This window comes from Corvus kubaryi, unplaced genomic scaffold (assembly GCF_017639235.1).
Source record: "Corvus kubaryi isolate FWS band 111438036 unplaced genomic scaffold, C.kubaryi_AGA036_p1.0 37209, whole genome shotgun sequence".
Classification (NCBI taxonomy): domain Eukaryota; kingdom Metazoa; phylum Chordata; class Aves; order Passeriformes; family Corvidae; genus Corvus; species Corvus kubaryi.
The window spans coordinates 1243787-1296784 of record NW_024581060.1 but is presented as its reverse complement, the minus strand read 5'-3'; the positions used below and the strand labels follow the sequence as shown (position 1 = coordinate 1296784).

Here is a 52998-nt window from a genome sequence, read left to right as displayed (position 1 = left end):
AGATCTGTCTCAACAAAGGCAGAACTCAACAAAGTGCAAGGTGCTCAGCTCCAGCACTGAATCCATCCTGCAGCGTGCAGGCACACGCACACGCAAACACACACAGACACACACACACACACACACACACTGCTGCCTCAGTGCCTCTCCCAGGGGCAGCAGCACTCCCAAGCAATTGGGCGCTGCTGTAAACAGGGCTCAGCTGTAAACACCACATCACACCCATGTAAAAAAAGAGTGTTTATTGGTTATATAGTGTAGCACTGACAATGTTTGAGTCAGGAGAGACATGCAGGTAAGTGTGTGTTTACATTTGGCATGCAGACTAAGAGCACTGTGTCACTGGAAGGAGGTGAGCACCATCTGTATCCACTGCATGGGCAGCCTCGGAAGGAAAGCGCTGGCTTTCCTCTACTCAGCATGCTGAGACAGGGCAAGTTTTAAGAGGGTGGAATACTGCTGATAGCTCTATTGGACACAAAGTTTATTTTAGGGAAAAAGGCAATACTGCAACCCTGGAAAATCTGCTTAACTTGGATGAACCTGTGATTATGAAAGGATTTCTTGCATTATTTGTCTTCTAACTAAGCTGCCCCACCCAAATATATGTTCACAAATACAAAAAAATAGATTTATTCTCTTAAAAATACATTCCATGCAGCCTGGAATGCTGCTTCCCCAAAGCAGGAGCCAGCACTGCACGTAGGGCAGCCCAGGAGGATGATCCTTTGGGCCTTGGGTTCTGATCATTGGAGGCATCTGCGAACAATGGCTTCGTGTTCTGTTGCACGCAGCACAGCCTGCGGGAGGCTGGCCTAGAGCAGCGCCTGATTGCTTCAACAGTGTGCAAGGGTGGCAGAGATGAGGTCTACTATGTTAGAGATGACACCAATGTGACTATTGCTTCCATCTGTAGCTAGGAAATTGCTTGTGTCAAGTGTCTCTTGAAGCACCAAGGCACATTGCTCTGCCCTGTGCTTCCTGCCCTTTTCCCTTGCTGGAGGTCCTGTCCGCAGGAGGGCTACACTGCAGAGCACCACTGGGCGCATGCCCAAGCTGTTACACCTCCCGAGGAGCTGGAGAGGCAGCTCTGCAGGCTGCAGAAGTGTTTCCAGACATGAAGGAAGCCATTCCATGAAGCAGCGAGCTGCTGGCCCCTCAGACTGGAGCCAGCCCATCTGGGGAAAGCACTGGCTCTCCAAAAGGGACCAGCAGCTGGGGTTCCTTGGGACCAGCATACACTGACACACTTCCTCTGTACAGCAAATACATTTACAACTTTGGAATTACCCAAGGGCTCGATGCATGGCCTTATGCATCATCAAGCCTACTGAGAAGCCTGTTATATTTATATGCTAAAATTACAAATACTTCTTCAGTGATGGCAATATTTACACATATACTCTATTTTACAGCTGTTCCAAAAATTGTGCAATTTGAGTAAACACATTGTGTTTCCTGAAGTCATTGCTATAAGGTTAATAATACAATCAGCTCCTATTGCACTCATTGACTAGAGGGCATGGCCCCTTTCCATCTAGGTAAGGTTTTCTTTCTCAGATTTAGTCTCAGCTACAGTAAAAACAACCAGTGTGCAGTTACCAAGTGACATCTGTGTCCAGTATTTACAAGCAGTGAAACTGAGTCTAGAGCAGGAGCTCTACTGTAAAATATTGAACAAATAACTGAGGCAGCTGGAGAAAGGAGAGACATCATCTGTGAGAAGCACCTGAAGACAGCAGACAGTGCCAGCAGCGCTGTGTTGCTGGGGCAATAGCTGGAGCTAAGCCAGCTGAGCAGCAGGGTAAAGCCCTCCGGTTGCTCAGGCAAATCCTGGTCCCGACTGACAGAAGGAGAAAACCCAACAGCTATTGCTGCTGGTGGTTCTTCCCTTGCACTTCAGACATGAGGCTGTGTTTTTGGGGTGAGCAGTGGGATTGAAAAGCTGATGGGGTAAGCCAGTGTTTTGTGGGTAGGCACAGGGAAGCCTGCGTTCACCCCAAATGTTTAATCACAAGGATGGCAGAGATTTCCTTGCCAGGACTGAAACCACTTCCCTTAGAAGGTTCTTTGGGAGCACCATGCTAAGCCACATCCATGCCAACAACGTGAGAAGGAGAAAGCTGGTGGATGTGTAGGGACGTCCTGTGGTATGTGGGCCCATGTCCTGCAGCAGGATGGGGCTGGGACTGTGAGGAAAGACATTCAGTCAGTGCCTGAAGGATCCTTGTCCTCCTCGGTATGTATGTGCTGTCCAGCAGTTTGTACAAGCCGCAAGTCCTGGGCAGCAGTGACCTAGGGCAGGGGGAGCCCCACAACATGCTGGGTTTCTGGAGGTGGAACAGCAATGCCCAGCAGTGGTCCTCCCACAGCAACTGCGACTGGTACAGGTTATACAGCTGGAGAGCTGCTTAGCAGCAGGTTTGGGAATGTGCACAGGGAATCCCTGTGACGTGAAGAGGCAGGTACATGCCAAGATGCCTCCCAGCTGCTCCCCGGTTAAGCAAGCAGGTACTGCGTAAGGCATTTGGGCCTTAAATCTGAGGCAGCAGATTAAGTTTGGAAGGGCACACAAAAAGAAGGGGGGCAGAGGCAGCACCATGTGGTGGGCAGGGTCAGCAGCCCCACAGAGCAGTGCTGAGCTGGGCACTGCTGGGAAGGCTATGGGGCCAGATCTGCTGTGGGCAGGGAGCAGGGCACACGGGGGCAAGGGACGTTGCTGCTGCTCAGGCAATCCATCTGGTTTTGCGTGGTGGCGGTGAACCTGACATACAGTGAGTGCTGAGCAGAGCACAATGCTCAGGAAGGATACAGCCATTGCACAGGACTGTTACATCCACTGTAGTTTCAGACTGCACAATCCACAAGGATTTCCAATCCTTCCTGATAAACATGGGGCAGGGGGAGGCAGTTCAGAAGACTGAATTTAGCTTTGGAATTTCACTTTCTTTCATTTTTCATTTGGAGTTTGAGTTTAAAATTTTTTTCCCCATTATCTCATTCTACTAGCACTGCTATGTCAATGGTAAGAGAGAGCAGCTGATACAATTTATTTTAATATAATTTAAAGATTATTAGAGCTTCCACTCAGTACTAATTTAAAAGCATTATCTTTTTATCTTGTTATGCAAGTTGACACATATGTCATGACATGTAAAAGAATAAAATGAAGGGCTAAAAATATACACTTGGGCAAACATCTTTAAAATTTCAAAAAGAAACACTTTTTTTCAAAAATAATTTTTCCCTTCCTCCAAACAATTTTTATAAAAAAAATAATCATGTCACTGAAACACATCCCTTTTATATAAATGTTTTCACAGGTATTTTGCAACCAGCTCTATTTTTTTTTAAATTCATTTTCTTCTCAGAATTGAGGGGTATATTTCCCAGACCAGGGAGGAGCTACGGCACAGGAAGGTGAAGTACAGGCAGTCAGATGGCTGTGGTAGCTGCTCCTCTGGAGGTGCGATATGGGAACAAGTGTGGGGTGCAACTCAGACATGAAAGCTATTGGAGTGCAGCTCTTCCCACAGCACCTCTGAAACAGATCAGGGACCTTTTCTGTCTAGAGCATTATCTTTGTCCCACTGCAGAGAGGGACAGGCAGCAGGAAACACTGGGGGGAGTCAGTGGTGTTTGTGTAGGGGCCAGCCCAGCAGCTGGGGCATGAGATGGAAAGGAAGGACTGTCCAAGCCCTGTCTGTGCAATCGCCTTGCTCAGGACAGATGCTGCTCCAGCACCTGAGCACCTCCTGGAGCTGTGGGGACCATGTCTGCCCAACAACACTGATGGGGACAAACACCTCTGTGTTTGAAGCAGTCTCTGACCATACCTGGGTTCCAGACATGGCAGATGGGGGATGAAGCACAGATCAAGGCTACTGTAGATCAGCTTAGGGTCCAGTGCATCTGTCTCCACCCTGTTTTGGGAAGGAACAAGGACATTCTGCTTGTCTATGAGGAAAAGCACTTGTTTCTTTTTCTCTTAGGGCTCAACTGCCTTGCACAAGCCACAGAATTGTTGTCTTCAGAGTGTGACACACATAAAGCTTTGGGTAAATGACACCCTGGTCCCAGGCAGCAGGAGGTGTTGCTGCTGTGTTGGTTTGGCTCAGTGGATGACTTCTTGGTGATCTCAACTGGTGATGAATAGATCATGCAAAGCTTGTTGCAGAGACTGACAGTGATAGGGAACCAACTCCTTCTAAACAACATTTTCTGCTCTCCTTCCCTCTCAATGTGTAAAGTAACTAGTGGGGAACAGTCTCCGCTTGCCTAGAGACAAAGGGTGCTGGAAACACAGGTACTGAGGTGACCACTACCCCAGCCAACAAGGGTGTATTAGGAGAATGCAAGCTCTCCATATGAATTGAAAGCTTTCAATTGTGGTGGACAGCTGTCATGGGCTGGTGGATGTAGTCACAGGGACACTGCTGGGATCTTGTGTGAATGCAAGTGAATAACAAGAAGCTCTCTCTTGTCCAAGGAGTACCATTGTTCAGAGAGACTAGGTAGTCAGAGTTTCCATATGGAGACAGACCTATCATCCTACAGGGAAGATTAAGATTGCAGGTACAGAGATGACAAGTGGGAGTCCCCTGAGCAAAGTCTCTGCAGCTGCCTCTTCAGCAATGATGAAAAAGAATTCACTGGTAAAGCTCCTGTACCTTTCAAATCGCATTACAAAACTGGTTTCAGGCTAGTTGAAGCCTCTGGAGAGGTTACAAACAGGTGTGATGCCCGTGAGCTTGGTACTATCCTGCCTCTTGCTTCACCATGTTCACTGAGAAGAAGGGAATGCAGCTCATCTCCGAGATGTCCGGCAGGCCCGGGAAGCACCCTGTAAGAGACAACCCACAAGATCACAGACTGCCCATGCCCCGCAGCTGTCCCTGGAGCATTTCTGCCCTGCAGACAAGGAATGCAATTGCCCTTGGCAACCATCCCAAATCCCACCAGGATTACAGTCCCATGGTGGGGTGGGGGAGAGCAGTGACAGGATGAGTTTGGAAGACAGAGGCTCTCTCAGCTGGGAGTAAGCCCAAAGCAAAGGGACCTGGCCCCTGCCTCATGTAGGCTGAGGCTGTAAGCTTTTTTCATGTTGTAATGTACCCATCTCCACACGCAGCATCTGAGTCTTGGAAGTGAGAAACACCTGACAACAGAGGAGCTGGAGCACACCTTGTGTCACATTCAAGCTCCTGCTGCAGTCGGTGGAGGTCTGGGCAAGACAGAAGACCCAAATGATGGTCTGCATGTTACGGGGATGACTTTACCAAAGTTTTTATTTGCTGTTGACCCAGTCTGTGCAAAGAAAGCACAGCACAGCCTCAGATACAGGAGTCTGCACCTGGTCAGATGAATGTAATTGTGGGTTATACCTTTTGATGACCACACAGAGTATTGCTGGGTTGCCTCTTTCCTCAGCTACCAAAAAGGACAGTGTCAGTTCACTACTCTCTGCTGCAAACACTACCTTTCCTTAAACACCAGTCTGTAAAGCTCAACTGGGACCATGGCCCTCTGGGATCTTAATTTTGTACCACTCACCATAAGGTATGACTCTGTAGGGCAACTCAGCTGCCTCCCTGCAGTCCTGCTGTTCTCATAGCAAGATTCAGCAATGTCCAGTGAAATACACTGGTGACAGGTTTGGGGTCTTAGATATCTCCTGCTATGGATGATCCACAAATGTAAAGATGCACTTTGCTTTGGGCAGCTGAACAGGCCAAGAGAGAATTCCAGGAAAAAAAGAAAGCCTTTTGTACAGACTTAAGCATGACTGTACACCTGAGAAGTCTGCCTAGACCCCTATACCGTCAGAAGGAAACCGCCTGTGAAGAGGCTGAAATACACATTTTTTTTCATATTTCAAGCAGTAAGTCATAATGACTATAATGTAGGCCATTTTCCACTCCTTAGTGTGTCCAGAAAGATGTGTTTTAGGGGCAGAGCAGCAGGGGTGTAGCAGCAGAGAAACACTCTGGTAGTACAGCTGCCAGCTGAAGCAGGGACTCTGCTTTTGTCTCTCCAAATTATTTTTCCATCCCTGATTCATTCATGTACCAGAGGATGACTAGATGCAGTGCCTCTTAGTTCTCAGAGAATATTCTTAGCCATAAAGCAAACAAGTTTGTAACAGAAAATACAGCAGCCACCCCACCCCTGGGAAGTGCTAACTTCAGACTTGATTTCTCCTACAAGAGTGGAGACTTTTTGGACAACTTCTCTAAGTTAGGTTACTGGGAGGTCAGTTCAGATATTGGCTTCTTGCCTTGTAACACCCTTCCCTCACATACCTGCTCCTCTCCCTGGAGACCTGGTGGTGCAGGGAAGTTGGATTCAGGGTCCTGCAGCTCTACCTTGGTGGCTATCCTTCTCCCCGAAGTGTCAGCCTGTAAGAGGTACTCAGAAGATCCGTACTGCTTCCTTCTGGAACTGGACACAAAATCCTTGCTTTCATCCTGCACGAAGGAAAACAAAAAGGGTTGGGATCCAGGGTCTATGAAGGGTCTGGAATAGCACTGGGGTGTCACGAACTGGAGTCCTAGTCCCAGGTTTGCAGTGTAAGGTGCGGGCTTGATCCCATTAGCAAGGAGGGAGGGGCTTAAACCATCAGGCCAGCTCTGGCATGGCCTTCTTTATGTGCTATTTCATAAAGATTTTTTCTCAAAAACCATCCAGTAATTTTAACCCAAGTTATGGCTGCACAGTCACAAAACAGAACAGATCCCTTGGACAAAATTACTGAGGTCCAAGGAAAGATGAAACCACTGATATCGTGTGGCTGACTGCTTAAGTAAAAGCCTGTGTGGAGTCAGAGGGAGTGAAATGGTGATAGATACTGTAATTGGGTTTGCATGGCAAGATTTTGGTAGGGGGTGGGGGAAGCTACCTTCTGTGAGAAGCTGCTAGAAACTTCCTCCATATCCCTCAGAGCCAATGCCAGCCAGCTCTGAGAGGGACCTGCCACTGGCCAAGGCTGACACAATCAGATAAGGTAGCAGCATCTCTGTGATAACATACTAAGAAGGAAAAAAGTTATTGCACAGAAGTAATTGTGGCAAGGGAAGAGAGAAGTGAGAATATATGAAAGGAACAGCTCTGCAGACATCAAGGTGAGGCAAGAGTTCCAGGAGCCAGAGCTGAGATTCCCCTGCAGCCTGTGGTAAACATCATGGTGAAGCAGGCTGTGCCCTGCAGCCTGTGGAGGTCCACAGGAGTACTGAAACCCACCTGCAGCCTGTGGAGGAGCCCCACATGCAAGTGGATCCCCAAAGAAAGCTGTGACCCTGTGGGAAGACCATTCTGGAACAGGCTCCTGGCAGGGACCTGCAGGCCCATGGAAAGAGAGAGCCCACACTGGAGCAGGTTTACTAGAAGGATTTGTGACCCCTTGGGGGACCCACACTGGAGCAGCCTGTTCCTGAGGGACTGCACCCCATGGAAAAGTGACCCATGTCAAAGCAGTTCACAAAGAACCATAGCCCATAGGGACGACTCACACTGGAGTTCATGGAGAACTGTCTCCTGTGGGAGGGATCCCCTGCTGAAGCAGAGGAAGGACTCCTCTCCCTGAGCAGCAGCAGAAACAACATGTTATGAACAGACCACAACCTCCATTCCTGTCTCCCTGCACTGCTGGGGGTGAAGAGGTAGAGACTGGAAGGAAGGAGGGGTAGGGGGAAGGTGCTTGTTAAGATTTGTTTTACTTTTTGTTATCCTATCCTGCTCTGATTTTGACTGGTAATAAATTCCATTAATTTCACTGAGTCCAGTCTATCTTGCTGGTGACAGTAATGTGTGAGTGATCTCTCCCTGCCTTTATCTCCACTCATGATACCTTTCATTCTATTTTCTCTCTCCTGTCCAGTTATGGAGGGGAGTGATAGAGAGGGGCTTTGGTGGGAGCCTGGCATCCAGCGAGGATCAACCCACCAGAGATGCCCAAATTTAGGCACCACACAAAGCAAGAGAGAAAAGAGGCAAGAGGCAGCACAACCCTGGACACTGCCTGGGAGACTTCTCCAGCAAATGCGCCCATCACAAGAAGGGATGATGGCTTCCCTTGAAGACAAACATTTAGGATTTTGCCAAATTTATGCAGCGGACAGCCCAGTGGACAGCCCAGCTCCAGTCATATTAATGTCAGAGGCATAAGAAAACCATGCATTCATCTGACATTGCTGCTGCTCATCTACTCCCTGCCTGCCAGCACATTTGCACTAATTTTCAACAAACATCACACCAGAGAAATACAGATTTCACTATGCGGAACACGAACCCTAACAGAATGACTGCTTGAGGTCTTGCACTGCCTCAGGTCTTTAGGGAGCACGAGAAGGCTGACTGCCAGCAGCAGAGGGAGCTGGTCCCCAGGCTGCAACACCCACTCATGCATCAGCAGCTCCTGCTCCCTGGGACTCCCAAAGCAGCATTCCAACGAGCTGCTGCTTCTGCAGCATAGAGCTGCATTACAAAGAGTCGATACCTCCTGTAGCTTCATTAGACACATTTGCCCGCATCAGCAATACACAAAGGAAAGGTTGCAATGGAAGAGAGAAAGATGGATTTTGGCAAAAACAGCATGGATCCTGTGTTTCCCAAATAAGATTCTTAAGGCAATGTCAGACTGTGGATAGTGGAGCTGGAAAGAGGTGACAGTGATACCTTCACAGGACAGCTCAGTGCCCAGCGCTCTGCCAGAGAAAATAGCTACATCTTTAACTGAAACACAAATCCCAGCAGAAACAAGCTGCTGCGATATGAGGCATATTATAAGCTTGAAGATACCCTTCAAAGGGCTTTTTTCCAAGGGCATATACAACAATTTAAGTTGCATACAATTTGCTGTATCTAGTACATCTGTGTATCTGCAGTCTTTCAGGTTAACGTCATACTCCTCATTTACAAACTAAAAGTACACAACCTATGACCAAGAAGTCAGGTTTGTGCCTGAGTGGTGCCAAGAGTGATTTTATTGCAAAGTATGATGCAGAGAGAGATCCCGAACTCAGTTCTGTGTGAACTAACCATATGGTTAGTTCATATGCTCTCCTGACACAGGCAAGGCTGGAAGCCAGCTAACCCTGGATATACTTGGGTTGACCACGCAGAGCTCAGGTTGCTCAGTCAGGTACACTTCAGCTGCTGTGAAGGTACACTGCACAGCTGGCAAATTTGATCTGACAGCAACCTGGAAAGCACCTGCAGAACACACTACAGAGCTACACTCAGCCCTGGGTGGGCTGCCAGGAAGAAGACTGAAAAGAAATCCTTGAGTGCCCACTGTTTAAGGCTCTGCAACCAACCACACATGAACTCAGTTGTAAGCAGAGACTGCTTCAGTTGTGAGAGTCAAGGTTGTGGGTACTGTGAATTGAAACTCCTGGGATAAAGGACACCCTAGGAATGGATCTCTCATTTCCCAAGCACATAAACTGCTGTTACGCAGAAGGACAACTTCAATCGTATCAGCTCTGCTTGGATTCATGAATGAGCAGTACAGATTGCCTGTGACCCACCCTGGCCAGGGAGGGAATGTATCCTCAGTTTCCAAATGTACCTGGAAGGCCAGCCTGTACTTTCTAACACCAGGCAACACACTCTCTGCAAAGTTAAGTGCAAATTCTTCTGTGCTTCTCATAGCCAGAGAAGTGGAAGAGAAGATTTGAAAATGTAGAACTCTTTGCCTATCTCCACCAGTTCATCTTTGTCAATGCCGAAGTCATTCAGTGTCATAGGTTAGCAAGCATAGTCCCAGAAGGGATGTCCTTGCTAAGGGGTGCTTACAGCTTCCTCTGGGACCTGATAGAACCTATCAGCTGGCCAGTTTGAATATGGACAATTCTTTAAGCCACTTAAAGTTATGGCCGCCTCTGTGATCCACATTTAAGAATAGACAAACTCCCCCCCAAGCTCTCTCTCGTTTCCGGCGCTGGGACAGGTGGCTGCAGGCCCAATGCGGGGGCCAGCGGGCCCGGCCCAGGCCCTGCTTGGGCCAGGCCGGGCCAGGCCACGGCTCCAGGATGACCCCCCCAGCAGGGCTGTGGCAGCCAGAGCGGCTCGGAACCACCCCCTCTCCACTGCGGCCAAGATTTCAGCAAAAGCCGCACCTCTGTCCGGCAGAGGTCAGGTAACCAACAGCGATAAGGGACATTCCAGCTGCAAGGCTGAGGCGAGATTAACCCTTTTAGTGCTGTGAAGAGCTGAAAACCTGAGGGAAGAGAGAGAGGAGATGCTTAAAGCTGAAAGTCTGTTGTGAAGCTATGATATATCAGAGTATCCCGTTGTAATTTCATGAAGATATGGGGGGTGGAGTGTTCAACTCGTAAGCAAAAGCACCTGCGCCGAGATAGGCAGATGCTGACGCAGCTGTAATTTGATGAGAAGTTTGGACAGGGAGAGATGGACCAGATGAGGACTTTTGCTCCAAACGGGAAAGGAGAAAACCTCAGTTCCTAGAGACGGACCAGATGAGGACTTTTGCTCCAAATGGGAAAGGAGAAAACCTCAGTTCCTAGAGATGCTCCCAGAGATAGTCCTAACAATGAAGATGAGGAAGACCCTTTGCTCCCAGGGAAGGAGAAGGGCCTCTGTTTTTGCTTCTGAACGGCTCAACCTTAAAATTGTACCCCACAAAACTTCAAGAGCGGACCCTCGAAAGCAGTTGTGGGAAAAGCTGCAAGTCGGGGGAAGGGACTCACATGCGGGCAGAGAGACTCCTCTTCCTAAATGGACTGAACAATATTTGGAAGTGGGCGGCTGTCTCGTTGTGATACTGTTTTCATAGCACGAGCAAGAAGAGACTTCTCTTTCTAAATGGACTGAAAAAGGTTATTATGGAAGTGGTAACAGACTGAACATCTTAAGGGTTGTCTTTTCACATTGTCAGTGGGAGAAGGGAGGAAGGTGGGGGGAGGAGGAGAGTTCTGAAGGTGGTATAATTTTTTTTTTCTTCTTTTAGGTCTGTTAATAAACTTCTTTATATTCTTTCAAGTTTGGTGCCTGCTTTGCGTTTCTCCTAATTCTTATCTCACAGAAGATAAACAGTAATGAGTATTTTGGGCCAAACCACTACATTCAGTTATGAACCTATCCCCTCTGCCACCAGCCCTGTCAGATTATCCAGCCTGGTTCCTCCTGCAGACTCACAATAGCAGGAGCTGCTCGAAGTAGTGCTAAATTAATAGCAGAGGCAGGAGCTGCAGCACGAACCAGTGTGGGGTTTAATGGCCACAAGGGTATGTGCTGCCACTGAGTTCACTTGAAATCTGCCAGAGCCTGCAGCTCCAGTGGCAAGCACATCTCACCAGACCAGTTGTCAGCATGTGTCACTGCTTTGAGGGACTCCCCTCACTGGTACCAGTCAAAGGAACAGGAAAAGAGGACAGCTGTCCTTGTGGCTCTTGCTCCTTTTCAGGTGAAATATTGACACAGAGCAAGGAGGGAGCAGCCTTGTGTTACCAGCCACCATCCATCTGTTTAGGAGATGCCCAGGAAGCATTTCCAGACCAGTCTAGTTTCACATGAGGAAACCATGAAACTCTTACCAAAAAGAGCTCTATCTATCTCTACAACTGCCATTAGAGCTACAATTCTGCCTCAGGCACAGCCCCACGCAAATCTGTTCATTTCCATCATTTTTTCATTGCTACTCCAAATTTAAAGTGCCACACAAAGTCACTCTGAAAAGCATACCACATCCTGCTTAAGCCATGACTATGTCTTCTCTGATGCTACTATGTAGTTATTCATATGGCCTTACAAGACCCAAGCAGATGGATCTCATTTCAATAAGGCTAAATCTGGTAATTCACATATGAGAAGGTTGTGGGTGCTGTGAATTGTGAATTCACTGAAGGAAGATAGCAGGAGCTGGGAGAGACAGCACTTAGAAAATAAGCTGTAAGAATTTCAAATCATGCATCCTACAACTACCAGGCAACTCACAAAACCTCATCAACTGAAAGAGTGTTGAATACAGGATACTTACAGGTAGTGTGGTCCGCTGCCAAGCAGCAGCTGCTGTAGGATTACTTGCATAGTTCCTGCGTGTTAGCAGTTCAGATGCACTTAAGTTACTTTTGGTCCTTCGGGACCCCAGTTCAGGGGCACTCCAAGAATTAGCTGTGGCACTTGTCCTTGATGAAGTCTGCTCCAGGGAGTCTGTTTTCAAACTATTCCCTTCCACTTCCAAAAGGTCCACTGAGGACCTACACAAGTTTGTGGCACTGCAAGCTGCACTTTTCTCCACTTTGGTTTGAGAGTCCTCCAGGGAATGTGGTCCTTGTCTTGTTCTCCAGGAACTTCTCACAGTGACATGCTTTGTTTCGGATGAACCTGCATCTGATGAGCCATGGCCCTTCCAGCTGATTGTCTCCAAAGGTGTCTCACTGTTCCTCTCCACGAGTTCAGAAGTCTTTAGCATAATGCTGCTTCTGGAGACCACTGTTTCGGCTTTACTCCTCGGTGCTGCCTCTCCACTTCTATCTGTCTCAGATAATTTCAGAGCACTTTTATTAATTGAGATCTCAAAGGGTGAAGGGAGATTGTTTGTTATTGATGGTGAAGGCTCATTTGAAGCAACTCTGATGTTGCTGGTGGTAACATGCCTTTCCTTTGCTGCTGTATCTGCAGTTGTCCTTGGAGCTGTTGGCTCAGAAGGAAAGATTGTGATACTGCTTGTCATTTTATTTGTTACCATTTTAAAAACAGATTTCTGTTTTTCTGACTCTGCCTCTGAAACAGTCCCTCCCATGACTGCCTTCATATCCTTCTCAACAATTGCAGGTTTAATGATGGCTTTTGATCTTAGAGCTTCTCTTGGGCTGAACGACCTTCTGGATTTCAATCCTCCAGTGCTGGCATCTGATGGTTTTATGCACAGGGTAGAGTCTTCATCATTCACAGTTTTTTTGTCATTTTCAAAAAGTGATGCTCTAAAAACTCCCCTAGAATTGGAGAACTGCTTGGAACTGACTTTCTTTCTTGCCTCAGAATCTGTCTGAGTGGTTGGTTTTTTACCTCTTCCTGATTCTTCATCTAAATTAAGTTTTTCCTGGTTACTCTGGATGGTTTTGGAGTCAGTTTTTAAACCCATCTTTACATGATCTGTTGCTGAATTTGAAGACTGTTCTGTGTCTTCTTTATCAAGACCTGTGAGAATCTGCAGAATGTCTTCCTGACTCCTGGAGTGATGGGAACGCTTTGTTAGCATTGAAAGCTTCACACTTTCAAGTGACGTGTCTGCAGTTTCTTTTTCCTGGGAGACTGCTGCCCTTTTAGCCCTCCCCTCTGAGGGCTGTCTGTGTGATGCAGCAAAAGTGCTTGCTGCTTCTACTTTAGAGCCAGCCGAGTCTGAGACTGACACGTTGGAGGACATGTGGTACCTGTATGCTGAAGCCATGCCATTGGCAGAGGTGTGGTTACCCTTTGCAAGCTGCATGTCCTCCAAGCAGTCAGCAACTTCAGCCTGACTTGTTTTCAGCTTCTCAGCCAAAGAAGCCATTGATTCTCCTTTGCTTGACTTTTCATCCTGTGTGTCAGCACCATTTTGGCAGTTGCCACGGAGCACCTGAGATGGCTTTTCAGCCTTGGATCTCAGGCCTGTGTCACCAACAGGTTTGGAAGGTGTTTTCCAAGACCTCTGCTCTTGTGCAGCAGGAGGATATCGGCTGAGGACAGATGGCTGCTCTTTGGATCTCTTCCCCTCATTCTGCATGATGCAGCCTTCCTTCTGACCAGAAGAAATAGTGGAAACTAAAGGTTTCTCTTCCAGTCTTCTTGTATCTGTGACAGCAGTGTCTGAAAACGCAGATGCACCAGATGCTTTCCCTGCTTTTCTGTTCATTAAGTTTGGACTGGGTACCTGCTTACCACCATGGCTGTAGCTGTCATTACTGACAGAGAAGTCTCTGTTCCGTGCTCTTTCCCGGCGTTGCTGCGGTGAGAGCTCCCTTGGCTTGTGCTTAGCAGCTGTCAAATCAGTCATGACACCTCTGTATTTAGGTCGGTCATGTTTTCCCCTGCTAGAAAAGCTTGTATCTTCATTTTCAACTTCTCCATTCTCCAGATCTTTCTGTTTCTTTATTTGCATTTTTATTTCTTCTAGCTGACCTGTTAAGAGTTTGTTTTTATTCTGCTCACTCAAGTAACTGTCTTGCAGATCATTATTTTTGGCTCTCACTTTTTTAAGTTCTTCTTCTAAAGACTCAAAATGTTTGATCTGAGTTTTAAGTTTCTCAATTTCTTGGGTGAGATCTTTCACTTTGTTGTCTTCCTGGTTTTTATTCTTTTGGTTTTCTGATTTATTCCTGGATTCATTTTCTACATGTTTCAAGTAATCCACGCTTCCCTTCCTCCTGGTCTCCTTAGAAGGCAGTGCAGAATTCAAGTCATCTTCAATTCTCATATCATTTCTGTCCAGGAGATTGTTGGATGACCTTTCTAGCAAGTTGGATGCATTTCTAGTTTGATCTGCCCTATTTAGTTTATTGTTTTGTTCTAGTTTCTGTGTTAGCTCCTGGATTATTTTTTCATTTTGCTTTTCTCTTTCGTTAAAATGTTTTCTTTCCGTGATGAAGCTCAGGGCTAAGGATTTCAGCTTTTCTAACTCACCTGTTAAGGTCTGCTCACTTTTATCCAGCCTGTCCTCAGATGATTCCAGTTCTTTCACTTTCACTCTAAGTATTTCTAATTCTGTAGATATCTTTTTGGTCAAGTTCTTTTCTTCATTGAGGCTAAGACACAGCTGTGTACAGTCATTCTTGCTCCTGCTGAAGGCCTCCTCCAGCTTCTCCAGCTCTGCCATTCTCCTCTGAAGGAGTTCAATTTCTGACTTCAGATCTCGAGTGAGGCTCTCCTCCTCTTCAAGTTTTTCTTTCATTAATCTGCAAAGCTCTTCAGCCTTCCTAATTTCTTCATCCTTGCCTTCAATCTTCAGCACTCTTTTCCGCAGGGCTTCAATGTCAGCCAGCATGCTGGAGTTGCTGCCTTCTGCCTGGATAACTTTGTCCTGGAGGTCAAGCAGTTCATCCTCTGCCTTCTGCAGATTTTTAGTTGCTTCCTCCAGTTCATCAAGGCGGCGACTAAGGCTCTGCAATTTGAAACGTAGGTGCCGATTTGAGGTTTCCTTGTAACCTGTACATTCTGCCATGGTTATTTTATTCCTTTTAGAAAAAAGCTTTTCTTAGTCTGGGTGAATGGTATATACTTTGCGTATTTCCGGTACGTTATTGTTGCTTTGAGTGGAGGCAATCTCACCCTGAAAGAAAGAAGGCTCAAAATCAATATAAGAGCTCAGAATATATTCACTGTTTAAGTTAAACTATAAATGTTTATATAAACAACTTTTTAATTAAACACATTTCTGAGTACTAAATTAGGTGAAAGGAAATTGCAGAGAAGAGCCACAGTCCATTTACTTTGGTTATACAGGATTTCCAAAAGCAGCCTGGTCCCTGTAGCTGAGGGCAGGAAGCATCCTCCTGGTGGAGGGAGGTGGTCTGGTGGTCTGCACAGGTGGTTTCTGCACCACCAGTGGATCCTCACTCAGTGCTCCACAGTCAGTGCAGCTGCTCATGTATGAGATCCCAGGCTGTAGAGGGTCACTCTCATGCAGCACTCAGGTCCCTGTACATGGACATGCCTACGCAGCAGACACCTCTCTTTCCAGCACTGCACCAATCTCCTGAAGACACCTTAGTGATGAAGATTCAGGAACCATACACAGAATTAGGAAAAGGCAAACCCCAGCCATATGGTAACCACTGAGGATGGGGCCAGCCTCCCACGCTAGCTTGCAGATGGAGGGGACTGGAAGCTGCTGCCATTTGACACTGCCAGTATTTCTCCAGCATCTCAGGCTGCTCAGCAGAAATTTTTACCCGGGCTGTAGTCACATCCCAAGGACACTCTACCAGCAGAGTTTCAAGTTTCTCCCTCCCATTTCAAAAGCTGTTGTTGCCCTCAGCTGCCACCCACTCACCCACCCAGGAGATCAGCAGTTGCTTACGCCTCTCCTTGCTGCTGCTGAGCATGAGCAGAGATTAGAACACATCAGTGCACTCTGACACACTCAGTGTGAACTCTTCCCACCTCAGTTCAGAGCTGACAGGGTATTTTTTAACAGCCCCTCTGTGCTTTGAGGGAGGAGCAGGAAGGGGCCCCTGGGCAGACCAGAATGGCCGCTGGGAGGATCTGAAGTCCCCCTCTGGCACTCAGCATTAGCATCGTCCTGTCCTGGGCCTTCCTGTCCAGGGCCTGAGGCACGGCCCAAAGCATGTGAGGGCTACTGCAAACCTGAGTGGAGGGAGGGTGACTGCAGCTCTTTGATCTGCATCCTTGCTCAGGCAGTCTGTTCTGGCACAGGACTTGTCCTCCAGAATTTTTGTGGAGCTCTCTGCAGAGGAAACACTCAGCAGTTTCCTATTGCACAGTGCCAAGAAGTGATGAGCAGGATGTGGGGAGGAGACAGGGCCAGTAAGGGAGGTAGGAGGGCTGGAGGTGATCCATTTCCAGGCAGGCAGGGGAGCCTGGGCTGCGGACAGGCACCTGCCATGCATGCCACGGGGGCCCTTCCTGGTGCACACTGGGCACCCTGTGACCCATCTCCTGAAGGACCTCCTGCACTGTGGGGGAACCACCATCCTGCGTGATTGGTCTCAGGCTCTTCCAGCCCCTGAAAGGAGCACCGCAAACAGTACCTGGAGAGGAACCTTGGCATCCTGTGCACAGTAGTACACCCAGCCTTGGCCACATGCCTGTCCCCTCCCTTACCACCATGGCCCCTGGACCACCTTCCCTCATGCTGTCCACATAGTCAAGGCCACTGCAGCTGCCTGCAGGCAGGAAAGGCTGCTCAGACCCCAGCAGAACCCCATGAGAAATGTCAATTGACCAGCACAGGAAAGGCCACAGCAAACAGCTTCACAGTGCTCTGAAAACAAAGCGCTGTCCCTACCAGGCATCTGACCTGGGAGTTCATGGTTAACCCAGCACCAGCTACTGGCTGGGAAGTGACAGCAACCTCCTCCCCAACAGCCAGAACATGATGGAGGCAGACCTGCACAGGGCTGGTGTGTGGTGTTGGATGTGTCATTGGTCTAACACTGCCACACAGTCCAGACAGGCTGTGGGACCTCTGTCCATGGAGGTATTCAAAGCTGTACCAGAGATGGCTCTGGAACTTCCCAGCACCTCCCTCACTGACATGATTTACTGCTAGAGAGGAAAGAGGCTCAATCTAACTAGTTTAATAAGGAGAAGGAGATGTAAAGCAACATCTTCTACAAACAATATGAGAAAGAATCTACAACAAGCCTCCTAGCTGAAGGCCCTTTAACTTCCTGGCATAGCCAGAAGTAACCCTAGTGCTTAGAGACAAAACCAGATCAAATTAGTATTACAAATAAAGTGCACATTCATAAGATTGAGGGGAATTGGCCAACACAAAATATTATCTTAGGTAGTGACTGCTTTGAGGTCATGATTTGAGTTAGGGCTTGGACCAGAGAACTCAATGGGACTTCCAACCTAAACTACTCTGGCTGCTCATGACTCTTCTTCTCCAGTCTGTCAATGATATCAAAGTATCAGAAGGAATAGTACAGGATGCAAACACTGGGACAATTACTAACACTAATTAATATTGTTGGTGGATATTTAAACAGGAGTTCTTAAATAAATCTGATAAAGCTTGTAAATGTACTGAACAATCTGATATAGATGTATGGACTTCATATTTTTCTCTCTCTCTCTTTTGGAAAAGTGAGCAGTTCTCAGCCTATGTCTACCCTACAATTTTTGGAAAAAAAAAAAAAAAAAAAAATCAAAAACCCAAGCCAACAAAAAATCCAAAACAAAACAAAAACCCCAAACCCACCAAAAAACCACACTTAAAACCCCACAAACAACAATAAAATAAACCCACCCAAAACCAAGCAACCAACCAACAAACCAAACCAAAACAAGAAAAACCACAGGAAGAAAAAAGGATGATAATTTTCATAAATAACAAGTAAACTGTGGCAGTGGCAAATGTAATCTGAGTCACCAGTAAAGTCTGATGAAGGACTCTGGCAGGCTGTATTCCTGAACACACTGAAAAGGCTCAATGATCATAGCAGCAGCTGATGCACTCCTGCAGCTCAAGGGCAGCTCCTCTTAGCTGTACCAGAGGAAATACTAAGTACAACAGTAGGGATAACATTATTTTGTATGTGGTACTGGACTGTATATTTATATACCCAAGACTGATGCATCTCACTTTGCTTAATATAGAGATACCTACAGAATGCTCTAGAGTCTTCTAGATTCAAAGAGAAAAATATGCTCAGCTGTCTTCACCTGACCTTGCCAGGGAAACAGGCCTTTCCACAGGAAGAGAACTCCTCCCCCAGTGGCAACAAAGGGAGCCCAGGCATGGGCTCAGGCACAGGTATCTAGATGGCAGTTGTCTCCCTCAGGGACAATGCCACTCTTTCTCCAGGGGCCATGCATCAAGAACATGAACTGAAAGCAAGTTTTGGAAAAGCTCAGAAAAGCAGTCAGGTGTGCTTCTTTACTCTTTAAAACTTTAAGACCTGATTTCACCTCAACAACAAGGGCAATCCTGCATTAAGCCAAGAGGCACAATAGCATCCCTTTGGATTTGAGTTCTTGAAAGAATGTTCTTCAAATGAGGTATGTAGGAAGCCGGAGGAGTCTCCAACTACCTGTTACTCAAATAAAATACCAAGGCAAAATATGTGGCCAGTAACTACCTACAGGGAAAAAAGATTTTGTCTGATCTAAAAGGTTCGTTATTAGAGCACATGGAGTCAAACCCCAATTTCACACATTTTAACCAATTCAAAGCAGTAATGTAGTACCAAACACTACAGTGAATTTACCAGGATTCACTATTTAAATGACTCATTCTGATTCTACTTTTCCCCACAGATTTGTCATTGGGTTTTCTGATCTTCCTCAACAAGTGTGAGTATCTCGTAACTACATTTATATTTGGCATTATCAATTGCCTGCTCCCACTGTTTAAGACAGACTGCCTTTGAGGGCTCTTCTGACTTTGCATGGTTTTGGCTACAGCATCCTGTTAAACAGCTGTGAGAATTCAGTGTTCAAGACATTTACTAGAGTCTTAACTCTCAATTACCCTTCGTGTTCTTAATTTAATTTTTTCTGCACACCCATTTTTGCTCGTTATCTACAATTTTACGAAAATGTTTCTTTAGCAGCACCATTGGATGTAACTTCCCCTTGATCTTGCCTGCACAAAATACACACAGTCAGTTCACAGCTGTGAACAGAGGGAAAAAGCCTCCAGCTAGAAACAGTTAGTGTTAGCTAAACACTTTATGGATTGGGAGATAAGAATCATCTATTTCAGGAACAGTGATTAAATAACTACTACCTGAGACCTACTCACATCATCTCTGCCAGAGTTCCTTAGGCCTCTCCAGATGCACAGAAGCATCTTACCCTACACATCATCTTCCTTGCTCTGATTTGGTTGTTGGGATGAGTCCCACAAGCACCCACAGCTCTTGGTTTCAGGATGTCCCCAAAACACTCATGAGGGAAAATAACTGTTGGAACCGACTCCTACTGTGCTCTCTGTTATGTCAAGATAAAAATGCAGCCAGCTGCCCTAAATGTCTGTTGAGTACTAGGAGACACTGATACCTCTCACAAGCACATTTTGCATTTAATCTTTGGGTTTTTTAATCTTTTTGCTTGCACTTTTATACTGATAATGCAACATCCCTCACTGTGGTTGCGTGAGCCTGAGCTCCCAGTGATGGCACTGGTGGTCTGCCACAGCACCCATCATCACAGCACATATGATACATTTGGCTTTACTCAGTCCTAAAGACGAATGAGAATTATTAATGGCTTAGTCTGCAGCCTCTTTTTACTAATTTATTTGTTTGCTCTTGAAGTCACCAGGGATTCACTTAGACTCTGGAGAGTAGCACTCATTACAGGCAATAGAAAAGCAATAGATTCAAGCACACCTATAATCAGAGAATAGAAAAGCAATTTGCCTCACTGGAGTTCAAGTCCTTGGGATCCTCTTCATTGTGAAACCACATAGGCTGAGGTTTGCATTCCTTAGCTGACAGGTGGTCCAGTTTCAGGTGAGGACTGGAGCAGGGCTGTTGTCCATGCTTTTATGGATGGAGCATATATCTGGTACTACTCCCTCCACTTCCTCAAATGCTGGGGTGAACTTAGATCCCCTCTGTTCTATTTTCTGCTAAATTATTACTCAGAATATCCATGGGAACTGTATTTTGCACTGAACACAATGCTAGGAGTGTTTGGACGCATCCAGGGAAAGGGAGCCTTAGGCAACGCAGGTCTCTAGACTATGTATTCAAATTGCATTAGGTGGCTGACAGTCACTTCAGCCATGAGGACAGCTCTGTGGATGTACATCAGCAAAACCTGCGGTAGCAAGGAAATTCCTCTGAGCAGTCCCCAATGGCCAAGCAGGTCAAGAAGAAGCTGATGAAACTATGCTTCTGTTCTAAGGCATACTTTTCCACCTGAAGTATAGGTTAGGTGTATTGGTTGGATTCTGCCCCATGTGCACATACACCTGCAGTTTTAATTAAAAGGCTTCTGGCATTGCATACATATGCAAAGGAGCGTGAACATGTCACGCTCACATACAGTAACGCTGCTGATGAATCATGCTTGTATCACAGCTCATTGTGGTGAGAGCATCAGTGGGACTTTTCTTTCCTGTGCCAGGGTGAAATGGTCTGGGAGGAGTCCAGCATGTCATTCTTCATTTGTAAAGTAAAATTTCTCTGCCATCTATACAGAAAAAGGACACGGGTGTCACAAATTGCAGCAAATGGCAATACTGTGGCCAGAGCTTTCAGTCAGTTAAAGAGGGAAGGAAGGAAAGTTTTTCTTAATGTGATTTTGCCTTTTGCAAGCTCTTTCCAGCACCTGGCTCTTGACTTAACACAATGACACATAGTCACAAGAACAGCAGAAAAACACTCAAGAAAAGAAAAAGGATATAAAACAAGATAGACTAAACAAGAGCCAAAGTCCCCTATGTGACATCAATCCTGCATGCCACCTGCAGGCATCTAACAACCTCCTGGGACAGCTGAAGAGGCAGATGATGTATTTGCTTACATGGGATTGGGACGGGGGCTCCCTGGCCCCACTGAACACAAAGGCAGAATGCCAAGTGATTTTTGGGGATGCACATATTTTGAAGGATGAACTGTCCCAGAAATGTCTGCATCTAGTGGGAGAGGAAATTCTAAAAGTCAGAAAAATGCTCAGCAATCTGGAAGTGGATTGACTATTGACTAATACAGTATGAGACAGAGACATGTGAAATAATGAGACAGCAGCCAAAAATAACCACAGTGACCACAACTTTCAAGGAAACTCAAATTATGACACCAAATAGCATCCACAGCAATGTGAGACACTGCAGCAGGCTCTGCAGATGCAGGAGAGGATCTGGTGCATCACTGAGTCACACTGACCCTACTTCAACACTCCGATCACCCAGAGGACTCCACAGCACTGCTCTTCTCCTTGCAATATGAAACAAGTTTTATACATGGAGCTGGCAGGGACAATGCAAAAGCAGCAGAACATAAAGGCACCCACGGTTGCTCACAGCAGATGCTTTGAGTAGCACTGCGGTTTGAGCAGTTGTGCTTTACTGTGCACAGCACAGCAGAGATTTTGCTTTACTCTACAAAGCCACTCTCTTCTGGGTCCCCTTTTGAAATCACTGCTTGACTCACACTGGAAGGGCTCACTGAGACCAGGTCTGCACATTTGCTGACTAAGTGCAGCATCTTCCTTTCAGCAATACAGAACGTTAACCTACTTAACCTGCACAAGTGCCAAAGAGAGGGCTGCTAGTGGCATCCTTGCCCTGGGAGTCCCATGGCAAGGAAGATGTTACCCATGCTCTGGAGTTCTTGATCAGAAATTGATTGATACTTTCAAAGCCCCTGAGCATGCTACTCCTATGTGCCATCCTACACTGGAATCAAAGCTGAGAAAGATGTTTTATTTCTTCCCATGCTGCCACTTGTACTGTCCTCAGAAACAGATTTTACTGTCACATTTGATTTCACAAACACTATGCAAGCATCTCTTCAGCGAGTCACAAACTTGGCAGCATCCTGCAGATGGCATGGGAAAAGCAGCCCCAGCTCAGTGGTGCTTTTGTAACAATTACTGCACACAGAGGTCTCCAACATCCTTCACTCTCCATCCCTCCCTCCCATCTCCATCAAGCTCAGCACTGAAAAGGCTTCAGGGGCCATGGCTGTCACCATCACTTCAGCCCCATAATATGTGCTATCGTGAAGGTAGGTGAGCCACCCACGGGCTAGCTGAAAGCCCCAGACTAATTGAAAAGATACAGGGAAGATTCAGAGCAAGCAAGATCCAGAAAATTGTTAGAAAAATGAATGAAATAATATTTCAAAGATTACTGAATGCAAAGAACCCAAAGTTCTATGACTCAGGAAGTCCCTGGAAGCAGACAATAGGGAAACTCATATTCATTATTTTCATGTTCCTCTCCAACATCTGGTTTGGGCTATTGATACAGCTAGGATGCTGAGGAGACAGGCACCTCAGTCAGACCTACACTGCCTTCTCCTCTGTTCCTTTTCTTCTCTCCTGCATCACTGCATCTTCTATGCTTCTCAAACTGCCATTATTCCCAGATATTTAGCATATAGTAAAAGCTCTTCTCAGACTTACCTTCCGCACTATCACTTTAATAAGCTTGACTCCTGAACTTGCTCTTCTACCTTCTTCATCTGGCCACCATAAATCTTACCTTTCAAGCACAACACTATTCCCTCCACCCTCTTCTGTCACGCTTGTGCTGAAGGCTGGGCCAGTAACATCAATCTGAGTTCCTGACGGTGTTTTCACCCCCTTGTCCCATCCTGTTACCTTCTGCTTGTCTCTGGTTGGGCTCACTCTGTTCAGTGCCCTACTTCTGCTTGTATGTAGTGGTACACTAGGGAACTCCTTGCTGCACAATGTTATGAAAGCTAGAAGTCCTCACGGGTTCATAAAGCAGCAATTAGATACATTTGTGGAAGAAAAATCCCTCAAGGTCATTCACATAGGGACAGGAACCCACTCCTAGTTCAGCAAGGCCACTTGAGACAAAACTTGGAGGTTGGGAGAATCCTTTGATCAGCATGGTTGCACACTTCCCTACCCCTCTCCTCCTTTCTAGGAGTCCATTTCCAGCCATTGCCCTCATCCAGCAGAGCTCTTATTATCTTCTTGGGTCCTTTTATTGTCCTGTCACAAATACCTGTCCAGGTGAACCAAGACTAACACTGCATATCTGACAAGTACCACACTGCAAATTGGCTACACACCCAAAAGCATAAACCCACACAGCTTTTCATCCAACAACATCTACAGAGCTGGGAAAGGCCTGCCTGGTACAATACACTTAATCTTATTAATTTCAAGTACTCATAACCATCTCTGAATCATTTTGCTCATTAGGCATAGGCAGCTCCAACTTTCACATTCTTCCTAATGTTATACCCAAGAGCCACATGGCTACAAACACATCCCTGTTGGCATGAAAATTACAGACTATTGTGTGTTTCTCTGCATCCTGTCTGATACAGGGCACATTCCACTCTCCTAACAGAGTAGGACGTCCAAATCAGCTTTGCAGGAACGCTCCTTTGATTGCTGTGAGTTTTTCTGGCTAAAAGACTGGCTCAGCCACTCAGAGGTTTCCATGCAGACCCCTACAAACCCTGCAGAAAACTGGGATTGCCCCAGAGGTCTTCCCAAAAAAATGAGCTCATGAACTCTGTAGCACAGACAACTGGCTACTCTTGGACTTTCTCCCTGGAAGAATTAATTCAATGAAGTTTGTAAGTGCTAAAAGGAAAGCTTTTCAGCTCCCTTACAGCTATCACAGGAACAGCTTGGGGAGTTGCCATAGCTACTGCCTGTCCTGGACTGCTGCAGTTCCCAATCCATCCATTTTCTGCCTTGGACAGAAATGAAAGGACAGGCCGGCAACCAGCCTGTGTGTGGGTGCCTGCCCAGCCTGGGCAGAGAAACGCAATTCAGAGAACTTCCAGCAGATCTCAAAAGCTGAGACAGAGCAGAGCTTTGGGAAAAGGAAGCCTACAGGCCCCAGAACACCTGCACCAGTGTCTTAAGGCCAAGGCAGCAATGTGGCTGCAAGGCAAACCCACGTGGGGATCTTAAGCAGAAAACAACCACGTAACACCTCCCAGTGTGCTATTCAACAGTGCAAACAATGGGATGCACCTTTCATCCCTACCCATGCAGCCCTAGCTACGGTGTCCAATGTAAGAGCGTGTACTCCATGCCCCAGTTGTATTTCCTCTTGGCCCAGCAAGGCTGCTGTTCTCACAGTTTAACTGCATTTCAGAAGAAAGCAGCTTTGCCAATCACCCTAAAGTGCAGGGGCCCAGGCTGCCCGTTTCTGTCAGGGAGCAACTCCGAAAGCAGTGTATTTGATTCATCCTAAAAAGGCTACAGGGCATCACACTGAACCCCAACCCACCACTACTGGGCTTCCCCAGCAGCCCTGACTGGTGCAGTGCTGCACAGCTCTTTTCTATGGTCTATTTTCAACATGTTTTGGACATCCCACCAAAATAAATCTGTTGCCAGAGCAGTGGCTCTCTGGCCCTGAGACCATATGATAATACTCTAGAAAGAAGCTGGAAGCTGGCACTGTTCAGGTTTTTTGAGCTAGTCTACCGTGGGAAGAGATGGAATAAAGTTGAGTTACAAGCTGTAAAACCTGCCTGCAGAGGCACATGGCAGCACAAAAGAGCACATGGCAGCACAAAAGAGCACATGGCAGCACAGAGAAGCTTGTCTCCACCGGACCCTGGGGGGAGGAGGTGTCACACGGCAGACCCCTATGGAGAAGAGCCTGCCAGGAGCTGAAGGAGGGGTGAACAGCGAGTGATCATCCCATAGAAGGAAGTGTGTTGCTGATGTGGCAACACGGGATAGATCACATAGTGAGGATTACCATGTAAGGAAATACTGCGCCTTAGAAAAGTGTATAAAACCAGCTCATTCCTTTGAAGAAACGATTCAGATTCCCTGCCGGTCTGGGTCCATGCCCCAATCACTGATACTCTACCTTTTGATAGTATTTGTTCAAAGATTCTCACAGGTCCTCTTTCTTCTGTTGCCCATCTGTTATAAGGTTTATAAGCTCTCTTTCCTGAGGTCCCTGCTCTGATGAAAACCCAAGTTTCCTTGCTTGTGTTGCAAGCTGGAATCCCATGCTTTGCTCTGCTTCAGTCATTTAAAGAGTCTGTTGCCACTTGTTCAAGGATGTCCCAAACTGTCCTGACACTGCAGCTCTGGAGCAGTATGTGCTGGCTGAGCTAGATGTTATTCCCAGCTGCATATTCCCTCTTGCTATGCACACTCACACACCCCTATCCCAAGCACTCATGCAGGATTTATCTAGGTTAAAACTAACCTTATTAAGGTAAGAAATAGTGGACAGAAAAATGTTTGTCCCAGCACAAAGTAGTACAAGGTATGAACAAGAGTGAAAGTGAGAAGCACAGGAACACAGAAGGCAGAGGCAGAAGAAGGCACCATTTTCTCCATCAGTGACACGTCTGATTGCCCACAGCTGCCAGGTCCCTTTCTTAAGGAAAACAATGTCAGAGCTCTTATTAGCTCCCACCTACATAAGCATTTTAGAAGAAAGCTTTTTGAATTTGCACTTCAGCTTTGAACTCACAGCTTCTTGAAAGAGCTAATGCCCACACATGACTCTGGCAATGCGGGAACTGCCCTCGCTGCCTCCCTACATCTACACGGTAATCTACCACATTAGTGAAAGCAGTCGAGGACACTCTTAGCTGAGTTACAGAGGCAAAGGCTCTGAAAATCTATGGAAGGACCTTCTAAGTCTCACCAGGGAAATGACAGATGACATTCAGTATCAGATCAGCATTAAATTACAGACATGGAAAAAACCATCTTAATTTTACAAGTAAAATAACAAGCTTTCAGCTTACCTCAACCATTCAGGAAACTATCAGCTCATTGTTCCACAGTGGTCAAAAACCAGGTCTAATACTATGAGTTACTAGTAAATAAGTGCAACACAAGAAGAGAACATTAATTTGCCAGTGTATCAACCCATGGCATGCCAGCATCTCCAAGGCTGTTTGCAATTCCAGTCCCATCTCAGCCTCTGCTGCCAGCTAGAACAGATAAGCAACAAAGATGATCTTAAGTATGATTTCTGACGAGAAATACCCTTACAAACACGAAAAATTAAATTACTCAGGAAGAATATGACAGAACTATAAAATTATTATTAGTTTGGAGAAAAGGGATATGATCAATTGTTCCCTCTGTGCAGTCACAACAAACATGGAGAGATGCTGCTCCTCATGGCATGCAGATAAGCTGCTGGACTCTGCCACAGGACACTGTGGACACTAGAAGTTTCCATGGGTTTGGGGCAAATATATAAAGTAACAGACATTTTTGGAGGGTTAGTAAACGTACAGAAGCCACATCCAACTCTGTAAGTCCCTGTGCCACACCAGGATGGAGACTGAGACAGCACAGAGAAACTTACAACAAAACAGACTTACCGCAATTTTTCCCTGTTTCTGCTCTCTTCCTTAGGGCCTTGCTCTTGGCCACTGGAAAAATACTGGGCTAGATACACTTGTGGTCTGATCCAGGACAAACAAAATGGCCTTGTGTAGGAAAGTCAAACCCATCTAGATTTGTAGGAGTTAGGTGAAACCAGAATTATGGCAGCCATGGACACCACATACAGTGGCTCCTCATGGATAACAGGCCAGGGGTAGCAGCAACTGTGCTTTGCTTTATGACTTCAACAAGACGTAAAAACCTTGGATACCACATTGCGCAACAGTGAGTAAAGAATGGGTTCATCTCATCCACATCAGCCCTCAGCACACTCCCGGAGGCAGCAGAGCTACAAGGTGAAGCCAAAGCACACCCAACATCCAGGTCTGCTGCTAAATCCTCTGATCCCGAAGCTAACACACAAGGTGACTGAGGTGACCTACTCCTGTCCTCGGTGTTTTAAATCCCAAAAAGACTGTGCACAGCTAGGCTGTTTGAATATGTGCTGTGGGCTGGACACAGGCGGCTCATACTTGCTTCCATGTTGTTCAGCATCTGCTGTTTCAGAAGTGCTTTGGCTCAACACTTGCCTGAAGGTGGAGGCCCTGCAAGGAGGCAGCAACACACAATTTCACAGCAGGAATATTCTGACCTCCTGTCACAACCCAAGACAGAGCTGTCAACAGATTATTTAACAATCCAATTTTCAACTTTTTTTTTCTTATTTTAAGCAGGGAGTTTTGTGCCAGCCTTAATGAACAAGACTGCTCATCATCAAGAGCAACATATAATCCTAACTAGCTTAAACTCTGATAAAGGAGACTGATCCCAGGTTAAGGAGGTTGTCATCTCTAAAGACAAAGGTAGAGTCTGAAGTATGAAGAACTTAAGCTTGTGAAAATGGAGAAAGAACTGCAACATTCAAATTCATGGCTACTGGTAACTAACTGTTGTTAAATGGAGTCACACTCAATAGCTGAAGAAGCAGCAGACATAAGGAAGACTTCATTAAGGATTTTGACAGAGAACAGGAGGACTGACAGCAGAAAGCAGAGGTAAGAGTTTTCTCTTACCTATGTACAAGACTATCTTGTGTGAAGGTGGCAAGTTATGCTGTGGACACATTAAGAGCTGTACACAGCAGGTAAAGTAATTTCTGTTTTCCTGATGATCTTGCTGCCATGATAGTGTCTTCAGGTCTTGGCTATTGGTTTGCACTCTGAAGTATATGACCACACAAAGGGATCACTGGGCCATCGACATGCTATCCAAGAATCAGTCATCATCAGCAGGCAGCTCTGTGCTGCGCTGAAGATGCAACTACAGTGTCACAGGTACTCAGAGGCACAGCTCTCCTCACAAGCTGCCTGCGCTGGCTCACTCCCAAGTCCCACTCACAGCCCACTTGTAGGCAGGGCTCAGCCACCTGCAGCATGGAGCACAAACTCAGCACCAAGTGCTCAGCAGAGCTGCTGTGCCACACCATCACAGGACACTGAAAAGGTGAGCAGGGCAGCCCCTTGGCATCTCTCCCAGCTCTCCTATGCTGGGAAATCCATCTGCCTGACCTCAAGACCCTACCCAGACCTACCTTTGTATGGTTTGAGGAAAGAACCTAGCTTAGCTCTCTGCTTGAAGTCCATCTCCTTGGATAGTACCTGTGTACCCAAAATGTAGTCTGCTAGAGCTGTGTATTCAATATAAAAATGTTCAGGCATCCCCCACAGACAAAAATGTAAGAGGGTAGCACTGTCAGATCACCTGATCCCAGTTTGTTAAGGCCAGGTGGATGAATGGCGCCTTGGAGATTGCACTGTCATCAGTGACCAAAACGAACATTAGGGTACACGTGTATCAGTACATGAGCCTGGTTTAGGTCTGTCCTCTGTGCCAAGGCCATCTGGCATGGAACAACCCCTGCCCTTTTAAACCTGGTTTGCCTCCAAACATGACAGACCTTGCTTAACTTCTGAGCCATCCCCAGAAGATGTCTGGGAAGATCCAGGCCAAGCCATACAAAGAACTGCTTATGTACAAACATAAAGCAGCACTGATGACAGTGACCCATGGATTAGGATTGTCCCCACTCCTTAGGGAACATCTTTTGGGAACAGCTTACACAGTCAACTTTAGCTCCATTTCAGGAAAGGTGCCCTGTCCTCTTTGCACACCTTGGCCTGCACTTCCTTCTGCTCCGTGCACACAGGATTTTGTTCTGAGCAGGTCCAGCAGGTACTGCACAGACCCTCAGATTGATGGCATGGTAGCACAAGGAAATAAAATGTGACTTGAAATAAAAATCATCATTCATATTTCGTGTCTAGATTTTAATTTTCCATTAATCTTTACTAACAGCCCTTTAACTCAAAAATTCTAAGCAGAAATCTAGGACTAATTACTCTGATAACAAATTCAATATTCAAGCATAAGCCCAGTTTTAACTTCTGTCTTGTAGGTCCACTTTATAAATCATTAGCATTGCTATCCACCCATTGAACAGAACAGCCCTACCACTAGAAAGAAACATGATAATCACAAATCTCCCAAATCAGTAGAAGTTTTACCCCAAGTCTCTGTAGAGTTGCTCTTGCTGAGGGGATCCCTCTTCAGGGCAAGCTGTTGCTCCCCTTGGTTCATCTGCAAGAAGATTGCCCTTGCCTGGCTAACACCTGACACAGCTTCCCCCATGCAAATCCACCACTTGCCCTGCTTAGTGCAGATGCAGAAGATTAAATTGCTGGCACTTTTTCAGGACCCTACCCTGGGACAGATGGATGGAAGTACTTCTGCAGGCATGCTCTGCAGTCTGGCCTGCCCTGTGCTTGCAGCCTAAATGCACAGAGCTGAACAAAGTCTGCAATTAGACTTGTGGAGGGGCCCCTGAGGAAGCCAAGGAATCTGATTCAGGTTACAGGTGCCACTGCTGCTGCTCTTGGAGCAAACCAGGGTTTAGACTTGAACTGTAAACTCCTGGTGGTAGGGCTGTGTGTTAGGGGAGCTGCAGTGTCTGGCATGCAGGCACGTTGGCAGGGCAGCACTGCAGCAGCTCAAGTGTGTGCTGGAGCTCACTGCAGCTGTGCCACTCGGCAGCTTTTGGAACAAGCATTTGTTAGAGATGTGGGAGAGACTAGCAGCATACCTCAGCTCAGCTGCCTGGGGAACAGGAGGGTTAACATCACTGTCATGAAAAGCCCAGGAGGAATCTGTCGGCCATTTCAAATACCTCTGGCATAAAGGCTGGCAGCTTGGGTTACACCAGCAGCATGCTTCCAGCTTGAGGCAAACCTTTAGGCTGCAATTCATGAAATCTACACACACTGAAGCAAGACACTGGGTGCTGTTACCAAACCAAGGTCCCACCACCAGCTAAGGGTCTCTTCCAGAGCCACTTGGTTGCCCTGTGGGAGCAACAGCTGAACTGAGCAAGCATCCAGGACAGCAGGCAGGCAAGACGAGGCATGATGCTTCAGCAGGACGCCCTTGCATTAGCATGGTACCCACGCACTACAGGCACTGACTCACAGGCAGTGCAGCCAAAGCCTGGGTGATTTCTCCCCAAAATCACGTGAACTAGGCGAACCACGAGTACAGCATCTCACAACCACTTGCCCAGGTAAGTGAAAGCTGGCTGGCTAACCAACACACCATCAGTAATCTCTAGATCCTTCAAGGTGGCCCAATGCAAACAGTTGGTAACTCTGTCCCCTGGCTGTACCAAAAATACTAATTGTGATCTTGGACTCCCTTATAACAACTGGCTTTTTTTCTTCCCTCTGAGCTCCCAACCTGCAGCTTTTTTGTTCACTGGGAAGTGAGAAGGCAAATGAAAGGAGGTATTCAGGAACTTATAAATGACTTATAAATCACTCTTAAATGTGATTTGCTCACTGAGGACAGCTGGGTGGATTGGAAGATCCTAACAGTAGTCTTTGTGTTCAGTTTATTGCTGAAAATACCCTCAGGTAACAAAGAAGTAAATAAAATAACATTTACAACAGATCACAGTCTGGATCTTTTAAGGAACGTGCTGCCTTTGTGAGAGCATGCTTGTAGCTGTGGGGACTTTAACCTCAAAATTAACACGCCATGGACAATGGGGAGACTCCAAGACAAGCTGCCAAGATGGTGTTATGACACTGGGCAGCTGTGCCACTGAAAACTGCCCACTTGGAAGCCTTAATGAATTTATGGCTGGAATATGTTCACTTGCAGGCTGAGCCTCTCAAAATGACAACAGGCATTTCACACACAGACATACAGCATTGTGCCAGGACGAGGGCAAGCAGGACATAAAGGTGAGGGCACCTCATTGCCCTAGCAGGCAGAGACCAGCTGCATGCCCTGCGCTACAGACTCTGCTCTGAGAAGAGCTGCGAGGGCATCTGATATTCTCCATAAACTAGAGGTCCAAGATCTGGTAACTGGCTGGGACATTCAGCAGTCACTGTTGGGATGCAGAAAGAGATAGTGGAGGGATACCTGGCCTCTGCTCCTTCTTTCCAAAAATGGGCCAGAGTAATTCCCCATTTGCTCGGGGAAAAGTGTCTCCTCAGTGCTTGGGGATAAAGTGCCTCCTTCTGCACTGAAACAGCAGAACAGCCGTAACTTCTCAGAGAGATCATCCTCAGCATCCAGCTGCCTCCTTCAGGAGGCAGCTAAAAAGCTCTTTGGAATAAAAGGTGTGGGACAGGATTTCCATCAGGAAGGTCCTGAGCCATACTTCTTCCACAGAAAAGGCTGAATAACAACACCAACTTCAAAGTTCTTCCATCTCCCACCAGCCTCTTGTCCATAGGGCATGAAAGGGTTAAAGACGCCACTCAACTCATGACAATCATGAAAGCTTTGTTCCAAATCCTCCACTTCATGCTGCTAAAAAAATAACCATCTTGAAATACCTTGTATTAACAAGAAAGAGGCAGTTCTACAGGGCAGCCTGCATTTGCTTTTAAGTCCACTGGTTAACCAAGGTTGTCAACTAATGGGCAACAGACAAATTCTACTGCTCTTGGAACACATGTATTCCTGCAAGCATTACACAAGATGCTAATGATGAAACCTACAGGCTTACCGCCAAGCATTAATTTATCTGAATATTATCCTAAATGAAGATCAGAGCTAAGAGGGCAAGATATGATTTTCTTGCAGCATGTTTAAGAAGTGGAGAGTGAGAAATAGAGCGTAAGGCAAAAATGGCATCAGAGTATCCCCTCCAGCACTCTTCCAGGGCATGGCTGTCTAACTGTGCTCACTTGCATTGTTATTTACATGTCCTTTTTCCCCTTGTACTCCCTGGACTGAAGGAAGGAAGGATGTTTCATAGGAAGGAAGGACTGGCGTGGCTGTACTGAGACAGGACCACACTGCTTCCCCCACCATGCTCCTCCTTTCTACAGAGGAGAGAAAGAGTAGGAAATTCACATTTTCTCTCTCATCTTACTTGGCAGTAAGGGGATGAAGTTAACCCCAGTGCAGCTCCAATTTCAAACGGGGTTAGGATCCAAAACTGGAGCAGGTTGCTCAGGACTGCATTAAGTTGTGAAAATCTCCAGCGTCAGAAATCCCCCAACCCCTCAGGCCCTGTTTCCTCTCAGAACAATCTCAAGAAGAAAATTATTTTCCTTTATGTTCAGTCAGAATTTACCATGCTGCAACTTCTGCACCTGGAATAGGGCAATTCCCAGCATCAGTCCAGACTGGCAGATAAATGGATTGAGAGCAGCCCTGCAGAGATAGACTTGTGGGTACTGGTGGACAAAAAATTGGACAGGACCCAGCAATGTGTGCTTGCAGCCTAGAAAGCCAGCAGTGTCCTTGGCTGCACCAAAAAAATTATGGCCAGCAGGTCAAGGGAAGTGTTTCTCCTGCTCTGTTCTCATGAGACCCCACCTGGAGCACTGCATCTGGAGTCCTGGCATCCTCAGAAAGACTACAGCAGGTTCACAAGAGGCCACAAAAAAAGGTCCAAGGGCTGTAATACTTCTGTGAAGAAGAGCTGAGAGAGTTGGGGTTCTTCAGTCTGGGGAGACCTTACAGTGGCCTTTCAATATATAAATATATTTCAATATTTAAATATAAATAATTTCAACATATAAGGAGGGTTTATAAGAAAGACACAGAGAGACTTTTTACCAAGCACTGTAGTGATGGGATGTGGGCAATGGTTTCAAACTAAAAGAGAGTAGGTTAAGACTAGATATTAGGAAGAAATTCTTCCCTGTGAAGGTGGTGAGTCACTGGCACAAGTTGCCCAAAGAAGCTGTGGATGCCCCATCCCTGGAAGTGACCAGGGTCAAGTTGAATGGGGCTTTAAGCAACCTGGTCTAGTGAAATACCCACCTGAATCTCACGACGCTTCAGACACCATCTCACCAGTACTGAACAGAAGAGAACAACCTTCTCTTGATCTGCCTCACATGCAGTCACTGCCATGCTGCCAATGCTTCGCTAAGCCTGTCCAGCTTGCTGCTGCCATTCTTGCTTTTGCAGAGGCGAGATGATCTTTGTGCCCCACCAGCTCACACACAGCTGCGCTCCAAAGCAAGGACTGTGCTGAACTCTCAGCCACATGCTCCTGCAGTCACAGCAGTCACTAGAGGCACACAGGGCAGAGATTACTGAAAAAGAAAAAAGGAAGGAAAAAAAAAAGAAAAGAGAAAAAAGAAAAAACCCACCCTGCTCTGCAAATCAGCTCAAAGTGTAGGGAGCAGAGGAAAGTGAATGGAGTTGATCTGTGTGTAAGGATTTGGGATCATGTTTTTGTTGTAAGACAGCCAGAGAAAGCAGGCTAGAGAATGGGGCTTGCCACTCCTGCTGCTCGAGGAGGGAAATGAGGGGCAGGTGACCCAGGCCCGAGGAGTGCCACCTGGCAATCAAGGCAGTCAGCAGGGCACAGCTGTTTCCTTGCACTCAGCAGTTGCTGTTTCACTCTGCCTGCACCTCAAGCCAGCCTCTCAGCCCAGCTCTTACATACCAGCTACCAGCAGCCTATGTGGTCTACACTCTGCAGAGTCTACACCTCAGGGAGCCTCCCCATCTTCCCATCACTGCTGGAAAAGAGTTCCCCACCTCCACAGCTGGTAATGCTCCACTGCACCATTGTTCTGCAGTCACCTTCAAACACACAATTTCACAGCTTTCCCAAAGCACTGCTGATACTCGCTCTCCCCTTCACAGCACCTCTGACAGTGATTACAGAAAAAAGGAAAAGACCTATTCCAAACTGTGCTTCTTGTTCCTATGCTCTGCCCAATACAAAAAGGTAACATCCAGAGAGTTTTAGAGCATATGCAGGCAGTTTACAATATACTAACAGCCAAAACTCACACAGAAACATCAACACAGGATACCTTTATACAAAGACATTAGTCACATTCAACAACATTAAAAACAATCTTGAAGAGCAGCTATACAGAATGGGATGCAGACAAAAGAGTGAGAGGCTTCATTACGAATTCTCAATTGCTTCAAGTTCAAATTCTCACCACAAAGCAGTACTAGCAGGTATTTGTTATCATCCAGGAATTATTGTTTTCCAGCAAAAACAGACATATTTCCAAATGATTCACACTACCTGAGAAATTAATGGTTTTGCAGCTCTGTTCCAGATCCTAGGTCAGGACTCTCCTTTCCATTCCGGTAAATTCCACTAAGATATCACATGTAACAACAAGTTCTTGAAGAAGTTTCATCAGATTTTCCCTTTAAAGTAACCCACTGCACTCCCACGTGAGGCACAGGCACCTCAAAGGCACAAGCAGCTGAAAGTGCTGCAGTGGAATCAGATGATCAGCACAACCTTGTAGCTTCTGCAGCCTCCTTTCAGCTTTGGAAACATATCCTGTGATTTTTAAACCAATCCAGTGGGAAAGACACAAGCCAGTGCTGAACCTTAAGACCCAGATAATGCATATAAAAGCAATTTAAATTAAAGCAATTTCGATAATCAATGTGAAAAAGTCTGACAGATTTTGCTGCAACACATACCGAGGGTGCAGCATTGCAGCAAAAGCTGTCACTCCCATCTGTACAGAGCTGTGCGGCATGCAGTACGGGTGGCAGGGCTGATGACACCAGGCAGCAGAGCCATGCTGTCAGGAGTCTTTGCTGCACAGTCCAGCGTTACCTTTCTGCAAGCACTGCATTGCATGCAGCAACAGAGGAAAATGTGAAAAGTAAGCATTCAAGGTAAAGAGAAACATTCTTGAGCTAATTAAAGGGTTGCTTGAGCTTATGCTCATCATGATCAGTCATGTAGAAAGAAATTTTCAGCTTAGGATGAAGCTACCATTTTTAGAGGTCAATTAGAACACTGCAACACTTACATGAGAAGTAGGAAAACAGGCCCTACTGTGTCACACAACAACATGCTCCCTTCTTTTGCTCCCACAGCACCTTTACCTACCTTAGCACTTGCACTTCCAGTGCAGGATACTTGCTGTGACCTGCTCCTGCACCCTCGGAGGAGATGGGAACCAGTCAATGGGAGCCCACTGGCTCCCAGAGTGGGAGAGCTGCTGTCCTGGAGCAGAGGTGATGTGTGTCACCAGAAGGCACCTTCCTCAGCTGCCCCACAGGACTGCTGTGCCATGACACAGGTCAGGTAGCCCTCTGACATCAGCTGCCTACAGCCACAGATGCTTTCCTCTCCTACTTCGCAGCCTGACACATGAGCCCCAAGTTCCAGTGGTTTTGTAATATTAACCACCAAAGCTGAATCCTACCAGGATAAAGAAAGCCTTGGTTCTCATCTCCTGCTGCTCTGCTTTCTCAGAGGCATGCAGTGCACACTCAAGGATAGCCACAACACTATTCGCAAGGGGTCTGAATGAAATCTGTCCTACTACTTCTGAGCCAAACAATCACAAATCCAAGCAAGAAACATGGGGTTTTGTGGCAAAAAAATCTTACTTAGATCAATGTCCCCTTCCCCCCCCCCCCTCCAGGCATCAAGTTTGCAAGTTGAAATCACAAACCTCAAAACTGGCTGAGTTAATGAGTTAATTCAATACTAAGTAAGGTTTGATACTATGGCCTGGGCAGTACAGCAGGTCAAACTATGACTTAAAAACCAATTAGCTAAGTAAATTCAGAATTATAAATGTTTACAATGCAGGGGCTTGTCCACCCAGTACTGATTAAAGATCATTAAATCCTACACTTTCCCCTTTGTGACTTGAAGCAGCAAAACCACCACATTCCTTGCAAACCAGGGCAGACAGCAAGGAGGAGTGATGAGGAAGTTATCCCCACTTGACAGTGCATGTCTCCCACTACTTCATCCTAGAGCACCCAGGAGCCCACCTGCCAGAAGTGGGACTTGCCCATGGAACCAGGCCAGTCTGCCTTGCGCCTGCCACCAAGGGAAGATAGTGGACATGGCTGGGTTGTGGACAGCTGGTCCCCTGACAGACAGGGCAGGGCAGGATGACAGCTATCATGCTGCAGCAGGCCAAGGAGCAGCCATACAGAAGTTTCCAGCTCACACAAAGTATTTACACATGTGAAACCAGTGCACTTTGCTGGCCCAAGTTCAATACAGCTGTTGAGAGTCCAGATCATAGGACTCTAAAGTTACTTTGCAAAGAAGACATTTGAGGTTTGCTCAATCCAATGAAGCTCTAACAAACAGGGCAAAAAAGATTGGGACTTAATAAATGTAGGAAATTTTCCACCGAAGTCCTCTAAACATGATGTCTCTACTCCTCTGCCCAAACCTGGGCAGCATTTTGCACAAGCAGGAATTTTGCAAAGGTAGCATGTCCAAACTCATTGTGATGGTGGTGCATGGTGGTGACAGAGATCTCAACACAGGCAGCAATACTAAGTGTGCTCAAAGGATGCTATCACTGCACAAGTGACCTCACAGACTTTGGACCAGATCCTCAAACTTAAGTTTTATAGTCATTTTCAGGTGGCCCTGCATCACGCCTGCCTCCTTCTAGCCTCGTGCTCCCCTCCCTTGGCCAGAGTAAAGCAGCCCTCCAGCCAGGCTAGGAAACAGGCAGGGCTAAAGGGAGTGAGGGAGATGCTGATGGTTAATTTTCACCCAGATCAACTCCCTGAACATGGCTGCATGGGGTTTTTGTCGGCTGGGGTAGGGCTAGAAAAGGCACTTGGAGGAGAAAGCAGTAAGGACAAGAGGAAAGGCAAACCCGCCTCTTCCAGGCACAGTGCCCACCTGCACTGATGTAGCACTTCCCAGATCCGTGACTGGAGAGGATGTGAAAATTCCTGTCTCTCCTCCAACGTGACAAGAGCATGCAGCTGCTCTCATCCGCCCACTGTCACAAAGAAACAAACTTACCAGCTTATGTGTTCTTATACTTGTGTATTGGCAACTTTGTTCCTCAGCAAAGAAACGATCCATTTTATTCCTGGGGTTACTGGTGTGGATCCTAAAGGGCTCTACTATGGGAAGAGCTTCTCATTGCACACAAGGCTGCGGAGTAGGCTGAGTGCTAAGTATAACATTAAAACTAATTTTTTTTCTAAACACTCCCTCTCCTTCCAGTCCATCACTCACAGGGTGCATTCACCTTTCTGGACTGTGTTTCTATGAGAAATTCAAATAGGAATACAAATGTTACATTCACTGCACAACTACTGCAAGAAAGCACCACAATCAGCTTTCTTTTACAGAAAAGGAAACAGAAACTGCCTGTGCATAGCATTCATGCTCGTGTGCATGCTGCTGTCACACTTAGGTAAAGCTGTGTGTTGCACCTGCATATCTTACTCCACCCTGGTGAGGGTTAAAGAACACAGAGCTCAGGCATCCTTACAACCCCTTATCTGCCAAGATTAGGGCCTCAGCAAGGGAACATCACTGCCAAAACCTAAGACACCACCAGAGACACAAAAGCATTAAGGCCTAAACTGCCACATTCTGATGGCTAACATCCAGTGCCACACTTTATATTTGATCATTTCAAAAAGCACTGGTTTTCAGGCTGCTGAATCAACCCAAACCCCACTGACTTCACAGGAATGGCATGCCTGGCATGCCTTCTCAGTCAGGGTGGTTATGAAGGCTCCTAAATCTGGACAGTTAAGAGCAAATGGTTTGTGGGTTTTCCACCAAACTGATTCTGTCACCAGCTCTAAACCCTCAAATCCAGAGAGATGCGACTGTCCACAATGTGTGCAGCGAGTGGCTGCAGTCGCCATCAGGAGAAGGCTGACAGCCCCTGTTACCCTGGCAAACAGCTGAGCTTGGACAGGGAGATTAATCACACCTTTGGTGGCTATGGAGGGAAGAGGAGATCACTTTAAAGGACTAAAGCCCTCCAAAGATTCAGCCCACTGAAAGCAGAGAGAATAAAAGTATGGAAGGACACAGCCAACCACCAGCTTTGGGAATGCAGGAAGTGCTAGCAAAGAACACTTGCTCATCAGCTATCTCCAAGTATTTGAAAACATTCATGCTTTCTACTTCACATGTGTGAATACAACAATTACCCAAGGCAAAAAGTGTACAGCAGGCCTTCAACTTAGGAAGACATAAGTAACCATGCTATAACCATCACAACAAAGGTTCTCCACTCCAACACGTTTTAAGGACCCCCATGATCTGCTGTCCACTAATTAGTGCAAAACATATTACTGCTACGAATCATCACCCTCATGGGAATCTTCCAATCAAAACTACCTTCTAAAGAGATTATATGCTTCATTTTAGTGTAACAATTGCATCAAAATTGTCCTTTTTTGTCATTTGGCTCAGTAATGCCAGCCATACTTCCTGAAAAACTTCCATGAGGAAAGAGGCCTCTGGTTCCTCACCAGCTGCAGCCCACAGGGGGAAGGAAAGGTTTCACGGAGGACGTGCACAACCTCAGAGTGTCTGGGAACAATACTCTGATAAGGTCATGCTCGAAGATATAATCACCAACCCATTTGAACATACAAAATAACGTGGTCTAGACTGCAAGGCATACCGGGTTTTTAAATATTATCATTTCTTGTAATAGCCACATTTGAGAGTTCTCTTTTTTAACAAGAGTTATTTTGCCTACAATTCCTAGCCTCATATTAAATAAAGAAAAACAGTAACTTATTCTCAGTTGGGCAATTTTCAGAACACAGAGAAAGCCAGAAGGCTGGTGAAAAGACCATGCTGTTGTAACTTATTTCTACTTCCTAGAAGTCAACATCGGTCAGATTGCCCTGTCCAGGAGTGCAGAAACTTTACCATTTCATAGTATTATGAGGAAGTTGAGGCTGAAGAACTACTCAGACCAGGAGACACAGGGGTTAGTTAATGGGGACCTGACTTCGCTTAAATTCTGCTTTTGTCCCACACTCCCTTGCCTCAATTCATTTCTTCCCACAGGAACTTTCAGACACATGTCCAAAAGAAACACAGCAATCAGCTCTCCATGTCCTCCTCCTCCTTCCAGCGTTACAGAGGGCTGGCTGCCCTGAGCAGCCCCAGGCGTCCAAGCGCGATGCTGGCAAGGGGGCCCCACGCCCAGGAGGGGTCTTGCATGCCAGGCCCCTGCGCCACTATCACTCCCTCGGGCCTCCTGGAGCCCCAGGGTGGGGGTGTCAGCCTGGCAGGCAGTGACGACCGTTTTGTGCAGTCCTTACTGCTGCAGAGCCAATACAATGGAGGAATTACACTTCTGCAAGTGCCGCAGATACAAACCAGCCACAGAGCACGCTGTCCCTGCTGAAATATGCCAGCTGGCTACTGGCTGCACAAACTGACCAGAGCACAGAGCTGTTGGTTCTGTACTCGCACAGACTGTAACACTGGGGAAAAACGCCCCCCCTCAATGTCCTGCAGGTCAGCAGATGCATACTTCTGCCAAGAGGCTGTAGGCATGTGGTAAGTTACTGCATTTTTTTCCCCTAAACACGGAATGCCACAGACTATTCCAGGTTGTGAAAATCCCCCTTCCCACTCTCATCACTGTGGCGCTCACCCACCCCCAGCAGCTCTCGGCGAGAGACTTGATAAGCAACGATCCCAACGCACAAAGCAGCTGAACATTTTAACAGAATTTACGGACCAATTAAAATCTAATCCCACTGCACCTAACTCAAATGTGCTGATTATTTGGGATGGTCACTTTAACTTGTATTTAATTGGTTTAAAGGCTTCAGATGTAGCATTAGAAGGGGAAAATGCAGATTTGCAATGAAAGCACAATCACCAAGGACAACCAGCAAAGGTCTACGGTGCCAATGGCTTCACATGGGACACCTGACAAAGCCAAATGGGGTAAGTTTCAGAAATTTTCGAAAGAGGAAAAGAAAAGTTTCACAATGCTCCATCAATAAATTCCCTCACGACGGGGGAGCAAAGAAGACTAAAGCGATTAACAGAGTCAGAGCATCAGAAAAGCACATATATAAAAGAACGTTATTAATTATATGATAAACGTGGGCGGGCTGGCAAAGAAGGGGGAATTCAGGAAAAATAAGCAACAGGAAAGGGAGCATGTGGCTGCAGCAAGGAGAAAAATGGTTATCCACAGAAAATGCCTTAAGCGCCTGGAAACCACCAAAATCTCAACTCCACCAAGCCCCAGCCAATGGGTTTAGGACCTTCCTTAGGGGCAGCCCGCGACAAGGAGGACCGGTGGGACCGTGCCCTTCCCGGGCGGGGACGGAGCCGATCTCCGCTCAGGAAAGCGGCTGTTCCGGTCCCGTCGGAAGGAGCCCGACGGCGGCTCCATTTCCGAGCGGGAGCCGAGGCCCCGGCGGGCGCCTCAGGGCCAGGTCGCCCACAGGGGGTCCCAGCCACCGCCGCCACCCGCGGGCAACCCGGCCTTGAGGCACCCGCTCGCCCGCACGGGAAGGGACGGGAAGGCGGCGGTGGTCAAAGACAAAGCGGATGCCTCAAATTCCTCCCCGCCCCGCCGATCTGCGGCACCCCCCGCCCTCCACCCCTTCATCGCCCACCTCTGCCTACCTAGGCAGCAGGAGCGGCCAGGCTTCCCTCCCTCCCAGCCCGGGCTTGGGCAGCCGCAGCCCGCGAGGGGCTCCGGGACTCGGGCGGCGGATGCGGGCGCTGACAATGAGGGGAGGGACGCGGTACCGGGCGGTGCTTGACGTCAGCGGGAGTGGGGCGGGAGCTGGTGGCCCGGCCCGGCCGGGCCGCGGTGCAATTTCACGGCCCTGGAGAGGGCGGGGAGGGAGCGGCCGCCATTTTGGGGGGGGTCGGAAGGCGCTTGGGGCAGGGCGGGGAAATTTTCCGAAGGGCCCCAGGGAGGAACTGGGCGGGGTTGGGTGTCGTGAACGCTGCGTAGCGCAGGCGCTGGCTGGTTTGACGGTGGGTTCGTGCTCCAGAGCCCGTCACACCCCCCCTTCTCTAGCCCTGGCCCGGGGCTACTGTTGCCTCGGGGCTTTGGTGTCGGGGCGGGCAGTGCCGGTCCCGGCTCTTTAAAAACAGGGCAGAGGCCCGCGCCAGGTGGAACAGCGAGGTTTTGTCTTCCTTTCCTGTCGCATCCCCCCTTTAGTGCCATCTCTTGGAGAGTTTGGGACTTGGTGGTCAATCTAGGTGTGGTTGGTTCCACCTCTGGTATCTGAAGCCTGGGGATGCCGAGATGGGATCAGAGACAAGAGACACCCCCTACAACTCTAACCCGGAAAAGTCGCTCCCGGTGTACCTGAGCGGTAAGCAGAGCCCCGGGACTGCTGACCGGGCAAGTGACACGGTGCTCTGTACATCATCGCGCTGCCCTTGCCCAGCTGAGTCCACAGCAGACATGGTCAGAGGCCAGTGAGCAATTCCAGCCTCCCGGCCAGGCAGCGAAACATGACAGGCTCGGAACCTATTGTCCCCTTTGGCTAGTTCTTAGCCAAAGTTGTCTCTACAACACTGTTTTATTTCAGACCACGCCAAAGGAAGATGCTTCAAGTGTCAGGTGGTCTGGCTTGTCACACTTTTGATAAAGTATTTTCCTTGCTGTGATACTGAGTTTATATATCACTCTTTAATCCTGTTTCCATAGCACAGCCTGAAATACACTTGTTCTCAATGAAATGTCAACACTTCTGAGTGAGTTCTCTAGGCTGCAGCTAAAATCCAAGCTCACAGGAAAATACAGAATGAACAATACCTTGCTTGCAGGCAAACTGAGAAGGGCTATGTAGTCGTTCTCACTGGGGAAAGCATTTGCCTTTTCCTGACACCACCTGTGCACCAGAGTGCAAGCAGTAGAGACATGCTCCATGTGCTGCTCTGCAGTGCAACAGCATTCGGTGGTTTTTGGTTCTCCACTTTAGAGATGCTACTTCAAATTTCCAAACTGGTATGAGGGAGGTTTGCTAATACAAAGCCAGCTCTTGATACACATCTAGCAATTGTGTGTTTGGGTATAACTGGGAGGTGAAATGGAATTTTAAAAAGGTAGTTTTTTATTTCAGCAAGTGCTCCAAGCTTGCCAGTAGTTGTGTACATTAGAGCCTAGTGTCTTCCATGTGCTTCTTGGATTTGCTGAGTTGGGAGAGGAATGGGGCTGCGCTTGGATACTTTTTTATATGGTTTATGGTGAAACTCATTGCTGCAGCATGATATTGGCATCAAAGGTACCCAAGTGTTTCAAAAAAGCATGAAACAAACAGGAGAAGAAAGTTCTGTCAGTGGCTGCCAGGGATCACAATGGTGCCTCCTCTGACTAAAGAAGAACCTGAAGACATGTTAGAAAAGTGTTTGGAATCCTTCCTCAGGCATAATCTCCCTTGCTGCTGTCCACACTGGTTTCCACAGTGAAAACAGCTGAAAGTATTCATAGTTTAACTGCTATCATTACAAAGATGGAAGTCCATCCCTGAGATGGACTGGGGCTCTGGGGGGCAACAGGAGAGGATGAGATGAGAACAGACAGAAGAGGAACTGTGTATCCCCATGGCAGGCCCTCTCCTTGGTGTATCCTTCATACCATCTACATGAATCCATTTGGTGAATCATACTATCTGGTCATTGTGGTCTGCTGGCTGCAGCAGGCTGTGCAGGATCTTTCCTGGCACCCAATGAGCCATTTAGCAGCCATTATGGGGACATCTGGGGGAAAAGTTTTCTACCAGTGGTGCTGGCACCCTGCTTTGGGTTTTGGAAACTCAGCACCCATCCTTCCAAGAGATAAACATTGCAACCATGCCTCAGGCTTTGGTGAGTCCTCATCAAGCAGTAGTGCAAACAAGAGCAAATGCTTACTAAGGACTGTGAGGGACACTCCTCAGCCTCCTGTGCCACCAGATGCCAGCAGCACTGGCACAGCGGACTGCTGCTGGAGGGAAAGCACATGGCATGAGGTAAAGTCCTGACCCACCCAGCATGAGTGATGGAGGGAAGTGGGGGGAAACAAACTGAGCTGAGCTGATAAAGGGAGAGAAAGAAGCCCTTCACCAAGGTGGCAACTGAACCAGCTGCCAAGTGTGGTCTGCAGTGTGAGGAAGAGAGTGAATGGAAACCCAGGGAATGACAAATGTCAGATCTCTGGATCCAAGTGGGAGACACCCTGCCTGCTCTGTGTCATGTGGAAGCAGCATGGCTGCTGCTGGTGGTACAGCGGCTGTGACAACGAGGTCTGCTACTGCCCAGGCTGGTATTTCGAAGAAAAAAGCTTAGTGATGTGAGGTTAGAGACTTAGAAATTTCTGTCCAGGGAAAGGAAATTATTTCAAAGAAAACTAAGGAAGCTCCTCTGCTCTAAGAGAAAACAATTTTTTTTTTCTTTAATGTTTTTATTGATGGGGACTTAGTGCAGTCAATGGAAGCTGCAGACAAAATTACAGAAAGGGACAAGTGGAATGAGGGATGCTTCAATGTGAGGAGGCAGCTCCGGCTCATTTCTGGGCTGGGAAGGTGCTGGACAAAAAATGTCCAACTGGCAGGAAAGATGGGAGCAAAGTAGGGAAGCCCAACTCACCCTGAACAGTAAAAGGGACCAGGAAGAGGGAAAACTACAAAGAGGCTGGAACAGGAAGAGGAGGCAGAGGCACAGGGGAGTAGAGGAGGAGGCACACTGGAGGTTAAACTGCTGGTGGTGTGCCATTGCCTAGAGTGGGCTGGAGAAGACCACTCTGCTTGTGGGCAGATATAGATAGCAGGATAGGTTAAAGCTGGGAGGGAAGTGGTGATCTCCTCCTGCCTGGAAGACTATGACTAGAGAGTTGTGTCCTCCTCTTCTTACAGTATATGATAGAAAGGCTGTTTAGTTCCAAGGGAGCAGGGTGTAAGTAATGTGGGCAGGTGTGACCAGAGATGATGCGCAAGGGGACATGACAAACGCAATAAAATCACAAATAATATGGGGAAACAACACAAACTGTCAGTGTGTCTGACAACAGAGGATCCATATGGGTGTAGTAGCTTTAAACAAATAAATGTAATTCATGCATCTTATGCACACCTTGATAACATGAGAAGTGGATGGCTTAGGATGCCACGAACACCAGAGGCATGAGATTCAAAAGGGATTAGTCAAATTCACAGAGAGCAGATTTCTCAATGGTTATTAAAAATGTCTATCTGAGTCATCTTCCAGTTCATGAAGTCCCCGAACTGATTCTTCAGGTGTTCTTGCTATTCTGTATTCCCTCCATTTGTATGGTGAATTTAAGTGAGGTGTCTGAGTTGATCTTGTTGCTGCTGCTACATGCAGTTGTGTGTCCCTCCTAAAACTACTTGTGTGCATGTGCTGATTCTTCTGCACCAGTTCTGGGATTGGCTCTGTTTATCGAACTGTCAGAAAACTAACTCAGAGTGAATACTTCTCTGCCTCTAGTGAGTTGAATTAGCCCACTGTTTTCTAAGCCAGTGATTCTTGCTTCTCTCTGCAAAGTAGAAGTGGAGATTCTCCTGTTATTAACTGATTCCAGGTGTTCAGGTTTTAAGTATTTACAAGATCAGAGTCATGATAAGATCCTGATATTTGTTGAATTAATTTCTAACATCTCCTGACAGAGCTGGAGCCTTGGTTGTGCTAGATGCCACACAGAGTTTAGGAACATTATTAAACATAGCAAGCAGGAAAAAAGAAACAGAATCATGCTTGTGTGGACAGAAGTGCTGCATGGCTTGCTAGTCTCACATCATTATCAGCAGTCTACATGGCAATGTAAGTTTTGTTGGGTTTTGGCTTTTGTGTGTATAACTGTTACTTGTTCCTAGAATCAACAAGGTGCTACCATTAGCCCCCACAGAAGCCTGCAGCCATGTCAAGGTATGGTAACAAAGGCACTGAGAAGCAAACAGCCACATAAGAAATGGGTTGATGTCTGGTTAGGTTGTACTGCTGCCATCTTCCTCCCAGTCAGAAAGCATATGCTATTGATGCCATGAAGATTTTTTGCCTTTTCTTTTATACCCCTGTTATACCTTTTTACAGTCTCTGTATTCTTAGTGCTTTTTGCCTACGTTCTTGGACTTGTTTGTTTAGCTAGGAGACTAAACATTTTAGAAGCTTTGTAGGTAAGAGATAGTGTGCCCCAGACCCCAAGGTCCTCTCCAGAACACATTCTGTAAGCTAAGATAGAACCATCCAGGGGAAGGCTCCTTGGGGAGGGGGGCTCACTTGAGCCTCTCCTTGGGGAATCTTTGATAGATATGCTATTTAGTAAGACCTATAATGTTACACAAGATCTTTTGGGGGTGCATTGTGGGGTGCATTTTGGTGCATTCAACCTGGAAGTAGTGCCAGGACCTAAGGTTCCTTAAAATAAATATGAAGGTAAAATCCCTTTTCCCCTTCTAACCGTGTTTGACTATTGATTTTAAGACCAGGAAAAGGCATCACTATGGCAGTACAGTGAGAACACCATCTCCTCAAACCAAGGGTTTTCATGTCATCTTTGCCAGCTTCATAAGGAGCCAGAATCTGACACACCTGAAGAACACCAGGATGGGGAGTGGCAGTTGCTGGAAATAATAAACAGGATTTACACACACTCTGAGTAGGGTTTGTCTGAAAGTATCAGACATCTCCACTACAGTTTCTTCTACACAAGTCTCATTTCAGTCTTGCAACCTAAGTAATAAAAGTAATGTCATTAAAGTCAGTTGGTTTGAGGGGATGTTTCACCTCTTCCTGGAGCGGACATCTTAAAAATGTCAGCTGAATTAGGTCTACACATGGGGCCAGAAGGGGTGCATTTAAGGATGCCAAGGGTGCTTGCCAATATAATTTCAAGACTGGATTCCGTCATCTTTGAAAGATGATGGTGATTGGGAAACATTCCTGGTGATTGAAAAAAGACAAACACCTGTCATCAAGAATGGCAAGAAGGAGGATTCAGGCAATACTCAGCTGGTTGGTCAGCCTCAACTCAAGTCACTGGGAAGACTGGATAGCACATCCTCCTGGAAACTATTTCCAAGCACATGAAGGACAAAGAAGTGACTGGGAAGAGCCAGCAGGGATTTACCTGACCAACCTGGTTACTTTCTACAAAAAAAACAACAGCATGTGTTGCCAACAGGAAGGCACCTGATATTGTATTGATTGATTTATAGCATTGCCTTTATCAAGGTTTTTGACATGATCCACACAGTCTACTTACAGGCAAATTGGACTACAAGTAGACTGTGATTTGGACTGGATAAGTGGAGTGTGAAGGGAATGAAGAAGTGGCTTGGTGGTTGGGCTGAAGGGCTCATATCAACAATATGAAGTCCAACTGGCAACTAGTTCCTAGGGACATCCATCAGGGATGCATGCTGATAGGTCAATAGTGATTAATGTCTTTATTAATGACCTGGACAATGAGCTGTCTTGCACTCTCAGCAAGTTTGCAAACCAAACACCAAATTGGGGAGAGCAATTGCAATATGTTGTAGGTCAGGTCTGGGGAAGAGGACCTCCTCCTCAGTAACAGGTGCTGGAAACACAACTGCTGGAGGTAGCGTGTGTGCGAAAAAGATGACGTAGAGGAAATCTGGAAGAAAGGGCTCTTAACTTCACATTTCCTTCTGTTTCACTAGTGATGAAATCTAAATGCACAATCTGTGTTACTGACCAGAAGTGTATGGAATATGTGTGTAGTCATTGGTGTTTTCAAGTGAATCATCTTGGCTGTACTGAAAAAGAATTCAGAAAAGTTGGATGAATTTTGCTGAAGCTGTTGGGAATTCCTCACCTGTGAGTGACAAGAGGTGCTGAGCACCTGTAGCCAAATTGTCATAATGTAAATTGCATGGGAATCGTTGCTACAGCTGTCTCTCTTGACATTCGTTCAAGGACTTGCAAGGTTTACTGCAGAGGGAGTTGTAAACCCAAAAAAGAAAAGCAGGGTACCGAGAAGTAGTTTCCATAGTAGTTCAAAATTTGAAATTGTCTGTCCATCATTAACTGCTACAGAATAGACCGGAAAATACAAACCATCATATCTTCACAGTATCAAAATACCTTTTGCATTAGAATATCAGGGTGGTAAAAATCAAATTGTCAATGAAAGCATTCTGACACTATGTTATAAAGTGTGTTCTGCAAAAACATTTCCATCATGTCATAGACTGATTACATATACAAAACAGTAAGAGGACTTTTTGGCACGTTTGTTTGTAAAGATGTGATCTGTTCATCAGTAGGGCTTCATATACTTAAGTAGTCTTACATATATAGCATTTGTTCCTTAGTACTCTCCTCACAAGGAACTGTTTTCAGATTGGTGAGCATGGTGGGATTGCTTCAACCCACAGGCTTTCAGTGACCATCTTTCTTTCACATAGCAAGGTTCAGGTTTGCCCTGGGAGGAGTGATCATGTTCCACTTTCATTGTCCTGCCACTCTTCAGTCATGGTGACTCCTCATTGCTGACACTCATCCTCTTCCCTGGTTGTAGGAATAATCTGCACTGGAATTTAATTGCAGGGTGCTGCAGTGAACACATATGCTTTGACTTATATTTAGCTATTTCTTCTGTTTTCAATAAATTTCACACTATCATTGAAATAACTCTCTTCTTGGACATATCAATATGTACTTCTATACAAACATAACATGTTTTAACTTACCTTTGTGCTCAATATTGCAAGAGCTTCACTGGAGAGGCACTGAGAAATCACACAGCCCTCACGTACCTTCTGTGAAATGCATTTGTGTGCTCTGGACTGCAATTCACAGAGCATTGTAAAACATAGTAAATATGGACATTGATCTCTGTGACTCCTCCTTTCAACTCAGAGGCTGTGGGTGTTATTTATCTTTAATTTATGATCCCTAGCAAGTGTTTTCATCTGCCAGTTCCATATCACTACTTTTTCCAGTATAAGTTGCTGAGGCACTCTATCAAATATTTACTAACAATAAGAATGGTGTAATATTAGACCATATGCCTTTTAAAATTAACCTAAAATCTAATCAAATAAAGAGCCTACTTTGTTTTCTCTTGACCTAAACAGTGTCAAAGAAGAGTGGTGGATCATCTTCCTATGCTGCATTTTGGCATTCTGTTTATCATTGGAAATCTTCAAGAGTAGGAAATACGGGAAGAGAAAAAAAGCATAGTTGATACAGGCAGAGCAATGGGAATGGACTAGCCCTCTCAAAGGCCCTTCCAGGACCATGATCTGTAATTTTATGTTTCACACTGAGCAGGTGAATTGCCCAGGGATCTTGGAAGTCATCACAAACTGGCCCAAAGGTGAACCTTTTGGACTATCATCATCAGAGGAAGATGAAAAATTGACACATGCTGATGAGCCCCACCATATAATCAGCTATCAGAAAATGACAAGCAATGCACCCTCTTTTCTGACAGTTCCTGCCTAATGTAGGACTACACTGAAAATGGAATGCTGCCCTATGGAGTCCCACGTGGCGAAAAGCTGTTGAGGGACAAGGTGGATTGAGTCAGGTTGCAGAGCTGAAAGCTGTCTAGCTGGCTTTGGATATTGCTGAATGGGAGAAATGGCCATTGCTCTACGTTCTATACTGACTCATGGATGGTGGCAAATGCTCTGCAGGGGTGGGTGGAACAATGAAAAAAGACCAATTGGCAGTGCAGAGGGAAACCCATCTGGGCTGCCAACATGTGGCAAGACATTGCTGTCTAGGTAGGGAAGATGGCTGTGAAAGTCTGTCATGTGGATGCACATGTACCCAAGAATCATGCTACTGAAGAACATCACAACAATGGACAGGGGTATCAGGCTGCCAAGATTAAAATTTTCAGGTAGATCTGGACTGGCAACATAAGGGTGAGTCATTTCTGGCTTGGTGGGCCCAAGATGCCTCAGATCATCAGGGAAGAGATGAAACATACAGGTAGGCTTGTGATCAAGGAGTGGACTTAACCACAGACACCATCTCCCAGGTTATCTCTAGCTGTGAAACGTGCTGTGATCAAGCAGGGCCCAAAGAGTAAAGCCTCTGTGGTCTGGGTGTCAATGGTCGAAATATCAATCTGGGGAGGCCTGGCAGATCGATTACATCACACTCCCACAGAGCCTCCAAGGCAAGTACTATGTGCTGACAATGGCAGGAACAACCCCTGGACGGCTGGAGAAGCACCCTGTGCCTCACGGCACTGCCCAGAACACCAACCTGGGCCTTGAAAAGCAAGTCCTGTGGTGGCATGGCACCCCAGAAAGAATTGAGTCAGACAACGGGACTCATTTCAAAAGCAGCCTCATAGACACCTGGGTCGGAGAGCACAGGATTGAGTGGGTGTATCACATTCCCTATCAGGTACCAGTCTCTGGGAAAATTGAACAGTACAGTGGACTGTTAGAAACCACACTGAAAGCAAGGGGGTGGTGGGACCTGCAAACATTGGGATCTACATTTAGCGAAGGCCATCTGGTTAGTTAACACCAGAGGCTCCACCAATCGAGCTGGCCTTGCCCAAACAAAACCTCTACACAGCGTAGAAGGAGATAAAGTCCCTGTGATGCATATTAGAAATGTGTTAGGGAAGACAGTTTGCATTAGTTCTGCATCAAGCAAAGGCAAACCCATCTGTGAGACTGTTTTTTGCTCAGTGACCTGGATGCACTTGGTGGGTAATGCAGAGGGACAGGGAAACACGATGTGGGTCTCGAGGAGATTTGAATTTTGGGTGAGAACAGTCTGTAATGTTGAATTATATAATATTGGTTGCTGAATGACACTGTGTGCTGTAACTACCATGGACAATGAGTATGGAGTGCTCCAGATACACCAGTCATGAATTCCTGATGCAGCAACCAGCTAACAGCACACCAGCTCTCCTGCCCTGGAAGACATCTAGGACTGATAGAACCCACAGCCATAGACTAAATGAACTCAACAGACACCTTGGAGGGATGCTATTGACTATGGAAATGATACCTGTGGTTTTGTATCTATCTATCTATCTATCTATCTATCTATTGTTAGAAGGTGTCAGATCTGAGCATGAGGTAGATAGTACAGAACAAGGGGGGCATAATGTCCTGGTTTTGGCCAGGACAGGATTCATTTTCTGCAGTAGCTGGGAGGGGTGTGGTTAGGGCCCAGATGTTATTCACCACCACCTCACATCATTGCTGGGGGTGGGGGGAAAGGGATTCTCTTTCAGGCAGAAGGGGTTCCTTCTGGTTGAGTAAACATAGTGAATGGAATGGTCTGGTATTATTTATTGTCAGAAGCTTTTGTTCATTTTCTTATCTCTTTGTTGTTTCCAGTAAATTGTTCTTATTTCAACCTGTGATCTTTGCCTTTTGTGCCTCCAAATGGAAGCAAGGAGGGGAAGTGGCATGTGGTTTTAGCGGAAGTACTAAACTGGAGAATACCATTCCTAAACTACAACAAAAAATAGGGGAACAATTTCAAGCTAGGAACCATCATAGAGCTGGGGAAAGTCACCTTATGATCTAGGAGTTACAAGAAGGATGGTGGGTGAAAAGGTTTCAGGTTTCATGGCAGTCCAATGAAGTCCCTGATGATTGGAAAAGGGGAAATACAAACCCCATTGTTAAAAAGGGGAAAGCAAAAGACTCCAGGAACTACAGAACAGTCAGTCTCACATCTGTGTCAGTCTCACATCTGTGCCAGGCAAGATCATGGAGCAGATTCTGCTAGAAACTATGCTAAAGCACGTGGAAAACAAAGATGTTATTGGTCGCAGCCAACACGCCTTTAAAAAAGGGGAAATCATGCCTGACAAATATTGTGACCTTCTATCATGGGGCTACAGCACTGGTGTATATGGGCAGAGCAACTGACATGATCTAACTGGACTTAGGCAAAGCATTTGGCACTGTCTTGCATGACATTCTTGTCTCCAAACTGGAGAGACATGGATTTGATGGGTAGACCACCATGGATAAAGAACTGGCTGGATGGCCACAGGTAAAGACTTTTGGTCCCTGGCCCATTGTCCATGTGGAGACCAGTGACGAGTGAGGTCCCTCAGAGGTCTAGGATGATACTGTTCAGTATTTTTGTTGGCAACATGGACAGTTGGATCAAATGGCACCCTCAGTGAATCTGCTGATGACACAGAGCTGTGTTGTGCAGTCAACACACCGGAGGGAAGGGATGCCATCCAGAGGGACCTGGACAGGCTGGAGAGGTAGGGTCAATGCAAACCTCATGAAGTTCAACAAAGCAAAGTACAAGGTCCTGCACCTGGGTTGCAGCAATCTCACTCACACCTACAGATTGGGTGGAGAAGTGATTGAGCAGCCCTACAGAGAAAAACTTGGAGGTGGTGGTTGATGAAAAACTCACCATGAGCTGGCACTGAGTGCTCCCAGCCCAGAAACCAATGGGCTGCATCAGAAGGGGCATGGCCAGCAGGTCAAAGGAGGGAGCTCTCTCCTTCTACTCTGCTCTTTTGAGACCCCACCCAGAGTGCTGCATACAGTTCTGGAATCCCTAACATAAAAAGGAATGGAACTGTTGGAGCAAGTCCAGAGCAGGCCACAAAGTTGATGAGTGGAACACTTTCCCCTACAAAGACAGGCTGAGAAAGTTGGGACTGTTTTGCCTGGAGGAAATTATTGGTTGGAGACATAAGTTGAAAAAAAGAGTTGCTCAGACTAGATATAAGAAAAATCTTTTTCACCATGAGGACAGTCAAGCACTAGATCTGGTTGCCCAGAAAGGTTTTGCGACCTTATTCTTGGAAGGCTGAGAAAATCTCTGATGGCCCTGCTTTGAGTAGAATTTTGGATGAGTGATGTTGAAAGGTCCCTTCCAACCTGAATTAGTCTGATTCTATGTATTGCATGTTCCCCAGTCTGAGGAAGGACTGACACACTTGCTCTCAGTGCCTGTGTCAGTATTTCTAATGAGATGTGGCATCAGCTGCTCCAAGCTCTGATTTCAAGGTTAGAACCAGGCATAAGGCCACTTGAACGACACTGTGGACAAGCTCCCTAAGTGAAATGCGGGCCAAAATTCAGCATCATTTAGACAACCGAGTGACAGTCTTGCTGCCAAGTTTTTGCAGGAGCACTGTGACCCAAGGGCTCACTACTAGCATGATGATGTGAAACAGGAGGTAGGAAGAGAATCAGTGCTTCAAAAGGGACCTGGCTGAAGGCAAGCCCTGCCACAGGCAGCATGAAGCCATATGGTGGGAAGGCTAGATTGTAGCTTGCAGCAGAAGCTGGTACAAAGCAGAAATCACCAGCCCTATGCTGGTGCTGCTGGAAGGGAGGCAGAGAAACCATGTTTAATTCTCTTATTCAAGTCCCTGAGGAACCAAGACCTTCATTCTGTGTTCTGTGATCTTTTCTGTAATTTACTTGGTTTGTCCTTCATCCTTTCGCCTTAATTTGGTCTTTTTCTTTTGTTTTCAAGCCTTGAAACAGATATGTTTGTGCAGTTAGAGCTGTGTGACACTCTCCCTGTACCCTGAGCCCCTCAGGCCAGAAGAGCACCATAGACAAAGGCGTCCAGAAAGCACAGGGTGCAGGCAGGATGGACAGCATTAAAAAGGTATCAGGGGAAAGGAGTGAAAACTTCAGAGATATCCAAACCTTTGCCTTTAGTGAAAAAAAAAAAGAAGAAAACAAAAGAAAACAAAAGAAAAAGGTCTGCAGAGATAATCCCATGACTTCTGAAACTATGCACTCTTCAGACTGGTGACTGTCTCCCAGCTTTAATTGCTGGAGGACAGGAAAGGATTCCTGAGGGAGCGAGGGCATGTCATATGGGCACTCTCATACAAAATCTAATGACATATAGCTCCAGGAAACCTTCTAGGGTGCTCTTTGTTCTTGGGTTCAGCCACTGCTGGCAGACTGCTGGATCCTTTTAAAAGCAGTCTTGTCTTGCTGTGTAAATGTCAAACAGAAAGGCTCCTCCAAATTCCACCAGCTGGTAGACAATGCAAAGTGATGTGGACCAAGGAGCATAAGGCCTAACTTTAAACATTTGCTCTTTAAGCCATAGCTCAATGGCTG

At 46.6% G+C, this 52998-nt stretch overlaps 1 protein-coding gene across 5 annotated transcripts; it reads right to left on the bottom strand.

The window, feature by feature from the left end:
- Positions 1-221: 221 nt before the first annotated feature.
- On the bottom strand, positions 222-40809 carry LUZP1 (leucine zipper protein 1). Of its 5 annotated transcripts, none has more exons than XM_042022541.1 (5): positions 40592-40809; positions 11999-15268; positions 11707-11709; positions 6303-6455; positions 222-4843 (listed from the first exon to the last, which is right to left on the bottom strand). In XM_042022541.1, the coding sequence occupies exons 2-5, from the start codon at positions 15158-15160 to the stop codon at positions 4808-4810; spliced, it is 3354 nt and encodes a 1117-aa protein (XP_041878475.1). In that variant the 5' UTR covers positions 15161-15268; positions 40592-40809; the 3' UTR covers positions 222-4807. The 5 variants fall into 5 exon arrangements, with proteins under 5 accessions (XP_041878475.1, XP_041878474.1, XP_041878473.1 ...); XM_042022540.1 differs by lacking the exon at positions 11707-11709 and adding an exon at positions 26079-26267 and having other exon boundaries at positions 6303-6467; positions 40592-40807; XM_042022539.1 differs by lacking the exons at positions 11707-11709; positions 40592-40809 and adding exons at positions 26079-26267; positions 34244-34448 and having other exon boundaries at positions 6303-6467.
- Between the last annotated feature and the right edge of the window lie 12189 nt (positions 40810-52998).

Coding starts and splice junctions, on each gene's coding strand:
- LUZP1 (XM_042022540.1), bottom strand. CDS start 15,160: ATGGCAGAATGTACAGGTTACAAGGAAACCTCAAATCGGCACCTACGT. Junction 6,468..11,998: donor GGCAGCGGACCACACTACCT/GTAAGTATCCTG, acceptor TCCTTCGTGCAG/GATGAAAGCAAGGATTTTGT. Junction 4,844..6,302: donor GTCTCCAGGGAGAGGAGCAG/GTATGTGAGGGA, acceptor TGTCTCTTACAG/GGTGCTTCCCGGGCCTGCCG.